This window comes from Sapajus apella, unplaced genomic scaffold (genome assembly GCF_009761245.1).
Source record: "Sapajus apella isolate SASKATOON/1434 unplaced genomic scaffold, GSC_monkey_1.0 scaffold30, whole genome shotgun sequence".
Classification (NCBI taxonomy): Eukaryota; Metazoa; Chordata; class Mammalia; order Primates; family Cebidae; genus Sapajus; species Sapajus apella.
Genome location: NW_022436970.1, coordinates 9,241,970 through 9,314,058, shown reverse-complemented (window position 1 = coordinate 9,314,058; position 72,089 = coordinate 9,241,970). Strand labels below are relative to the sequence as shown.

General features: G+C 41.1%; 1 protein-coding gene and 1 pseudogene across 1 annotated transcript; both read left to right on the top strand.

The window, feature by feature from the left end:
• The first annotated feature begins 34,039 nt into the window (after positions 1-34,039).
• Positions 34,040-68,031, top strand: VPS4B (vacuolar protein sorting 4 homolog B). Its single transcript, XM_032293688.1, has 11 exons — positions 34,040-34,323; positions 47,346-47,457; positions 48,721-48,877; positions 51,569-51,636; positions 55,460-55,579; positions 58,928-59,084; positions 59,429-59,577; positions 60,302-60,383; positions 62,299-62,518; positions 64,282-64,422; positions 66,441-68,031. The coding sequence occupies exons 1-11, from the start codon at positions 34,297-34,299 to the stop codon at positions 66,540-66,542; spliced, it is 1,335 nt and encodes a 444-aa protein (XP_032149579.1). The 5' UTR covers positions 34,040-34,296; the 3' UTR covers positions 66,543-68,031.
• LOC116561768 lies at positions 41,681-45,261 on the top strand (annotated as a pseudogene).
• Positions 68,032-72,089: the final 4,058 nt, after the last annotated feature.

Below are 72,089 nucleotides of genomic sequence, written 5' to 3'. Positions count from 1 at the left end.
CATAGAGTTACCATATGACCCAGCCATTTTGCCCATCTATGCCCCCCAAAATGAAGAAGATGTCACAAAAACTTGTACATGAATACCCATAGCAGCATTCTCCATGATAGCTAAAAATAGGAACAGGCCAAATGTACATCAACGGATCAACGAGTGAATAAAATGCAGTACATTCATACAATGGGACATTACTCAGCCACAAAAACAAATGAAGTATCAGCACATACCGCAGCATGGATGAAACCTGAAAACATTACGCTAAATGAAAGAAGCCAGACATAAGGCCACATGGTGAATGATTCCAGTTATACAAGATGCCCAGAATACGCAAATCTATGGAGACAAAGTAGACTGGTGATTGCCAAGGACTGGGAGGTGGCAGTGGGGCTGGAGTGAAATGAGCAGTGACCATTAACTGGTATGGGGTTTCTTTTAGGAGTAATAAAAAATGTCTGAAATTAGGGAGTGTGGTGATGGTTGCACCCACTGAATAAACTTTAAAAAAAAAAAAACCTTAATTATATACTTCAATGGGATGAACTTTATGGTATGTAGATTACATCTCAATAAAGCTGATATTTTTAAAATATATGCTTTAGGGAAAGTCAGGGTGATACATAAACACCAGTAGTGCACCAGCTGCAGGTTGGAGGAAAACCGAGCTCTGCCAGACAGTCCCTGATAGAATGAATTGTGAGCTGTTTTAGAGGCTCTGGAAAAGGTAAGAATAATACAAGGTGATGCTGGAGACTGTTAATGGAAGATGGAGTTGGGGGAGCCAGCAGCCGTTCAGAAATCTTGAATCTGTCACTGCAGACCCTGTGAAGGAGGAAAGAAGAAATTACACTGAGCATAGACGCATCAGGGAGTGGCTGGTTTGCAATTATACATCACACAAACGGACGGCTTCTCAGTAGCATTCTAGCTATCATTCTGGGACACTACTGAAAAATCTAGAATATTAGTCTCTTTTTCAAACTCAAAGTCTACCTTCAAAGTCAAAGTTTTTGCATCGTGACCTATTGAGAGAACTGTCCCCTATTACACCCTCTGTGAACGCAGGAAATAGATAAGATTCCTCTATTTAAAAGAACCTTCCTTCATCCACAGGTGAATGGAGCCGTGGGTGGGGCAGTTGATGATGGCGTCCAAACAGCCCCAGGCCCTGGGTGCTCTGTGAGTAAGCCTGAGTCAAGGCCACAGCCTCTCCCTAAGACATTTGGCAGCCGGTGACGTGGAAGGGGAGAAAAATTTCATTTCTTTTTTTGACCCCTCATAAGTTTTTTGCTGGAGCAGATTCCTGTTAACAGAACACAGATGAACAAGAGAAAACCAAGCATTTGTATTCATGCATGCCATGCCCATCACGCAGGAGAAAGCAGCTGCCCCAAAGCAGTGGCCCAGGGGCTTTGCTTAAACTGTATCTTACCAAAGAGCAATAAATCTTAGAGCAGTGATGAGATATCAAACCTCCAGTCTCTCAAGGTGGGAAAACTGTGAGAAGAGAGTAAAGTTTGCTCCCTGATTCCCCTAACCCTGCTGGCGCCACTTTCCCAGCTGATAAGAGCCAGAGCCATCTCCAGTGAAGTCAGAATTAGCTTCTGTCTTTAGACGGGAAAAGCGGGGAAACGGGGAGAAAGACTTTTTGTCCTTGTGAATCACCGTCTTCCCATCAGGCAAGCATAAGGAGCCTCAATATCCACCCGCTGCATTTTAACCTTCAGCTCAACAATCTTTAGTATTTTATAGAGAAATATTTTGGTTTTCTTCAGTGTCACAAAGTAAAGGAAAGATGACCGGACATTGTCAATATAGATTGTGTCAGATGTGAAACACTGCGAAGGAGGAGCCAAGGAGAAACTCGGGATTAAATATTTTCTTTCAATGTTGGCACGTGAATTGATGTTCCACTGAGATTCCAAACAATGACTGAGAATCAACTTGGAGAAACAAGAGGCCAATCATTCTAGCGAGCACCTGTCTGGGAGGAAGTGAACGGTTTTCCTGGAAGGAGGCTCCATCCCTCCAGTGGAAGTCACCGGTATGTGTGGGGAAGATTACATGACAGTAGGTAGCTAGTCAGACGTGAGCCGCCCAGGAGAGGGACACACACACACACACACGCACACACACACATACACACACACACCCACACACACACCCCAGGAATGTCAGGAGGACATCAGGTGATGGTCAGGTGGTTGTTAAACTGCCTCTCTAAAATGATAATTGTTGGCAGCCAATTATCTATCTATTGGGAGACTACCTGGGAAAGGCAGTCACCCAACAGAAAAAATAAATAAATAACCAAACTGGTGATCAGCAGCTTCCCAAGAAGATCTCAGAAGTTGGGCCAGTGGGCTCAAGCATGCACACGAAGAGGAAAAATGGCGGCGTTTAACGGGTACATGAGCTTCCTCTCGAGCTCTAGACTGGTAAGGGAAGAACGCTAGACTGGTGAGGGAAAAACGGCTCAAGTGGCATGTGCAGAACTCCAGTAAACACACTGCATGTGTGGCCCCTCAGCAGCGCTGACTGGCACTGCACATGTGGACAGCCCATGCCATAGGAAGAATCACAGCAGAAGGGAGCCAAGACCCCCGAAGTATGCCAACATATAACACTGAAGGAAATAATGTATACAGTGGCCCATTTCCAAGACAAAGTGCCTTGAATCGGCTTAGGTCAGCAAACTACAAAAGAAACAGGATCTACTAGGCCCCTGCTTGGATAGCCGATGCCCGCTTGTCTGCCTCCCACCCCCGCTTCTCCACCCTTTAGTTACCCTCACTTGAACCAAAGAAGTTTAGTCTAAGATGAAAGTTGACTAGTCTGCAAAGTAGTTTGTTTTGTCTATTCTTACCAGCCTGCCCAGCTACTTAGGCCATAAGTCGACTACTTGACGAGCCTCAGAGCGGACTAGGATTGCAATGCATTCTGGATTGCAACAAAATGCAGCAAGACAACCCTAAAAAAAACACTTAGGCCGGGCACGGTGGCTCAAGCCTGTAATCCCAGCACTTTGGGAGGCCGAAGCGGGTGGATCACGAGGTCGAAAGATCGAGACCATCCTGGTCAACATGGTGAAACCCCGTCTCTACTAAAAATACAAAAAACATTAGCTGGGCATGGTGGCGTGTGCTTGTAATCCCAGCTACTCAGGAGGCTGAGGCAGGAGAATTGCCTGAACCCAGGAGGTGAAGGTTGCGGTGACCCAAGATCGCGCCATTGCACTCCAGCCTGGGTAACAAGAGTGAAACTCCGTCTCAAAAAAAAAAAAAAAAAACACTTAAAGTCCCTACCCAACAATCAATAGGCGATGTCTGGGAAGATTGTGATTCCATAGTACTCAGCCTATGCGGAACCAGGGGAGGGACCTGCGCACTGGGAGATACATTGCTTGTTGAAACTGTGCTGGGTGTACCTACCCATCAGACACCCAATCTTGCAAGACCATCGTTAAAAGTCTCACTTGCAGCCAGGCGCAGTGGCTCACGCCTGTAATCCCAGCACTTTGGAAGGCTGAGGCAGGTGAATCACGTGAGGTCAGAAGTTCAAGACCAGCCTGGCCAACAAGATGAAACCCTGTCTCCACTAAAAATACAAAAAATTAGCTGGGCGTGGTGGTGGGGTGCTTGTAATTCCAGCTACTCAGGAGGCTGCGGCAGGAGAATTGGTTGAACCTGGGAGGGTGAAGGCTGCAGTGAGCCGAGATCCTGCCACTGCACTCTAGCCTGAGGAACAAGAGTGAAACTCTGCCTCAAAAAAAGTCTTACTTTCACTGTTTTCCAGGCCTCTGAGACCATTCTTTGGGTTTGGACAGGTGAGTTTGTTTCTCATAACACCCCAAGTCAAAAGTCAAGCTGCACACTTGATCTTTCAAGTCACCTGCTTGGCCCTTTTCCCATGTACTTTACTTCCTTTCATTACTGCTCTAAAGCTTTTAATAAACTTTCTCTCCTGCTCTAAAACTTGCCTCAGTCTCTCCTTCTGCCTTATACCCCTCAGTTGAGTCCTTTCTTCTGTGGAGGCAAGGACTGAGGTTGCTGCAGACCCTTATGGATTTGCCACCAGCAACAAATAGATTTCGCTTTTTTTTTTTTTGAGATGGAGTCTCACTTTGTCACCCAGGCTGGAGTGCAGTGGCAGAATCTCAGCTCACTGCAACCTCAGCCTCCCAGGTTCCCTGCCTCAGCCTCCCGAGTAGCTTGGATTATAGGCGCATGCCACCACGCCCAGCTACTTTTTGTATTTTTAGTAGAGACAGGGTTTTGCCGTGTTGTCTCGGCTGGTCTCAAATTCCTGACCTCAAGTGATCTACCTGCCTCAGCCTCCCAAAGTTCTGGGATTACAGGTGTGAGCCACTGCTCCTGACCTGACTTCACTTTCTTTCCACATAACCAAAATTCCATATAAATCAGCAACACTATTTTTATCCGTTGACAAGGTTGTGTCCAGTTCATTGATCATTCATCAGGTTACACGCATATGACCTACTTAATTTTATAACACAATGCCTAAAAACAGATTTCAATGGGGGCAATTTCTTATCAAGGCATTTTGATAATCAGTTTGTTTCAATTCTAAAACTAAATTAAACAAATTTGGTTTTGTCTTAGTGGAAGGAGGCAGCATGATACGTAGAAAAGGCTTTAACTTGGAATCCAGTGATGGTTTCAGCACTCAAATTAATGATGCAACTTTTCTAAACCTTGGGTTTTTTTAATCAAAAGGTAGAGATAATCATACCAATCTCATAGAATTGTTGTAAGGTTTAAATAACCATCTTAAATCATGAGTAAACACCACTCTTTCCATGCATGCAACTGAATGCCAATATTGCCCTAGACATGTGGTCATCTAGCTAGGATCCTCCCTGACCCGGTTTCATGTTAAAATCACCTGGGAGTATTTAACAAATACAGTTCCCAAGCTCTACCCCCAGAAATTCTGGTGTAATTGATCTGGGGTGGCACCCAGGCATCATTATTTTTAAAAAGCTCCCAGGCAATTATAAATCACAGCCAGGTTTCAGAATCAATGGACAGGAGAATTTTCAAATTGAAAACTCGAAATCAATTTCAGCAGAATCACCAGGGTTGATTACAGAATGAGGATTCAGGGCAGGGCCCCACCCTCTGCCAACTGAGTCAGAATTTCTGGGAGGAGTCTTAAAATCTTCTTTTTTAGACAGAGTCTGGCTCTGTCACCAGGCTGGGGTGCAGTGGCACGATCTTAGCTCACTACAACCTCCACCTCCTGGATTCAAGCAATTCTCGTGCGTCAGCCTCCCAAGTAGCAGGGATTATAGGCACACACAACCACATTCAGCTAATTTTTGTATTTTTAGTAGAGATGGAATTTCACCATGTTGGCCAGGATGGTCTTGATCTCCTGACCTCATCATCCTCCCACCTTGGCCCCCAAAGTGCTGGGATTACAAGAATGAGCCACCATGCCTGGCCAAAATCTTCATTTTTAGCAACTTCCCTAGGCAAGTAGAATGTATACTAATTGCCTGCTTTATTTATTTGTTTGTTTGTTTGTTTGTTTGAGACAGGGTCTTGCTCTGTCACCCAGGCTGGAGTGCAGTGGTGCTATCTTGTCTCACTGCAGCCTCGATTTATCCAAACTCAGGTGAACTTCCCACCTCAGCCTCCCGAGTAGCTGAGACCACAGGTATGCACCACCATGCCTGGCTAATTTTTGTATGTTTTGTAGAGATGAGGTTTTGCCATGTTGCCCAGGCTGGTCTCGAACCCCTGGGCTCAAGCAATTTACCCACCTCAGCCTCTCAAAGTGCTGGGAGTACAGGTGAGAGCTACCTCACCCAGCCACTACTCTATTTTCCTTTAATATATAGAAGTATGAATTGATAACATTGTGAAGCTAAACATTGTTATGATATTTTTACGGATGAGAAAACTGGGATTCAGAGGAGTCCAGTAACCTTCTCCAGGGTAGGTGGTCCCATCACTGAGAAGCGGTCCCCTTTACCTCGTTTGTGCCATGGCTGCTCTCTCAAGTGGTTCCTTACTGAGAGAGTCATGAAAACCATTTCCCAATAGATTTTATTTTTCCTTCGCTTATGAAGCTTAGTTTGGCTGGATGTAAAATTCTGGGTTGAAAGTTCTTTTCTTTAAGGATGTTGAATATTGGCCCCCACTCTCTTCTGGCTTGTAGGGTTTCTGCTGAGAGATCTGCTGTGAGTCTGATAGGCTTCCTTTTATGAGTAACCTGACCTTTCTCTCTGGCTGCCCTCAGTATTTTCTCTTTCGTTTCAACCCTGGTGAATCTGGCGATTATGTGCCTTGAGGTTGGTCTTCTTGAGGAATATCTTTGTGGTGTTCTCTGTATTACCTGGGGTTGAATATTGTCTTGCCTTGCTAGGTTGGGAAAGTTTTCCTGAATAATATCCTGAAGCGTATTTTCCAGCTTGGATTGATTCTCTTCGTCACATTCAGGTACACCTATCAAACGTAGATTAGGTCTTTTCACTTAGTCCCATATTGCTTGGAGACTTTGCTTGTTCTTTTTTATCCTTTTTTCTCTAATATTGTCTTTTTGTTTTATTTCATGAAGTTGGTCTTCGATCTCTAATATCTTTTCTTCTGCTTGATCAATTCAGCTGTTAAAACTTGTGCATAGTTCGCGAAGTTCTCGTGTTGTATTTTTCAGCTCCATTAATTCACTTATATTCCTCTCTAAATTGTGTGTTATTTTTAACATTTCGTCAAACCTTTTTTCAGAGTTCTTAGTTTCTTTGCATTGGGTTAGAACAAGTTCTTTTAATTCCCAGAAGTTTCTTATCATCCACCTTTTGAAGCCTGCTTCTGTTAATGGAACACACTCGTTCTCCATCAGGCCTTGTTCTGTTGCTGATGAGGAACTGTGATCCCCTGTAGAGGGAGAGGCATTCTGCTTTTGGGTATTCTCAGCATTTTTAGGCTGTTTTCTTCCCTTCTTTATAGATTTATCCATCTGTGGTCTTTATAATCACCATCTTTATAATTGGGTTTCTGAGTGGACATCCAACTTCTTGATTCCCAGCGCTAAAATCTGAGCAACCCACTGCACCGGCCAAAACAGCAGCGTTAAAATTGATGGTGCTTTTCTGACTCTGCACCAAGAACTGCCGCACCAAGGCAGCATCAAAACCGCCTTGCCGGCCACAAGAGTCGCGCTGGTGACCCGTGGGGCTCCTCCACTGGGAATCTCCTGGTGCGTGAGCAACAAAAATTTGTCTGAAAGTGTGGCGTCCTCTCATTCTCTGCGCTTTCACTGGGAGCTACAATCCCGAGCTGCTAGTGATCAGCCATCTTGGATCTCTCTCTACACTGTGAGTTTTTAAATTATGCATTACATATATGTAAATATAACATGCATATGGTAATATATGTACATATTATTTTGATAAAAATAAAAATTATATTTCAAAAGTAGATACTGTGATATGGTTTGACTGTGTCCCCACCCAAAACTCACCTTGAATTGTAACTCCCGTAATTCCCACATGTTGTGGGAGGGACCAGTGGGAGATAATTGAATCATGGCAACAGTTTCCACCACACTGTTCTTGTGATAGTGAATCAGTCTCATGAGATCTGCTGTTTTATAAGGGGAAACCCCTTTTGCTTGGCTTTCATTCTCTCTTGCCTGCTGCCATGTAAGATGTGCCTTTCGCCTTCCACCACGATGTGAGGCCTCCCCAGACACACAGAACTGTGAGTCCATTTAACCTCTTTTTGTTTATAAGTTACCCAGTTTTGGGTATGTCTTTATCAGTGGCAAGAAAACGGACTAATACATACTGTAGTAAAATAAGTGGCTATGTTGTGGCTGGCACCACTCCAGCACCTATAAACAAATGACAAAGTCAACTGCCTGAAAGTTACGTGAATGGGGTTCTTGGCTTGGAATCCAGCTACAGCTTCAGAATGTTTTCAGGCAGAGCATACATTTCAGGCCATTTAGATGGATGCAATGAGGTGCTCTGCAACAATCTGACTCAGGAAGTGGCTCTGGTGAGAAAGAAAACATTGTTGTAAAGATATATGAGAGAATTTGAATAAAGCTGTTTCATCAATATGAGTTTGGAAAAATGCAATATTTCTAAATTAATATAGTCTTACATAGCATGTGATCTTAAATATGTGTTATCCATAATTAAATTAATTAACTATAAATAGAAGGAAAAAAGAGATGGTCTAGATCACTCACTGCCTTCAAGTAGACAAAATCATATTCTCCTTTTTCTACAGCTGAGGAAACAGTTCCAAAGAGACGAAACAGCTGCATCAAACTATTCAGCCACACAGCGAGGAGGAAAGCCTGGCATCTGACCCTCCTGCCTCCTCATACTTCCAGTTTACCATTTGCACAGCACTTTCGTGTGAGGACAGTCAAGCGGCTATCAGCCCTTTTAAGCTGCAGGACTCTGAGGCAGGAAGGAAACAAACTTCAATCTTCATGTTAAACCAATAAAAGAATAGAAAACTCAAAGAGATTATTACCACTCGTGATAATAAAACCTTTATGTACGTGAAGCCTTTATCGTGAGAAGTCCATGCTATTGATCCACAATTCTACCCAGAAGGATGTACTGACGCCAAGAGACACTTCACCTCACTTAGCCAGTGCAGGCTGCGGGTGGTGGAGGTACGGCAGTGTATGCTCATGTCCCTCGGCTGCTTCCACCTGCACACGCTGCTGCGTCTAGTACTGGTCCTGAGAAGAAATACTATCTCCTTGTTACCTACCACAGACACATTCAGCCTCACAACAGATATAAGTGAAATACCTCTGCCTATGAAAACTTGTGTCTCGCTCTGAAATGAATCAGAGTCAAATCCCTGATTTCAGAACTAGAAATATGATCAATGAGATGTTTTTATCACACCCATTGTCTCAGTTGTTTTAAAGACATGTATGATTCCTGGCCTGCTTTTTATCGTAGAGGAAAGACTGACTTCATTAATCCTTTGATTTTTATCTAGAACATCAAAATAAGTACTGATTTCAAATCACCAAAATCCACCACAACCATTGAAGTGACTAGAACAAGAAAAGGACATTCAGAAATCAAGCTGAGGTTTGTGACCTCTGCAAGCTATGCTTACAATTGTGCTCCCAGCTCTGGCGATGCCTCAGAAAAGGCACTATCAGACATTTCATGAATGTGGCCTCTGGTACCTGCAAAATTGTGGCGCCATTCACGTTCTTTATTTCCAGGCAACTCTGCTGCTCCCTCTGTGGCCAACTGGGACTCTAGGAATAGAGCAGGCTACTACCACCTTGCTATGTCTCTATGTTTCTACTGGCATCAAATGGCATTGCAAAATGGAATGAGAAGAACACAGTATCAGCTTTGTGACTAAAACCACAATATTCCTGCCAAAGATGCAGAACCTGGACTCAATCATGAGGAAACATAAGATAAACCCATAAAGAGACGCTCCCCCAAATAACTGCCTTGTAATCTTCAAAAGTGTCGAGATCATGAAAGTTAAGGAAAGACTGAGGAGCTTCTGCCTATTGAAGGAGCCCAAAGAGACTTGAAATCTAAATTTATAATGTGCCAGATTCATTAAGGAAAGAATAAAATCTCAGGGAAGGATTACTCTTAGAAACAGTGTTTTTTTGAAATGTTTACATAATACATTACACATAGGGTCTATATTGCACATTATCTTGTGGACTTTTTCCCCAAACTTGTCAGGTTTTCTCACTACTGAAACTAGAACTTGAAAATAACTTGATTATTTCAGTAGGAAAACGTTTTTGTTGCATTATCAAAAATTTGGTGGAGCGTCACACACAGAACAGCTAAAAGGAAAAATAATGACAACACCCTTTGCTGGTGGGATGTGGAAAGAGTGGCTCTCTCATACTGAAATGGTTTGGCTCTGTGTCCCCACCCAAATCTCATGTCAAATTATCATTCCCAGTGAAGGGGAAGGCTGGTGGGAGGTGATTAAATCATATTGAATCATGGAAGCAGACTTTTTGAGACAGTCTCGTGCCATTGACCAGTCTGGACTGCAGTGGCATGATCTCGGCTCACTGCAACCTCTGCCTCCCTGGTTCAAGCAATTCTCCTGCCTCAGCCTCCCGAGTAGCTGGGACTACAGGCACCTGCCACCACGCCTGGCTAATTTTTGTATTTTTAGGAGAGACGGGGTTTCACCATGTTGGCCAGCCTGGTCTTGAAGTCCTGACCTCAAGTGATACACCCACCTCGGCCTCCCAAAGTGCTGGGATTACAGGCGTGAGCCACTGTGCCCGGCCTCCTTCTAGCTGATCTTGTGAGAGAGTTCTCATGAGGTCTGGTTGTTTGAAAGTGTGTCACATCTCCCCCTTCACTCTCTCTCCTATTCTGCCACATGGAGATCGTGCCTTCTTCCCATTTGCCTTCCGCCATGATTATAAGTTTCCTGAGGCCTCCCCAGCCATGGCTTCTGTACAGCCTATGGAACTGTGAATCAATTAAACCTCTTTTCTTTATAAATTACCCAGTCTCAGGTATGGTTTTATAGCAGTGTGAGAACAGACTAATATGCATACATTGCTAATGGGAAGGTCAAGTGGTACAGCCACTCTAGAAAATAGTCTGGCAGCTTCTTCAAAAACTAAAAGGACACATGTCATAGGGGCTTAGGAACAGAAGTCATGTTCCATGCAGCCATGAGATGGTGGATCCCATCCTGTTAACCCCCAGACCCAGGGCTTATATACCACAGGGCATTTCCCTAAGGGAAGCGTTTATGGTAAGTATGTTTATGAAAACATGAAGGTTGTTTTGCCCTAAGGGCAGGATTTACAGTAACTATGTGAGATTAGAAATCATAGAGGTATTCCCAGAACTGGGGTTAATCAGAAGTCAACTTGGGAGATTAGTATCCAAGATGCAGTCGCTTTAGCATCCGTTACACTGGCTCTCAAATACAAGTTTCTGAGAGCACATTGACAAACGTATTGAGCATCCCGCATGGGGTCATGCACTGTACTAGGTGCAAAGATCATTGAATTTGGACTCTACACTAAAAGCTAATGCAACATTCAGAGAACTGATTCGTGTGCCAAGTATCTCCAGTAGAAAGTAGAATGGGAGAAGCGCCAGGAGTGTGAGGAAGGAACATCCAACCTTTACTGGGTGCCTGTTACAGGACAGAGCTCTGCAGAGTCCTTGGGATATGAATATGACAAGCAGCAGACTCCTGCTGTTAGGGAGCTCACAATCTAATCCAGGAACTGAACACACACGCAAACAAAGGGATGTGCTTTCCAGCTGTTTAAAGCAAGCCTCCAATTGGAGCAACTTTGTTTAACAATATGTCAAACAATATATACCATTCCCATCAGCAGTGATTTAATAATAAGTAAACACAGAGAGAAGCCTAAAGGAGCACCCATGAAGCTACAGATGCGACATACAACATGACCACAAACTTCACACTGGTGTCTTAGTGTTATATTAGTGTTAAGTTTCCTTGCAAACTCGAGGAAATAATACTACTGAGTAATAGATCAACAGATCCTTTTGCTTGCAAGTACAAGCTTGGAAGCGAAAGGGGACAATAATACATCCATTTAACCAAGTAAAGCAGGCAAAGACCAGGGATTTAGCCCAGGCAGGACTTTATCTCACTTCCTTTCATTGCTGCTTCTCTCCGCATGTTGGCCTCAATCTACTGCTACAGGTGGGCTTTTCCCAGGCAACAAGAGACCTACAGCTTCATCAACACCTACCCCATGGCCAGAGAGCACAAAGCTCTATCCTGCCAACTCCAGGCAGACAGATCTCAAGGCAGAATTCTGATTGGACAGACTCTGGTCACGTGTCCATCTCCAGACCAATTAGCATTTTCCCAGTCTGTTATCAATGAAGTAAGTCCCACACGTTCTTGAATTCAAATTGTTCCATTGCAAAGAGTGTCACCTCTCAGGTGCCCTTTCAGAAACCTTGGAGCAGTTATTATTGCAATGATTAAGCAACAATTACTTCAATAATAACAAGCCAAAGATCTTCCTTGATTTTAACATCACGAATTTAAAATTTATTCTTATGTATACATAGCACTGATTTGTATTTGCTTAAGAGTTCAAAATCACGTTTTAATATTTATGATATATTAGTATACAATGTAGGACTAAGAAAAGTTATACCTTTTATGGCCAGCTGTGGTGGCTCATGCCTGTAATCCCAGTACTTTGGGAGGCCAAGGTGGGTGGATCACTTGAAGTCAGGAGTTTGAGGCAAGCCTGGCCAATGTGGTGAAACCCTATCTCTACTAAAAATACAAAAATTATCTGGGCGTGGTGACACACGCTTTTAATTCCAGCTGCTCAGGACGCTGAGGCTGGAGAATCACTTGAACCCCGGAGACAAAGGTTGCAGTGAGCCAAGATTGCGCCACTGCACTCCAGCCTGGGACACAGAGGGAGACTCCATCTCAAAAAATAAAAAGAAAGAAAAGAAAAGAAAAAAGAAAAATTACCTTTTCATTTAGTTGACTAATAACCATAGGTATTTGTGTTATTATATGTATTTTCAAATATTAAAATATATTTCTTTGGAGATACTTCATAATTTAGAATTTTCCTTTATTTAAACTCACATTTTTCCCAATAATTCTAAGCCAGTGAGGCTTGGCTCCTCTCTCCCGCCTTCCTTTCTCCCTCACCTCAGCCAAACTCACCTCCTCTTATGCTCCCACAAAACGTCTAGGAGAACTGGTTAATTTCCCCGTAAGACAAGATATTTGGCTTTAGGATACAAATGTGACTGGGCAGGCTTTCTGCCCAGGGACTGGGCCCAGCTCCCAGTGGGGTTTGTTCCAACAGAGAGTCACCCTAACAGGCCCCGACAAGAGGATGGCAGGTTCCAGCTTCTAGGAATGAGGGCTTCTCTGCTGCATCGTGCCCCGTGCCCTGTCTTCCGTGAGTCTTAGCTCAAGAGAATGAATTCACACTTTGAGGAAGAATGGGGAAGAATTTGGGGGTGTGGTTTTTGGTTGTTCTGTGGAGGGTTTTGGCCATCAAGGAAAAAAAGTTCCCATTTCAGGCACTTACTCACCTCAGGAATGGGGTTGCTGAACTGTGCCTTTGAAGAATGAAGGCTAGTACTCAAATCCATCATCACGACAGGCACCCTACCTTCGGGATGAAGTTTTATGGGGTAATAAGTAATAAAATATATACGTACGTCTTTCCAGAGATATATTTACATCTCATGGAACCAGAAGCAGAACAAGCTGTTTCCCCAGAGACTCTTTTCTTCACTTCCTGTCAGCCTCAGTGATGGCTCCGCAAATGTTTCTTGCCAATGAGTGACATAATCGCTGTCTCATTCAGACAGCACACTCTGTGGAGACATTCCATTTGACCCACTCAGACATACTGTGTGTGTGTGTGTGTGTGTGTGTGTGTGTGTGTGTGTGTGTTTTGCCATATTCCTATAAGCTACCACATGCTTTTAATTTATTGCATTTCCAAATGTCTAGGCATTTACTCAAGGTTTAAAAGTAAGTACTCAAGAAACAAGCAATCTATATTTCCAACCACACTTGTTAAATTGAATAATCAGGGGAAAAAAAAGGAAAGAAAAATAAGCTTTTTAGAACTGTGGTTCAGGATGGGTGCAGTGGCTCATACTTTTGGCTCACACTTTGGGCATCCCAGCACTTTGGGAGTCCCAGGCAGGCAGATCACTTGAAGTCAGGAGTTCGAGACTAGCCTGGCCAACATAGTGAAACCTCGTCTGTACTGAAAATACAGAAATTAGCTGGGCGTGGTGGAGCGCGCCTACAATCCCAGCTGCTCAGGAAGCTGAGGCAGGAGAATCGCTTGAATCCAGGAGGCAGAGGTTGCAGTGAGCCGAGATCGCGTCACTGCACTCCAGCCTGGGTGATAAAGTGATACTCCATCTCAAGGGAAAAAAAAAAAAAAAACTATGGATCAAATGTGTCATAGGACATAAGGTGAAGTTCTGCACACTTGGATTCCCCAACCTGTACCATGACACATGCTGACTCAGTGTTCATTTTAGGTAACTACCATCACTGCCCTCCAGGTGCAAACCTCTGACCCTGACTTGACTATTTCTTCCCTGCTTGCTTCTCTCTCTTGATTAGCTGTAGCCCTCCCTGAGACACACAACGCCTCTGTCCACCACCCTACCACTAAGGGCCATTTTAGAATCCCTGTTCTCCTGTGAACGGAGTGGGGTGTCTGTGTTTCGGAGTGTGCACTGCTGGGTGTGGTTACCACCTCCAGGCAGCCACACCCAACAACCCAGTCATGCCTCTTTCCCTTACACTCTCAGGCTCTCCCACGAGCCCAGGCATGGCCAGAATTAGCAAGCTAAGGTGTTGAAAGGGGTAAAGCAGAAAACACTTTAAAGAAGGCACAATAGAGAAGACCCTGTTCTCCTAGCCCCACCCACGCCAATAATACAAAACACTCACTGATTTGGATGAGAGAGGAGGAAGCCTTGGGAAGGAAGAGGGTAAGAGTCTGTGTGGGAGCCACAAAATTTGCCTGTCACTTGGCAAGTCGAGGTGGGGATGGAAGGAGAAGTAGAAACACGCAATAAATCTCCCTTTTCGCTTTCAAAATCCAAGAAGAGGCAGGGCCTGAGTCTCAAAGGCTAGAGGAGGCCCAGGGAGACAGCAAGCTCTACCAAAAACTACCCCCTGGGGTTACAGGTCCTGACAACCCTGGAGGCGTAATGGCAGTACAAGAGTATGTCTAGGCCGGGCACTGTGGCTCATGTCTGTAATCCCAGCACTTTGGGAGGCCAAGGCAGGCAGATCACCTGAGGCCAGGAGTCAGGACCAGCCTGGCCAACATGGTGAAACCCCATCTCTACTAAAAATACAAAAATAAGACAGGCATAATAGCATGTGCCTGTAATCCCAGCTACTCAGGAAGCTGAGGCAGGAGAATCACTTGAATCCAGGAGGCAGAGTCTGCAGCGAGCCGTTGCACTCCAGCCTGGGTAACAGAGTGAGACTCTATCTCAAAAAAAAAAGAAAGAAAGAAAGAAAAATAGTGTGTCTAGGCTTGGGGAGGGCGTCTGGAGGTACCCATGGCCACCCCCTGCCAGGGGTCTTATGTGCCGGGATGCAAAGCTCACATCCTAATATCTACCCCAGGGAGAGGAATAGTGCCTGAAGTGATCACCCTGAGTGTGGCTGAGTTTGTTCCAAGCATGACGAAGCTTTAAATCAGTAATGCCCCCAAATTACTGAATGTAGCTGGTTGGACTTAAAAGTAGCCAGGCTATTTTTCCCTGTATTAGAACTAAATCCAGTTATCAAGAAAGTTATGTTTTTGTATGTCTGATTTTTTTGAAAATGTGTAACACTACATGCATGATTTAACCTGCATTTTCACACATTTCTTTGTACACTTGGCCCATCTCCATACGTTCTAACACTTGGAATTTGACTTTTGCCCACTGGCACCACATCCCTTACAATCTTCTCTAATGAAAGGTGAGTTTCGGCCAGTGCTCCCTCAAGGGAAGCGTTCCCTAACCACGCCTCCTCCGCCTTTAAACACTCTCACAGAAGCTTCTCATTACAGCGTTTATCACACATGATTACCTATTCCATTATTTGCAATTACCTCACCTACTGAACTACAAGATCCATGTCTTTTTTTATTGCTTCTATCTCCAGGATCAAGAATGGTGCCTGTCCTAAAATCGATATGCAGTAGAATCTAGCAGATTCTCTATTTAAAAACTTCCAACTCACAAGCTTCACAGATATATGCAAGCTCCTCTGGAAGACAAGAGCGCATCAAATCTAAACAGCAACAATATTGTGGCCTGGTCTCTATTACAAGTACAGTTAACTTAGAGCTAACGTAAACAGGTGGCTTTCCTTAGAACATAGCCCGCTCCACTGCCTCAAAGAATTACTACTGGGAACATCCTTCTGCAAAATAAGCTCCATCTTTTTCTGCTGGTGTCTTTCCTGATCTTCAAGGCCCAGTCTAAAAGCTTCACCATTCTGTATCTTATTTCAGGAGAAAATTTAGCTCCATTTGGAATAGTTCAGTGAGAATATTCATTTTAAATGTTCTTGATCTTGATTTCCTTTTTGCTTTCACAATTACAGGCAGACTTGGGGAGAATGTTGACCAATATAAAGATGGGGAGACAAGAGAAACCTCAACATAAAGGTGAAGCCTTGGGAGGGTGGGGGGACGCTGGTTAAGGCGTCGCAACATGTTTGGACAAATGATGGAGACCAGCAGGACAGCCGCTGCCTAACTGGTTCCTGGTGGGGTGGCTTTACTTGCTGCTAAGGTTCCAGATCCTTCTTAAAGCAGCAGCCTAGGGGCCGCCATGTGCCTTGTTTGGTTTTCCTCAAACACTGAGTGTCTGGAATGCATCAGACACCCAAGACACAGAACGGAAAGGCATAGACTCTATCCTCAAAACAAGTTGAGCAACAAAATGAATGACTACAATCTGATGTGGAACAAATGTCAGGGCAGAGTGTGGGTACAAAAAGAGCCGCACACTTGTAACCCCAGCACTTTGGGAGGCCGAGGCAGGTAGATCACTTGAGGCCGGAAGTTCAAGACTAGCCTGGCCAACATGGTAAAACCCCATCTCTACTAAAAACGCAAACATTAGTTGGGCGGGGTGGTGCATGCTTGTAATCCCAGCTACTTGGGAGGCTGAGGCAAGAGAATTACTTGAACCCAGGAGATGGAGGTTGCAGTGAGCCGAGATTGCACCACTGCACTCCAGCCTGGCTGACAAAAGGAGACTCCATCTCAAAAAAAAAAAAAAAAAAGCAAGAGCAGCACCCAGTCTGAGGAGGCTGAAGATGTAGGAGGGAGAAGGCCGAGGAAATGGGAGAGGTGAGACTTCACAGTGGGGATGGGAAGGGAATAAGCTCAATCCCTCCTCCAGAACAAAGAGCCAATACATAATGACTAAAACTGAAAATCCACAAACGGAAATACATGTAGACGATTTGGAGAACTGTAAGTACATTCCAAAATGACCAGTTCAGAGGTAGTGAGACATCTCAGGAGGGGGAAAGGGAAAGGGAAAGGGGCTGATGCTTTTCATAATAAGCTGTACCAAGCTTGGGTGTCATGCAGTCATGAATTTAAAAAAAAAAAAGAGGGAAAACATTAGTTGAAACCTTGTGTGAAAGCTACGTAATTTCCATCATATGGAAATGTCATATTGTTCAGCAGTTTCCTTTTGTTCAATATTTGTTTCTACTTGTTCCTAATATAAAGAAAGCTGGTTGAATAGATTTATCCATGGATCTTGGTCTGCGTCTCTGGCTACCTCCTCTGAGTAAATTCCCTTTCCAAGGCAGAAGGTCCAGAAAAGCTATGCCCTTCCACCATAACCTGTGGTTTCCTCTCATTAGAACCAGCAGAACAGCCTGGAGGACAAAGAGCTTCATCATCAATAACATATGTAATTAGTTTTGTTATGTACTTAGTAAAATTATACATGTTCATTACTAGTTTAATTGTATGGATGCATCTAATTTTTAACTAGCCCACCCCAACCTCAGACCCCAACGGAAAGGGATAGAAAAGCAAGCCAAAAGTGTAACCAGCAGTCCCAAGGAGTGTCAGTATTCCTGGGCCCAGGACAAAGCAGGCCTGTCGGGGATGACCAGACATAGCCATCCTGAGAGCCCAGTCTTGCAGGAATTTGGAGCAGAAATGCGGTCCAGCCCAGCCAAGAGAGGCAGCCCAACCCAGCAAACAGGAACTTACCCCCGCCCCAAAGCCGGAGCTGTGCTCATGTTGTGCTGCCACAATCCCCGTAGACAGAGCTGCTGATCTGGGAGCTGTGAATGTCTGAAAGCTCTGGGTACCTAGTGTCAAAACACCTTGCAGAGTTCTGGTGCTGCTACTTTGTATCATTGTTGTTGCACCAAAAATGATACAAACACGACACTGACCTTTAGATTCTTGCAAGCAAATGTATGAATGTATAATGGTCTTTTTCTTTTTCTTTTTTTTTTTTTTTTTGAGACGGAGTTTCACTCTTGTTACCCAGGCTGGAGTGCAATGGCGCGATCTCGGCTCACCGCAACCTCCGCCTCCTGGGTTCAGGCAATTCTCCTGCCTCAGCCTCCTGAGTAGCTGGGATTACAGGCACGCGCCACCATGACCAGGATGGTCTCGATCTCTTGACCTCGTGATCCACCCGCCTCGGCCTCCCAAAGTGCTGGATTTTAAAAAGGTGAGGTATTGCCCTGAGCTATGAATTGTAAATTGTGAAGCAGGTGAGGCCGTATCCTTCCCATCTTGTCTTTGTGTCTGGAGTCAGTACTGTGCCGTCCAGCACAACCACCACCAGCCCCACGGGGATACTAAGCACCTGACATGAGGCGTGCTGCAAGTGGAAAGCACACGCCGGATTTCAAAGACTCAGTGCCGCAAAAACACTGAAAATGTCTTATTAATTTTTATATTGATTACGTGTTGAAATTACAATATTTTGAATATGTTAGGTTAAATAAAAATACATTCGTAAAATTATTTTCACTTGTTTCTTCAACCTAATGTGACCTCTAGAAAATTTGAAATTATATACGCGGCTGACACATGCGGCTTGCATTATTTTTCTATTGAACAGCATTGCTCTGTAAAGAAGTAAGCATTTTTCAATTCAACCCAGAGGGCTGTGGACCAAGGCGTGCTTTACAGTGGGTTTCCTAATCGGTGCCTTTCAGTGTTCCTTGCTCTGAGGCCACTACCTCCGGCAATTTTCAAGGGAGGCCACAAGGAAGTGGAAGCTACTTACTGTTGAATCCCCCTGTTCCAGCCGCACGGGTAGAGAACTGCACTTTTGGGGGATTGCCAGTAGAGGGCACTCTTGCCACACTTAAGACCAAAAACACTAGAAAACTACAGGTATTGATCGACTTACGACCCATGCAACTTACGACCATTCAACTTTACGACCACAATCGCTAGCCACGACTGCTCCGTGTCTGGCAGCGCAAACGTTGCCCAGCTGGGCGTACGGCAGTGCAGACCAGCTTCCGGCAGCACTACCATCTCCACACGCACCGTTTCAACTGCTATCCCAGACTCGGTACAGCAATTTGTGTTTTGTGTCTTGGATATTTTTCATCAAACCCCTCCCAATAAACTTCTTATACATTTCGAAGCAATGGACCCAAACATTGAACGATTTGCAAGGATTGAACGGATGGCGCACGATGTGTTTCGTCCCTATCGTGAAATTTATGAAGAAAAAAAAGAAACATACAATTCAGACAAAGCTCGCCATGTTTATGAAAAAACCAACTCCGATAACCCCAACTGCTGCCTCAGATGACGACATCAAGGATCCACAGCCAAGCACCAGCGGCCAATAAAATGTTTTGTACATGTTTATATATTTTGATATGTTTTGCAATTGGGAAAATTTTCCTACGGTATTTTTTACACCTGTATATTGTATTTTTGTGTGCACCTGTATTTTGTAATTTTATATGTTTTGCAAATATTAAACCAGTTGTACTGGTAATGCAGTGTTTTACTTAAACCTGACGAATGTAAAAATAAGAAACAAAATGGTGTAGAGATGACACAAATGGCATAAAATGAACAAAGAAAATTATGATATATAACAATAATGAAAGAAAATTATGATAAAATATGACTTATAGATTTTTATAACATCATTTCACAGTACTGTACATATAGCCTACTCAACTTGTGACCAAATCGTGTTACGACCGGTCTGTCAGAACCAATCATGGTCGTAAGTCGAGCACTAGCTGTAATTGGAATACAGATTGTCTTTAATAATACACTCTGGATTGTTAGTTGATTAAAAAAAAATAGATTGACTAAACTAAGAAAATAAAATTAATTCCAGAGTGGGAGAATTTCTTTAAAATTTGTGGATGAAACTGATATTGGGGATTGATCCAATGACTAAAAAAATCATTAAAAGGGGCAACAGTATTTGAACTCTTCTTTTAATTTTTTCTAAAACACTTTGAATCATAATCTTAAAAATAATTTGAGTTCCTTTGTCAGACCACTAGGCACAGAAGAGTGAAATTCTTAAATTTCCTGATGTAATTACTTTATTTATAAAGGAGCTTTATCCTGTCATTTATATAGAGTATTTACAACCAAAGGTTGACCTGGCAGTCAATATTTAGTGTCCTGTCAGAATGCTCTTCATGGTAGTTACTCTTCTGAAGCTAATTGTCGCTTGGTTCTGCTTCCCCTTTGAATCGTTTAGTAATATTTGGATCATAAATTAGCTTCAGTTCATGTTGCCATTGCTCAGGGTTCTTGATTGCTGACTGGTACCCTTGTTAGAAGAGGGAAATTTTGGCTGGCACCGGTGGCACACGCCTGTAATCCCAGCACTTTGGGAAGCCGAGGTGGGTATATCACAAGGTCAGAAGATCAAGACCATCCTGGCCAACATGATGAAACCCTGTCTCTACCAAAAAATTAGCCAGATGTGGTGGTGGGGGTCCTGTAATCCCAGCTACTCAGGAGGCTGAGGCAGGAGATCACCTGAACCCAGGAGGCAGAAGTTGCAGTGAGCTGAGATCCCACCACTGCACTCTAGCCTGGGCAACATAGGGAGACTCCATCTCAAAAAAAAAAAAAGCTTTTAAAAAGATTAATAAATTAGAGATAAATATATCCTAATCCCAACTTGCCATATACATATTTATGTGGAGCAGAGGGAGAGGTAGCATCACATCTTCATCAAGAACCTGCTGCCTCTCAGTACCTTCAAGTGCTGCATCTTAGCTGTCACACTAACTGTATGATATTGACCTTAATGGGTGATGAAATGGGACTTAATGTGGATATGTGGTCTAGCCAGGCTCCCACATCCAGTACGTGCTTTTTTCTCTGGGTTAGAGTAAAAAGAACGTCCACAGCAGAGATGTGCTTATGAATTGATTGGGAAATACTCTTCTTCAAAACTTCTCTGGGGAAGAATCTGCACAGACCACGTTGTTGGCACCATCCTGCCACCCACCTTGGCCCCTGCCTTTCTGCTCTTGAAAAGCCCAGTTTCTCCTCTTCCACTACCAAGAGGCAGCTCAGTAGTGAGTTCCTCTTGTAGCCAGCCCAGCCCAGCCCAGCCCAAAGCAGTCTCCTCTCCTTCCTGAAGCACCTGCTGTTTGTAACACTACTCACCCTTATCACACAGGATTGTGTATTGCTTATTTCTCCATATGTGAATAGATTGCAAACTCTTTGAAAATAGGGATCATGCCTTACACACGTGTGAAACTGTGAAAGCTGGAAACACCATGAATGAATGCTTATTTGTGAGTGCCCAGGTCCAAGAATAGCAAATGACAGGTGCTCAAAATGGAATAAATAAACTAATATAAAGTTAATTCCAAAAGCAAGCATTGCATGATATGGAAAGGACTTGTAACCTTGCACCTTGTAAGTATCACTGGTGGTGTACAGGAGATGAAGGGCAGTGGCCACGGTTCGCAGAAACCCCTGTGCTGTTCTGTTTTCCTAAAAGAAAGAGGAAGCATCCAGCAGTATCCACGATGTGGTAAAAATGCAGAAACACAGGGCAGTGGGAACAGGATGTGCCCAGGATGCTGGTGAAAAAGAGGATCCTGAAAAGACGGATGGAGAAAAATACGAAGCTGAGGGAGCAGCTTCATTAAATCAGTAGGATACCCCTAACTTGGAGCCTATCAGAGCTGACCTGACTACATGCAGACTCCTTGGGCATTAAGTGTCAGAATTAACTGCAAGATCAGAGTGAGAGACCTTACAAAGGTAACATTCAATACCTTTGTAAAGTACTGGACTCCATTAATAAATTTCCCTACAATTTCATATTTGACAGTCTACATTACATAAGACAGCATTTTTTTCATATGCTTTGTGGGAACATGAACGAACCTGGAAACCATCATTCTCAGCAAAGTGACACAAGAGCAGAAAATCAAACATTGCATGTTCTCACTCATAGGCGGGTGTTGAACAATGAGAACACATGGACACAGGGAGGGGAGCACTACACACTGGGGTCTGTTGGGGGGAAATAAGGGAGGGACTGCCAGGGGAGGGGAGTTGGGGAGAGATAGCATGGGGAGAAGTGCTAGATGTGGGTGATGGGGAGGAAGGCAGCAGATGACGCTGCCACGTGTATGCCTATGCAACAATCTTGTATGTTCTTCACATGTACCCCAAAACCTAAAATGCAATAAAATAAAATAAAAAAAGGCAGCATTATGCTGTGTCTGCTGCAGTGATGCCCTAGACACAGTAGACTGTTATAAGGTCTACTTTATTTTCCCATAGGAATAATGCTACACCTTGGCACTAAGTAGTTCACAGAGGTAAAAATAAAAAGCACCACCAGTTACTGAGTGTCTGCTATGAGCCAGACCTTGTAGCTTATCTCTCATCTTTGCAGCAACCTTATCTCTCATCTTCAATTCCAACCTAAAGTAGGAATTATTAGTCCAATTTTGAAGATAAAACCAAGTTTTAGACCAGGTAATTGCCTGTTCTTGGGTCTCACTTGAAAATCTCTAATACTTTCTGTTATACCACGGCATCTCAAGAGTCAGGCATAAAAGCATAGATGCACCTCTAAGCATCTGCAGTCATTTCAAGTGATATAATTGTCTTCTGCTTCAAGGGACTGGTTTAAAGCAGCCAGAGAATTTAGAGGTGATGTAGCTCTTTCTCTTCACCAACAAGCAAACTAAGAGAAGCTAAGTGAGCTTCCCAAAGTCAAGAAGCAAGGCAGTGGGATGGCTGAGTATGGAACTAAAGTCTTCTGATTCCATCACACCACCTTTCATCCAAACCCCTCCCTTTACTGTCTGAGAAAGGCACCAAAGCTGTTGAGTGGAAGTGGGCTAGGACTTCTCGATTCCAAGCCCAGAGAAAGCTCTTTGCACAACATTGCAATGCATAGACACAGCACCATAAAATTACAATGTCACTATCGGTACTTCTAAAATATATCCGTGTTGTTAATACTCATGAGTTAGGCAATCAACGCACAACGCTGCCCTTTTTTATTAGGGAAATTTAGAAAGAGCTTGGAGAGTTAGGTGCCTTTCACATAATAGTCAACTCAATTTAGATTTGTTGATTGACATATTGGCCGCTTGGATCAATTACATGATACTTTACACTCTGGGGGCTTTGAAGAGAGCCAAGCTCTAAATAAGTTAATGTTTCCATCTCCCTCCAAGGTATACATTTCCCCTGACCTAAATCAACCCCTTAGGGGCTCTTATACTATCCCTTTTCTGGAGTTTCTCACTTGTCCATGGCACAATAAGAGTACTTTGTTCAAGGGTATTCCTTGCCTTGTTAGGGGTAGTATATTTTCTCTTTTAAGAGGGAACCTGAACCTTTTGCTACTACAAAGTCCCACCATTGAAAAAAATGAGTCCTAAAACATAGAGAGTGAAAGCAAAACATTTCTGTCTTTTCATGTCTTTATTGGTAATGTTCCCAAGCATAACATCTCTTACCGCAGCATTTTAATAACCTGTGAATACCTAATCATAAGTCCATATGACAGGCACTTGTGATTAATTCTGGAATCCGCTGCTCCTCATGTGAGTTTTGCAGACCCAATTTGTGTCTTTACAAAATCTATGACAAATTTGCTTTTCGGACTGCAACTAGTGGTCATTCACATGTTACTGAGCGTGTTTTGCATGATACTTTGGCCCAGTGCTTTCTTGCGCTAGGTTAGGTAAGCTACAGAATTCTCCAAGAGGACCAGGGGCGGAGGATGGAATTTTCCAATGAAAAACACAGCCATTTTGCAACTTCAAAAATATCATTGGCCCGGGATTGCCTTTGGAAATAGTTTGTCTGGCATAGAATAGCTTATTTTCCCAGGACGACCTTAGGATATAATTTGGTAATGAGATCATTTGGCAACCTTGATCTTTAATACAGTGAAATTAAATAATTGAATTGGCTGTGCTTCTTAACTTACTCTTACTCTTCCAAGGTGGATTTCGGCCAAGATTATGAATAAACATTTGGGCTTCCAAGACTTCCATTTTGTAATCACGATTTGAATAATATGAAAAGAGAACTCTCTTTGGTAGCACCGAGTGTCTTTACATGAATAAGTAAATTTTTTCGTTGTATCTAGTTTCCTTTCTAGGCACAGTCCAGGCCCAGCCCTTTCTATGATCACTGAAACCAACATCTCTCGCTGCTGGTTTCTAACCTACATTCTGTAATATGTCTTTATCATTCATTTTGACCCATAAAGACTGCCTTCGGTTTGTATCTGCTTCATTTTTTCAGTCATATTAGAGATTTTCAAGAAGGGCCATGTTTGGATTCTGTCTGGGATTCACTTCTTTTGAACATCAGATTTAAGTGCTACATACCTGATAGAGACTGAATTAACACTAGCTGACGAAGTGATTGAAAACGATTATTGGTTCTAATACACCTGTGTCGCCAGTTGTATCATCGCTTCTTCAAATCCCAGGGTTGACATCTATTTACACATATAAATAAGAATTCTAACCCACATGCTTTGATTTCAAAGCCCAGCGTGATTATAGCTAAAATACAAACAGGAGAATTGACTGTCTTATCTACTTAAAATATGGACCTTAAAGTGCCCTGAAACAGCAACTTCCAATAAAACATTGGGAAAGTTTGGCAATTTTTGATCTTTCATAGGGAAACTGATAAATCACAAAGAAGGTAACCAGCTGATTTTCAATCTTAAGGTTTCAATTCTGTGACCTTTTTCGGGGGTTCGCAGTCCTGTTCCCTTACTTCCCCCCACCCAGAGTATTACCCTCAGCTGTTACCCACAAATTTACCTAAGGGGCACTTGCTGTTTAGCTAGTAATTAAATCATGAAGCTTCTCTGTGTGTTCCACATAAAACCACAACAGCTTATTATTTTTCCTGACAGTTATATTGTTTTTATAGCCAATTTGTTTTTAGATTTTTCTTTTCTTTTCTTTCATTTTTTTTTTTTTTTCCAGACAGGGTCTCACTCTGTCACCCAGGCTGGAGGGCAGTGCCAGGATCTTGGCTCACTGCAACCTCCACCTCTGGGGCTCAAGAAATTCTCCAGCCTCACCCTCCTGAATAAGTGGGACCACAGCTATGCACCACCATGCCCGACTAATTTTTGTATTTTTTTGTAGAGGTGGGGTTTCACCACGTTGCCCAGACTGGTCTTGAACTCCTGATCTTAAAGCAATTTGCCCGCCTCAGCCTCCCAAAATGCTGATATTATAGGCATCAGCCACTGCACCCAGCCATGACAATTACATTCTTTTTAAAAATGTCTGCAGTATCAAGAAATGATATAAAGTTATGTGCTTTGAAAAGGAAGATGGAAGCAAAGCTTACTGTCTCAGGAGAAATCTGCTTGGAATTGATACAAATGAGCTTGTTTTTAAAAAGTGAAGGACCTGAGCATGGTGATACACATCTCTAATCCCTGTTACTTGAGGCAGGAGGATGGCTTGAGCCCAGGAGTTCCAGGCTGCAGTGAGCTATGGTCTATGATCGTGCCACTGCACTGTAGCCTGAGTGACAGGGTAAGAGAGCATTATACCATTTTCAGGAAAAAAATTACTAAACAAACATCATAGACATCACATCTGAGCCCTCTCTGACACAGTACATAATTCCTAATCTTATGATGTATTCACTTTATTTCTGCTTAATCTTGTTGACTTGATTTAGCAATCAGATGGGACAATGAACAACTAATGTGGACTATAATTCCTGGGAAAATATTCAGTTAGATAATGATATGCAAAATTCCTTTGCTCATCTAGACAATCATTAGACTGATGATGGCACTGGTGTTGTTTGGGAGATTGTGCTATTTGGTGCTGAAGGAATTCCTGAAAATGAACCTAAATTCTCCTAAAACTAGTCCATGAGAAGTAAATAGAGGTGGATATTTGGAGTAAAAATGATTCCACTCCAATACACTCACCCTAGATCTCTGTATTGATGTAGAGACAGCAATCCTGGCAATCCAGATTTTGCCTGTCCAAAAGATAACTGGAATGAGTTACTCTGGAGAAGGGGCACTCAGTGGACAATAAGACCTCCTAGATCCAGGAGAATTTTGCTGCTGGAATATGTATTGGTCAGTATATTTCAAAGGTATGGAAAACTAATCTCTCTTTTCTAAACCAAATGCTTCCCCTCCATACAATGTCCCAAGGCAGTGCTTTACCTTTTTTTTATAAGCATCTGCCTTTGGTCACTCCACTTTTTTTTTATTATCTATTGTTGATATCCAAATAAATGCAATCGTTGTCTTAGTCCTATAAAACATAAATTACAGCCGGGCATGGTGGCTCACACCTGTAATCCCAGCACTTTGGGAGGCTGAGGCAGGCAGATCATGAGATCAATAGACTGAGGGCATTCTGGCCAACATGGTGAAACCCAATCTCTACTAAAAATACCGAAAAAAAAAAAAAAAAAAAAAGAAAAGAAATTAGCTGGCTGTGGTGGCGTGCACCTGTAGTCCCAGCAACTTGGGAGGCTGAGGCAAGAGAATTGCTTGAACCCAGGAGGCAGAGGTTGCAGTAAGCCAAGATCGCGCCACTGCACTCCAGCCTGGTGACAGAGCAAGACTCCATCTCAAAATAAATAAACAAACAAATAAATAAATAACATAAATTACATATACACATATATATAGCACCAACAAAAATTTTACTGTTGCTTGTGAGCACAGTATTTAGAATATGAGATCTTACACATTTCTCTTATGTTAAGAGAAGAATATTAATTTTTCCTCGCTCCTTTATAGAGATGTGTTCTGAAATATTACTGTAGCAGATACACCCCAATAATTCATACCTCTGTGTAATTTCTTTCTACTTGAGTGCAGGCAGAACCTGCGACTTGCTTCAAATCAATAGAATATGGCAAAGGTGAAAGGATTTTGCAGATATAATTAAGGTACCTAATTAGTTGATTCTGAGTTCATCAAAAGGAGGGTTATCCTCAGTGAGTCCTACCTAGTCAGGTAAGCCCTTTAAAGAGGGTATGAGTTTTCCCTAAAGTCAGAGACTTGAAGCAGCAGAAACTCTGTGTGTGTGTGTGTGTGTGTGTGTGTGTGTGTGTCTGTGTGTGTCTGTGTGTGTATCTGTGTATGTCTGTGTGTGTGTGTGTATGTGTCCCTGGCTTTCAAGAAGCAAGTTATCAGCTATCATGAATTCTAGAGCTCCAGGGAAATGAATTCTGACAACATTCATAGGCAGTTGGAAGCATCTCCAACCCTAGTTGAGCCTGCTGATAAAAATGCATCCCACCTTACACCTTGATCTCAGCCTTGTGAGACCCTGAGCACAGAATATAGCTAAGCTGGGCCTGGCTTCCCGATCCACAGAAACTGTGGGACAGTAAAAGTATGTTGTTTTAAGCCACTGAGTTTGTGCTAATTTGTTATATAGCAACAGAAAACTAATATAATCATATTTTACATGTTAGACGTTTATTTATAAAACACTAGAAGGATTTCCTTTAAACTTCGGGAGAAGATAAGGATGCCTACTCTTGACACTTTTAACTTTGTATAGGAAAGAGGCAAAGGGATCACTGTTTGAAAAAGTTTTCATCATTGGCCTAGAAAACCCCAGAGAACAGGTTGACAATCTATTAGAAACAAGGTGTCTGCCAAAATCAACCTGCATATACTCATGGTCTCCTGTATATAAACCACAATCTGCTCAAAAATATGAGAAGAAAATATATTACTTATGATAGAAACAATAGCACAATAAAATTCCTAGAGATAAATCCAAAAGAAATGTTCAGAAACCACATAAAAAATATTAAATACTGTTAAGAAGCATACAAGAAGACTTGAAGAAAGACATGTCATGATTTTTAAACCTGAGGGAAATTGTAAAGATGTCCATCTTCTCTGAATTAATATCAATTGAATTATAAAATAAATACCTGTTTTAAGTGGAACATGACAAAGCGATACTAAAATTCATGTGGAAAAGTAATATAAGAAAAATCTAAACTATTCTGAAAATTCTTGATAGCAAACACTTAATGACTGTTAACTATGTTTTAAGCCCAATCCTGTGATGTTCTAGTCTCATTTAATTGTTATGCAGCCCTATTAGACAGATAGAATACCATCCCCATTTTATGGATGCAGAAACAGCAGTTTAGAGACATTAAATAATTGTCTACTATATGCTGGAGTCAAGATTTGAAGCTGGTGCAGTGGCTCGTGCCTGTAATTCCAGCACTCTGGGATGCCAAGGCGGGCAGATCACCTGTGGTGAGGAGTTTGAGACCAGCCTGGCCAACATGGTGAAACTCCATCTCTACTAAAAATACAAACTATTAGCTGGGGGTGGTGTTGGGCACCTGTAATCCCAGCTACTTGGAAGGCTGAGGTAGGAGAATCACTTGAACCCGGGAGATGGAGGTTGCGGTAAGCCGAGATCACACCATTGCACTCCAGCCTGGGCAACAAGAGCAAAACTCCGTCTCAAAAACCACCCAAAAAAAAAAAAAAAGATTCGAAGCAAGTATTCTAACATCAGAAACTGAGCCCTTAGCTAGTGCTCCATTCTGCTTAGAAGAAATCGGGCAGTCTCACAAGATGCTGAAATGTATTATAAAGCTACTGAATAAGTGTCATTCGAGTAAGAATAGATGGTTAAAGGGAATAGTTAAAACATCATCGAGAATTCAGACAAATCCTTGAGAGAAAATGCTATACAGTAAGGGCTGCCCTTTCAAATGAGTAAAGAAAAGATGAATGTTAACTAAATAATATTGGAACAATTGACTACTCCTTTGGGATAAATGAAACACCAAAATAAATTCCAGACAGGTCAAAGATGGAGATGCAATAGCGAAACCCTGAACATACCGGAAGAAGACAAAGGTATGTTGTTGTTTTTACATAATCTTCTAGTGGATAAGAGCTTTCTCAATACAGCAAAAAAGGAAAATAAATTTTCATGCCAAAAAAGTAATTACCCAAATAATAAAACGGTAAAATATTTGCAACACATAAACACAAGAATATCTTGTTTTCTATGTTTTTATAAAGCATATAAAAGGCTTTAACCAATAATTGAGAAAAGATGAATACTGAAGTAGAAAACTAGACAACGAATTTGCAGACTTCAACACAATTATGCAAATACAATCTGTTTTAAAATCTCTTATTATGGAAAACTTAAAACATACAGAAAAGTAGAGAGATTGGTTCAATGAACCCCTAGACCTCATTCCCAACTACAGCAGCAAGCAATTCCTGGCCACCCGTGTTTCATCCATACAACACTCACATTCCCAACCTACCCACCCACTGAATTTAATGAAGCAGGCCATTTGATCTGTAAATACATCACAGAGCACAGCTGCCCCTCAGAATTATCGGGGATTGATTTCAGGACCCCTGAGGATATCAAAATCTATTGATGTTCAAGTCCCTTACATAAAATTTGCGTTTAATTTATGCATATCTTCTTGTATACTTTCAGTCATCTCTAGATTACTCATAACTACTAATAATATGCAAAGGCTATGTAAATAGTTATTATTCTGTACTGTTTAGGAAATAATGACCCAAAAACAGTCTGTACATGTTCAGTACAGACATAACTATCTCTTTTTTCTTTTCTTTTTCTTTCCTTTTTTTTTTTTGAGGCAGAGTCTTCCTCTGTTGCCCAGGCTGGAGTGCAATGGCATGATCTCCACTCACTGCAACCTCCACCGTCCAGGTTCAAGCAATTCTCCTCCCTCAGACTTCTGAGAAACTAGGATTACAGGCATACACCACCATACCCGGCTTATTTTGTATTTTTAGTAGAGATGGGGTTTTGCCACGTTGGCCAGGCTGGTCTTGAACTCCTGACCTTAGGTGATCTGCCCACCTCAGCCTCCCAAAATGCTGGGATTACAGGCGTGAGCCATCGTGCCGGGCCCATCTTTCTTTTTTCTAGTATTTTCACCTGCAGCTGGTTGAGCCTATGGATGTGGAATACACAGATATGGAGAGTCAACTGGATATGTATATGATGATAAAATGATGTTTTCCCTGTTGTATTGGCAGAGGTCAATTAATAGGAATGAATTGTGCAGAGGGCTTTGAAAAAGGGAGAAAAACAAAAAGAATATGGCTCATACCTGAATATTCTCTCAGAGGGAAAAAAGGGAGTTTCGAAAATAAAGCAAATGTTTTCCACTTTCCTTCAACAAACAGAATAAGAACAGCCACAACTGCTTGAATACCGAATCTGGAACAAGAGGAGCGGAGGCATTTTGGGGAGGGCCGGTGGGAGGTAGGGGAGGGGTGGGGGGAATGTCCAGAAAAAGACAGGCTGAGCAGGAGTGACAAAGGTATTTCAAACCAACTCTTTCTTTCTTTTTTTTTTTTTTTTGAGACGGAGTTTCGCTCTTGTTGCCCAGACTGGAGTGCAATGGCGCGATCTCGGCTCACCGCAACCTCCGCCTCCTGGGTTCAGGCAATTCTCCTGCCTCAGCTTCCTGAGTAGCTGGGATTACAGGCATGCGCCACCATGCCCAGCTGATTTTTTGTATTTTTAGTAGAGACGGGGTTTCACCATGTTGACCAGGATGGTCTCGATCTCTTGACCTCGTGATCCACCCGCCTCGGCCTCCCAAAGTGCTGGGATTACAGGCTTGAGCCACCGCGCCCGGCCCCAAACCAACTCTTTCTATGTGCATCATCTGTGTGCTGAGTACACATGGTCTCTAGGAGGATGGTGTCAGCCTGCAAACTTGTTTTTTTTATTGTAGACTGCAAACTTCTTGAGGGCAGGCCCCTCATCTTTTCTTTTCTTTCTTTTTTTTTTTTTTGAGACGGAGTTTTGCTCTTGTTGCCTAGGCTGGAGTGCAATGGCATGATCACGGGGCTCACCACAACCTCTGCTTCCTGGGTTCAAGTGATTCTCCTGCTTCAGCCTCCCGAGTAGCTGGGATTACAAGCGTGTGCCACCATGCCTGGCTAATTTTGTATTTTTAGTAGAGATGGGGTTTTTCCATGTTGGTCAGGCTGGTCTCGAATTCCCAACTTCAGGTGATCCGCCCTCCTTGGCTTCCCAAAGTGCTGGGATTACAGGCATGAGCCACTGCACCCGGCATCTCATCTTTTCTTCTGTGCCTTATATCATGTTCGCCCTTATGTCATCAGCAATGAGGAATCGCTGTATCATCCCCACACCCTCCATCATGTGGCTGAATAACATTGATGAGTTGATTCCCAAACCTCCTTATCAGTCCATAAACTGACTGTGGCTTCATATGAATAAAATAGCAATAAGTGATAAAGGGCTTGGCCTTCAGCCTTTGGGGTAGCTGAGCACACTCAGAAAGGTATGTCACCTGATGGGCTCAACAGGCTTCCTGCCTGAGTCACTTTCCTGGGACCAGCCCTGTCAGCACTTTGCCTTTCTTCAAGTTATGTTTCAGGTCAGGGAGGAAGCTGAAAACTCAACAAGTAAAGACCTGACTTCTGAGTGCACACGAGGGGAGGACCTTAATATTAATATTAATATAATGCATGTCTTTTAAAATGGTCTGACTGAAACGAATTCAGTCCTAGGCGATCTGCAGGTGAGACACTGTTGAAGGCTGAATCCACAAACACCACCTGGCACCGCACTGGACTTCCTAATTTCCAAAGTCCTTCATCACAGAAGGGAAACTCCATTTTGTTCAACAAACCTTGGCTATTTAAGAACACACCATCTACGTATATGTAGGTGGTAAGGCAGGGGGTAGGTTGCAAACTGAATAAAATGAAGTCTTAGCCCTTGGTGATTTTACCATCTAGAAAAGTAGAACACTGTGCTAGTGAGACCAGTGATGTTTGAGCACCTGCTCTGCACCAGGCACTGTGTTAGGCACTTAGCATGTGTTATTTCAGGGCAGTTCAAGGTCCAAAGTTAGATGAGAGCTCAGAGAGGTTTCAGAAGTTTCCTGAGGAAGTGACACTGGAACTGGCTCTTGAGGAATAAGTATAATTTTAACAGGTTGAACTGATGAAAGCAGTGGAAGGAGCCAGGATTCTTTTTTTTTTTTTTTTTGGGACAGAGTTTCACTCTTGTTGCCCAGGCTGGAGTGCAATGCTGTGATCTCAGGTCACTGCAATCTCCACCTTTCCGGTTCAAGCAATTCTCCTGCATCAGCCTCCCGAATAGCTGGGAATACAGGCGCCCGCCACCACGCCCAGCTAATTTTTGTATTTTTAGTAGAAACTGGTTTCACCATGTTGGCCAGATTGGTCTCAAACTCCTGACCTCAAGTGATCCACCCACTTTGGCCTCCCAAAGTGCTGGGATTACGGGTGTGAGCCACTGCACCCAGCCAGTCTTCGTTTAAACTATAAACTCAGTTTCTCCCAAAATTAGTTTAGCCTGAGCCCAGGAATGAACAAGGACAGCTAGAAGCAAGACGGAGTCGATGAAGTTAGATCTCTTTTACTGTCTCAGTCATCATTTTGCAAAGGCAATTTCACAAGTGGGAAGAAAGGACTGGTAGATAGATGCAGGGCAGAGAGAGGGCTCTGAGCTTTGAGCCTGGATGATACAGGTTTGGCAAGACTATTCTAAGAAGGAGACCAGAGAAGGAAGTTTGGAGAAGGTAATTAATCTGAGTATGTTGAATTCGTCTTGCAGAAAAACCCTGTGAAGGAGACCTCTGGGAGGCTGTTTTAAATGCTGAGGAGGGAAAGGGGTGGGCCTAGAGACCCAGATTTGAAGTGATTTCTAGTCTATTCATAGCTGAAGCTCAAGAAGAGAGTAAGATGAGCAGAGATAGAGAAGACAGAGAGAAGAGGACATCAGACTCGAGTAAATTCAGTTTGAGCTAAGGGAGGAGTAAGAAAGGAAGACAGTGAAAGAGGCAGAGAATGAATATTAGGAAGCTGGACAAAAAGAACTGGGTAATTTGGAACGAAGTGTTGCCCAATTTTAGAATCACAAATAAAGCCAATGAAGATCTTTAAACATAAAAAAAAAAACAAAAAACAAACAAAAAAACTGGGTAATTGACAATGCGAATGAAGAGGGAGGAGGAGAGGACTTTAATTCTTTAGGAGATACCAGATTAGAAAAAAATAAGGAATTAGTGAGAAAAAAAAATGATGGAGTGGTTAAACATCTGTGTTGCTCTCCTTTGAGAAGGTTAACTATGGAAAGAGGAAAAGGGTGTTGGTGGCTGCAAACCACAGAAAGGCTGAGAAAGGGTTTTACCATAGCTCTGCCTCTAATCGCTGACTCATGATCTCACATAAGACACTTAACCTCAAGCCATTTGCCTGTAAACGTAACTGGCATAAATAACATCAGGCATGCCCATTTCACAGGACAAGTGCTTCCCTCTCAGACCATAAGCTCGAGGACAGCGGCCGTCCACACCTTATTTACTTTCATCTTCCCAAGACAATAGTCCTTCGGAGGATGCCGAGTGGCGTGGGAAGTACGAGCAGGGACGAGCGTCGACCGGCCCGCGGCTTCACTGCTTCCGCATCGCTGTGCGGCCGCCTCACCGCGCATCCCGCCTGAATTCTTCACCACCGAGATGAGAACTGTGATCGCCCCTATTCCACAGAGGAGACGCGGTGAAGGAGGAGCAGTCACAGACTCGAAGCCCCCAATCGGCGGCTCTTGGAAATGGATGAGTTTTTCACTCGCACGCTACGAGGCGACAAGGCACGCGGAAGAGAAGGGAAGAGAGCCAAGGCCAATAATTTATCTCAAAGTAAAAGACCTCCCGGGAGAAACAAACAAACAAACAAACAAACCAAAAAGCAAAAACCAAACAAGAACCCGGCTATGAGCCTCTGCGCTTGCGCTCTCCTAGGTCTACTAGGCAGCCGCCAGCCCCTAGGCCAGCGTCTTAGTGCGCCTGCGCCAAGCCCGACTTCCGCCAAGGCTCTATCGGCTTCCAGGCTACTTCTCCCGGCCCAGGGAGGGCCTGCGTTTTGGTGAGAGGAAGGAGTCTGGTGACGGTGCGCGCGTGCTGATGACGAAAGCGGAAGTACACGAGCAGAGGAGGGACCAGAACCCAAGAGGGGCTCGGGATTGCGGAAGTTTGGTGGGGAGGGTCGGACCGCTGGTGGAGCGCAGTGTTGTCTAAAACAAGTGCCGGAAGGGAGGCTGCGGGTCGCGGTCGGAGAACCACCGTCCTCCCCAGTTTGGTAACTGTTACCCCGGACGCAGTTCGACGTTGCTGCTGTTGGCTCTCCTCGCCCCTCATTCCCCCCGGGAACCGCCCGAGAACTCCGCTATGGCATCCACTTCGCCCAACCTCCAGGTATCATTGCTCATCTCCCGTCCCCTGAGGGAGCTGGGACCCAGGGGAGGCGCGAGAAGCGGGTAGGGGGCGAGGAGAAGGGAGGAAGCGGCTGCGCCTGTGGTCGGGGCGGAGGAGGGCGGGTCCGGGGAGCTGCAGCAGGTGGGAGAGGGACCCGTCTTTCACCAGAAAGGTCGTTTCTGGCCGGCTCTTGGGGTCTCCCTAGCCACTGGCTTTGTGAGACTTCACTTTTGTTGGAGCTTCCCTCTTTCCCCCCCTCCCCGCTAAACTGGCCAAGATCTGGGCAGGTCTCTCCCGATCAGTGTTAGGGAGAAAGAAAGAACGTAATGTTTGCAAAAAGCTGTGTTCTGGACCAGTTGAAAAGAGAGTAGTCATAGTTCGGTTCCATCTTAGTTTCTCAAGCTGACAGCAGACCTCTTTCCGAGCTGTCAAGTGGGTAGAAATATGGGAACAGCCCAAGAATCTGAGGTTACAGCCAGCCTACATACAATCTCCGTGAAGCCATTACATTTATGTGCACTCTCCTGTGACTCCCAGATTGTAGTGTGTATGTCGAGAAGTATTCTTAAGCTTCTCTGTGACTCCACTTTCCCTCCCCCACCGCAGTGAGCACAGTGTTTTGTACACAAATCATGGAATCCTACGATTTTAGACAATCGTTAGTCCTTTGTGGAATGGAATTCGTTCAGAAAAGAGATTCATGTAATATGGTGTCTCCCATCCCCAGAATAGATCTAGGGCTTCAGTGCAGTTTAAAATGTAATGTGGCTTAATGTAGAGGACTCCCAGTCCAGGAAGTCAATTAGAAACAAAAGAGTAGCCTAAATACTTTTATTGAATCCTTGTCTTGGACTTGCGGTAGTTTGTTGAACAGGCATTTATTGGAGTGCCTGATAGATGCATTGAAGGTAATGGAAGAACTCCCTAACCCATGATAATTGATTCTGAAGAAAGACCCCTTAAAGTAGACCCACTTAACAGAGATTAAAATTTCACACACACATACCCAAAAAGAGTGGGAAAAGAGGCTTGCTTGGGACTTTTATCTTGAATGTCGACCTAGAAGATTATGAAAATAATTGCTTTTTATCTTTCACAAAATATAATTGCAACAGTGACTGATTTTGTAGAATAAGTCGTGTCGATTTGTCTGTGTCCCCTCCCTCCCTCCCTCCCTCCCTTCCTTCCTTTCCTTCTTTTTCTTTTCTTTCCTTTTTTTCTTTTTTCCTATTTATTTTATTGCATTTTAGGTTTTGGGGTACATGTGAAGAACCTGGAAGATTGTTGCATAGGTACACACGTGGCAGTGTGATTTGCTGCCTTCCCCCCTATCACCCACATCTGGCATCTCTCCCCTTGCTATCTATCCCCAGCTCCCCACCTCCCACCGTCCCTCCCCTATTTCCCCCCAACTGACCCCAGTGTGTAGTGCTCCCCTCCCTGTGTTCATGTGTTCTCATTGTTCAACACCCGCCTGTGAGTGAGAACATGCAGTGTTTGATCTTCTGCTCTTCTGTCAGTTTGCTGAGAATGATGATTTCCAGGTTCATCCATGTCCCTACAAAGGACACAAACTCATCGTTTTTGATGGCTGCATAATATTCCATGGTGTATATGTGCCACATTTTCCCTGTCCAGTCTATCATCGATGGGCATTTGGGTTGGTTCCAGGTCTTTGCTATTGTAAACAATGCTGCAGTGCACATTCGTGTGCATGTGTCCTTATAGTAGAACGATTTATAATCCTTTGGATAGATATCCAGTAATGGGATTGCTGGGTCAAATGAAATTTCTGTTTCTAGGTCCTTGAGGAATTGCCACACTGTCTACACTCCCACCAACAGTGTAAAAGTGTTCCTATTTCTCCACATCCTCTCCAGCATCTGTTGTCTCCAGATTTTTTAAGGATCGCCATTCTGACTGGCGTGAGATGGTATCTCAGTGTTGTTTTGATTTGCATTTCTCTGATGATCAGTGATGATGAGCATTTTTTCATATGTTTGTTGGCCTCATGTATGTCTTCTTTTGTAAAGTATCTGTTCATATCCTTTGCCCATTTTTGAATGGGCTTGTTAGTTTTTTTCTTGTAAATCTGTTTTAGTTCTTTGTAAATTCAGGATATCAGCCCTTTGTCAGATGGGTAAACTGCAAAAATTTTTTCCCATTCTGTTGGTTGCCGATTGACTCTAATGACTGTTTCTTTTGCTGTGCAGAAGCTGTGGAGTTTGATTAGGTCCCATTTGTCTATTTTGGCTTTTGTTGTCAATGCTTTTGGTGTTTTGGTCATGAAGTCTTTGCCTACACCTATGTCCTGAATGGTTTTGCCTAGATTTTCTTCTAGGGTTTTTATGGTGTTAGGTCTTATGTTTAAGTCTTTAATCCATCTGGAGTTAATTTTAGTGTAAGGTGTCAGGAAGGGGTCCAGTTTCTGCTTTCTGCACATGGCTAGCCAGCTTTCCCAACACCATTTATTAAACAGGGAATCCTTTCCCCATTGCTTGTTTTTGTCTGGTTTGTCAAAGATCAGATGGTTGTAGATATGTTGTGTTATGTCCGAGACCTCTGTTCTGTTCCATTGGTCTATATCTCTGTTTTGGTACCAGTACCATGCTGTTTTGATTACTGTAGCCTTGTAGTATAGTTTGAAGTCTGGTAGTGTGATGCCTCCCGCTTTGTTCTTTTTGCTTAGAATTGACTAGGCTATGCGGGTTCTCTTTTGGTTCCATATGAAGTTTAAGGTGGTTTTTTCCAGTTCTGCGAAGAAGGTCATTGGTAGCTTGATGGGGATAGCATTGAATCTGTAAATTACTTTGGGCAGGATGGCCATTTTCATGATATTGATTCTTCCTAACCATGAACATGGAATGTTTCTCCATCTGTTTGTGTCCTCTCTTATTTCGTTGAGCAGTGGCTTGTAGTTCTCCTTGAAGAGGTTCTTTACGTTCCTTGTTAGTTGTATTCCCAGGTATTTTATTCTCTTTGTGGTAATTGTGAATGGAAGTTTGTTCTTGATTTGGCTCTCTTTAAGTCTGTTATTGGTGTATAGGAATGCATGTGATTTTTGCACATTGATTTTGTATCCTGAGACTTTGCTGAAGTTGTTTATCAGTTTCAGGAGATTTGGGCTGAAACGATGGGGTCCTCTAGATATACAATCATGTCGTCTGCAAATAGAGACAATTTGACTTCTTCCTTTCCTATTTGAATACCCTTTATTTCTTTTTCTTGCCTGATTGCTCTGGCTAGAACTTCTAGTACTATATTGAATAGGAGTGGTGAGAGAGGGCATCCTTGTCTAGTGCCACATTTCAAGGGGAATGCTTCCAGTTTTTGCCCATTCAGTATGATATTGGCTGTTGGTTTGTCATAAATAGCTTTTATTATTTTGAGATATGTTCCGTCAATACCTAGCTTATTGAGGGTTTTTAGCATAAAGGGCTGTTGAATTTTGTCAAAGGCCTTCTCTGCATCAATTGAGATAATCATGTGGTTTTTGTCTTTGGTTCTGTTTATGTGGTGAATTACGTTTATAGACTTGCGTATATTGAACCAGCCTTGCATCCCTGGGATGAAGCCTACTTGATCATGGTGGATAAGCTTTTTGATGTGCTGTTGCAATCGGCTTGTCAGTATTTTATTGAAGATTTTTGCACCTGTGTTCATCATGGATATTGGCCTGAAGTTTTCTTTTCTTGTTGAGTCTCTGCCGGGTTTTGGTATCAGGATGAAGTTGGTCTCATAGAATGATTTGGGAAGAATTCCCTCTTTTTGTATTTTTTGGAATAGTTTCAGAAGGAATGGTACCAGCTCCTCTTTGTATGTCTGGTAGAATTTGGCTGTGAACCCATCTGAACCTGGGCTTTTTTTTGGGTGGTAAGCTCTTAATTGCTGCCTCAACTTGAGACCTTGTTATGGGCCTATTCAGGGTTTCGGCTTCTTCCTGGTTTAGGCTTGGGAGGAGGCAAGTGTCCAGGAATTTATCCATTTCTTCCAGGTTTACTATTTTATGTGCATAGAGTTGTTTGTAATAATCTCTGATGATGGTTTGAATTTCTGTGGAATCTGTGGTGATATCCCCTTTATCGTTTTTTATTGCATCAATTTGGTTATTCTCTCTTTTCTTTTTTATTAATCTGGCTAGTGGTCTGTCTATTTTGTTGATCTTTTCAAAAAACCAGCTCCTGGATTTATTGATTTTTTGAAGGATTTTTTTTGTGTCTCTATCTCCTTCAGTTCTGCTCTGATAGTGGGAGACTTGAACACACCATTGTCAATGTTAGACAGATCAACCAGACAGAAAATTAACAAGGATATCCAGGACTTGAACTCAGACCTGGACCAAGCAAACCTAATAGACATTTACAGAACTCTCAACCCCAAATCCACAGAATATACATTCTTCTCAGCACCACATCACACCTACTCTAAAATTGACTACATAATTGGCGGTAAATCACTCCTCAGCAAATGCAAAAGAACGGAAATCATAGCAAACAGTCTCTCAGACCACAGTGCAATCAAGTTAGAACTCAGAATTCAAAAACTAACCCAGAACTGCACAGCTTCATGGAAACTGAACAACTTGCTCTTGAATGTTGACTGGATAAACAATGAAATGAAGACAGAAATAAAGATGTTCTTCGAAACCAACGAGAATGAAGACACAACATACCAGAATCTCTGGGACACATTTAAAGCAGTCTCTAGAGGAAAATATATAGCAATAAGTGCCCATATGAGAAGCAAGGAGAGATAAAAAATTGACACTCTATCGTCAAAACTGAAAGAGCTAGAGGAGCAAGATCAAAAAAACTCAAAGTCCTTTGTTTCTTTAGATGGAGTCTCACTCTGTTTCCCAGGCTGCAGGGCAGTGGTGCGATCTCAGCTCGCTACAACGGCTGCCTCCTGGGTTCAAGCGATTCTCCTGCCTCAGCCTCCCGAATAGCTGGGACTACAGGCGCCCACCACCACGCCTGGCTAATTTTTGTATTTTTAGTAGAGATGGGGTTTTCCCACCTTGGGCCAGGCTTGCCTCGAACTCCTGACCTCAGGTGATCCGCCCACCTCAGCCTCCCAAAGTGCTCAGATTCCAGGCGCGAGCCACAGCACCTGGCTGTCTATACCTTTTTCACCAAGATTGTATTAAACTAAGATTCAGCAATCTTCACTTGAGTTTTCTGTAGCCCTATTTGGAAAGTTTCTTTTTGGTAAGCATATTTGGAAAAAGTGCTGGTCATTTGGTAAAAGTATTTTTCCCTTGGGTACCCAAGGTGATTCTTTTGAAGTGCCCATCTTGTCATCATTGTTAGCTTTTTGACTAGTTTTATTCCACTAACTTCTCATTTGTTAGAGACTTCACATGTGATTTGGATACTCTACAACATAATCTTCATTCATTCACTGATACCTTTCCTTCTGCAAAATTTGCTGGGTATCGTTGTTGTTTTGAGACAGTCTTGCTCTGATGCCCAGGCTGGAGTGCAGTGAAATGACCTTGGCTCACTGCAACCTCCACCTCTCAGGTTCAAGTGATTCTTGTGCCTCGGCTTCCCGTGTAGGTGGGATTACAGGCACCAGCCACCACACCCGGGTAATTTTTTCTATTTTTAGTAGAGATGGGGTTTCACCATGTTGGCCAGGCTGGTCTGGACCTCCTGACCTCAAGTGATCTGCCCACCTCAGCCTCCCAAAGTGTTGGGATAACAGGCGTGAGCCACAGGGCCTGGCCCCAGAATGCATCATATTTGAATTGGACTGTTAGATGTTCTTCAGTGAATCAGCTACAGACTGACCAATACTGTTAAACAGGAGGGATCTTGAATTGTGATTTTATTAGTGGTAGGTTCACATGTGTGCTTTCTCTTTCAAACTTTTCAACCTTCTAACCTGGGAAATTTGGATTAATATTCACTTAATGACTAACTTCCCCCTGAACAAGGCAAAAATCCCTGTGGCCAGATGCTTATAATCTAATGAGGGAATGCAGATAACTAAAAATCAAAATTATATAATAATATAATAAAGCTACACAGTGGTCTCCACTTCTCTGTGGTTTTACTTTCCATAATTTCAATAACCCACCATTAACCTGGGTCCAAAAATTTTTAAATGAAAAATTCCAGAATAAACAGTTCATAATTTTTAAACACTGTGTTTAAAAATACACTTCACTTCATGTTATCACGTAGGCATTTTATTTCACATCATCATAAGAAGGTTGAGAACAGTGCAATAAGATGTTGAGAGAGAGAAACCACATTCACATAACTTTTATTACAGTATATTGTAATAAAATGTACTGGGCGAGGAGGCAAAGTCTATGTGATGGGAGATTAGTGTAGTATCCATTCAAATAAAGTGGAAAGCATTGATCAGAGGAGAAAAATTGAAGATGGTGAAGAGTCAGGCTTGTATCTGCCTATGTTTTTTTTTTTTTTTTTTTTTTTTGAGAGAGAGTCTCACTCTGTTGCCCAGGCTGGAGTGCAGTGGCATGATCTCCACTTTTTGTAACCTCTGCCTCCTGGGTTCAAGCGATTCTCCTGCCTCAGCCCCCCAAGTAGCAGGTAGGATTACAGGCATGCACCACCATATCCAGCTTATTTTTGTATTTTTAGTAGAGAAGGACGCCATATTGGCCAGGCTGGTCTCAAACTCCTGACCTCAGGTGATCCACCAGCCTCGGCCTCCCAAAATGCTGGGCTTATAGACATGAGCCACTGCGTCCGTCTGTATCTGCATTGTAAAAGTGAGGGAGGAGGAAGAGTCTGGGTTTTCTCCCAGATTTCTGGGTTGGGTGTCTTAGTAGGTAGGGATTATTTTTGGGAATACAAAAGGAGAGATATTTGGGGCCAGGGCAAGGGAGCAAAATAATTTGGTTTTGAAGTTGTTGAATTTGAGATGCTTGTGGAGGCAATCAAATGGAAATGTCCAGTGAGTATTTACATACATATGTGTAGAACTAGGGGGAGGGGACTAGGCTGCAAATAAGAGTTTGGGAGTTATTAGCATACAGATGGTAGCAGAGGCTGTAGGCATACAGAGTCACATCCTGGAGAGTTTGCGGAATAAGGCAAAACAAAGACCAAGGTAGAAATTCTGTGGATTAGTGACATCTAAGGAGAGAGAAACGGGAGCCTGGAAAAGAATTACTAATCAAAAGTAAAACCAGGCCAGGCGTGGTGGCTCATGCTTGTAATGCCAGCATTTTGGGAGGCCGAGGCAGGCAGATCGCTTGAGCTCAGGACTTTGAGAACAGTCTGGGCAACATGACAAAATCCCCTCTCTACAAAAATTAGCTGGGTGTGGTGGTGCATGCCTATAGCCCCAGCTACTCCAGAGGGTAAGGTGGTGGATGGCTTGAGCCTGGGAGGTGGAGGTTGCAGTGGTCATACCACTGTACTCCAGCCTGGGTAACACAGAGAGACCCTGCCTAAAAAACTTAAAAAAAAAAAAAGGCCAAACCTAGAAGAAAATGGTGTCATGACAGCCAAGAAAGGAGACACTGTCAGTGTATTTGTTGTTAGTGTTAAATGCCACAGAGAGGAATGAGATAAGCATAAGATTTCGCTATCAGGAGGCAGAAAGCATTGCTGTGGGAGAAATAGGAGATGAGGAAACTGAGATGAACATGGATATTCTTTGGGATTTTGCTGTGGAGGCAAAGAGATGAGTAAGATGTAGGGAGAGGAGAGCCGAGGAGCCGAGGGGAGTTGGTGTATAGTTTGTGTTCTGCAGATATGAGTCCAAGATAGGACAAAACATTTTTCTGCTAAGGGAAAATGGAAAGGTTGGAGAGAACGGTTGAGGGTCATATCATTGATGGAATAACTGTCAGCCAAGGAAGATGGGGATCAGCTCCACACAAAGGAGAAAGAATTGGTCTCAACAGACAGGGCCTGGAACACCTTTTCTCCTCAGGTAGGTGATTGTAGAAGTTACCCCATTTCTCAGGGTTTTCTAAGGTGGATGTGTCTGGGTCTCCTAAGTGGAAAAGGACAATTCCACATGTTCCCAATCTTTATATTTCCATATTGATGACTGGATCCTGACTGATCCTGTGGTGATACAGTCACTCAGTCTGTGTCAGCTACTGTGCTAGACTCTGGGAATATAAAGAAATGAAGACAACAGATAAAACTGCTGTTCTCCTGGAGCTTACATACTAATGGGAGAGAGGTGCCAATAAATTAAAACAATAAAAAAAAAAAAAACCCATGTGCATGCTTGCACATGCACACACAAAGATCATCAGCCTTAAGTCACGGAAAACCACGTAGGGTGGGAGTAAACAGAGAGGAGTCCCGGCCCAAACCTGGTGAATATACTTCATTGTCACATACGAGAGGAAGACTCGATGAAGGAGACTGAGAAGGAGCTGCTGGAGAGGTGGGAGGAAAACCCACAAAGTGGTGGTTAGGGGCTCAGCAGAGGACAGTGTCCAAGGAGGAAGAAATAATCAACTTTGCAAAGTACTGTCAAGATCAAGAGGACAGAGCCGGTGGTGGGATCTAGCACCCTAGAGAGCCTTGATAGGAGCCGTTTTATTATGTGATAAGGGAAAGAGAATAGAGGCCACTCTGGTGAGATTTTTGGCTCCAAAAGGTAGCAGAGAAACAGAACTAACACTGAATAGTGTTTTGTTGTCAAATAAGACTTTTTAAAGGAGGGCTGTTTGTATGTTGATGGAAGTACCCAGTGGAGAGAAGTTGTTAAGAATGACAGAAGTGAGGTAACCAAAAGGAAGAAGATACTGAAAAAGCAGTAGGGAATTTTTTTTTCATTCATTAAACAATTTTGAGTACCTGTCATATGCCAGCACCATTCTAGGTTTGGGAAGCTCAAGGTGAAGTTCTGTCCTCATGGAGCCTGCCTCCCTAAAGCAGATAGCTAGTGAGTGAGTGGACAGGTAAATGTATGACAATGCTGGGATGAGAGAGTGCACCGGGGGACAGAGAGCAGGCATGAGGTGCAGCCTTTGCTATGCAAATTAGGGAGGGCCTCTTTGAGGACTTGCCGTTTGAACTAGGACCGAAAAGGAGACATCATGCATCATTCTGGGGAAAGGAAGGAAGAGCATTCTAGGTGGGAGGGGTCCAACTGCTCAGGGTGCCTGAGTGCAAGAGGATTCTAGGGTTCAGAGGAGAACCAAACAGAGCTAAGGCCCAGGTTATTTCAGACCTTGTAGCTCAGCTTGTAGCATCAAGACTTTACTGTTTTCAGTGAGAAGCCATCAAAGGTTGTCTTGTATGTTTTCAGATGGCAAGGGAGGGAGCAGGCTTATCACTCATGAGGCTGGGTAGGAGTTTTGACATATATGATAGCAGACTGAACTAGGATGTTAGCAAGGGAGATGGTGAGGATTATATTCGGAAAGAAAATTAGCTCTGGCTGAAGAGGAAAGATGTTGCTTGATGGACCAGAGCAGATGGAGCCGGAAGAGGGGAAGACAGGCAGCAGACTGTCAGTATTACCCTTCTGAGATTGAAGAATTCCAGTCAATTGTAAATGATAAGAGGCAAGACCTCCAGAGGCTGCAGACACAAAGGAATGAACTAAATGCAGAAGTTCACCTGTTGCAGGAGGAGCTACAGCTGCTGCAGGAAGAGGGCTCCTGTATGGGGGAAGTAGTCTGGGCCATGGATAAGGAGAAAGTGTTAGTCAAGGTGTATCCCAAGGGCAAGTTTGGATTAGATGTGGACAGAAACAGCAGCATCAATGACAAGAGACCCAGTTGCCAGGTGGTGCTAAGAAATGATTGCTACACACTGCACAGTATCATACCCAACAAGGGAGACCAACTGGTGTCACCAATGATGGTGGAGAAGGAGAAGATGCAAGCCTTGATTAGGAGATGATTGGTGGACTGGACAAGCAGATTAAGGACATGAGAGAAATGATCGAGCCACTGTTAGGCCTCCCAAGCTCTTTGAAGCACTGGTTATCACACAGCCGAAGGTGGTGCCGCTGGAAGTGGGTTCTGGAGGGGACAGTGAAGTGCTGCACATTGTGCTGGAGGTTCTCAATCAACTGGACAGCTGAGAGGGAGGCCGCCAGGAAATCAAAGTTATCGCTGCTTCACTCAGGACACATCAACAGAAAAACTAAATTCCAGCTGGACATTTTGATGATCCATTCTCAGAAAATGAAACTGACCAGGGCATTAACCAGAGAAAAATTGCTAAGCTTAGGCAAGGAGCATCAGGGGCTGAAGTGAAAGTCTTATACAGAAAAGCCAGCAAATATGCCCTGAAGGAACAGCGAGTCCATGTCACCTGGGAGGACTTTGAGACAGCTGTAGCCAGTGTCATGCAGAAGGATAGCGAGCAAAAGATGTCCATCAAGAAACTATGGAAGGGGGTGGATGTCCTTTGTGTGGATCCCTCTGGTAAAGCTTTGTGGAATGAAAAAATAAAATAATTAGCTACCCAAAGTTAAAATAATTAGCTCCCCAAAGTTAACCATAGAAGACGTGGTTAATTTTATTTCAAATGAAAAATGCTAAGAGACATGGTTAATTTTATTTCAGATGAAAAATGTTGACAGAAATAAGGTTGAAGTGGAGCATTCATCAGCAGAAAAAAAAAAAAATGCATATCCTCTTAATTCATTATCTTTGATTAAAGGTTTAACATTTGCCACCCAGTACAGTGGCTGCATGTAGCTATTTTAATTTTAATTACATAAACCCACTCCTCAGTCACACTAGCCACATTTCAAGTGCTCAGAAGCCATATATACAGACATTCTCATCATCAGGGAAAGGCCGGCTTAATTAGTACCATGTTTGGAGCTAGATGCTTAAATAATACTAACTGCAGTATAAGAGATTAACAAAAATCAGTGTGGTGCTGCAGTAAGGCCCCACTGCATGAGAGGAACAAATGGCTGAAGAGGTGAGTGCCACAGCATTTCAAAATAACCTGAGAAGAAAATTATAGTTAGAATAACAAAGAACTTATTTCTAGGCCGGGCACAGGGCTCATGCCCTCAGGAAAATTTTAGTTTGAGAAAACTGTAGATTCACATACAATTGTAAAAAATACAGAGAATCCAGCGTTCTCTTTATCCATTTGCCTCCAGTGGTAGCATCTTATAAAACTGGGACAATATCACAGCCAGGTTATTGACATTGATACATTCCACAACTCTTACTCACATTTTGTCAGTCTTGTCCTCATGTGTTTTTCTGTGTGTGGGTGTGGGTGTGTTTGTGCAGTTTTATCATGTATAGATTTGTGTTACATTTTGAGAGTTCTTTATGTATTCTAGATACTAGTTCTTTGTTACATATGTTTTGCTAATATTTCTCCCAGTCTATAGATTGTCTTTTCATTCTTTAAAAGGATCTTTTAGAGAGCAAAAGTTTTGCCATAAGGTCCAGTTACCATTTTTTTTTTTCTTTTATATAGCGTGCTTTTGATGTCAAATCTAAGAACCCTTTGCCAAGCCCCAGATCCTAAGTTTTCCATGTTTTCTCTCAAAGTTTTAGCTGGGTGCAGTGGTTTGCACTCGTGGTCTTGCTACTTGGCGAGGCTGATGCAAGATGATCACTTGAGCTTAGGAGTTTGAGGCTAGCTTAGGCAAGATAGTGAGATCGAATCCCTTCTCAACAAAATAAGAATATAAATTTTGTAGTTTTATATTTAATTCTGTGATCCATTTTTGAGTTAATTTCTGAAGTATTAAGTCAAGATTCTTGTAGGTGTACGCTTATGGATGTCTAGTTGCTCTAGCACCGCTTTTTACAAAGACTGACTCGGTGCCGTTGACTGGCTTTTTTCATCATTTTCAAAAATCTCTTGGCTTTATTAGTATGGATTTATTTCTGGGAGGTTTTAAAAAAATACTACAAAAGTAGTCCATGTTCCTTATGGACATTTTTTAGAAGATGTGAAGAAGTAGAAAATGAAAAATCAATGAAGTTTTATCAGAGATAAGCTGTGTTAAATTTCCTTCCCATCTTTTTCCTGTGCTTTTTTTAAAACCTCCCAGAAATAAATCCATACTAATAAAGCCAAGAGATTTTTGGGAGGGTTTAAAAAACTCAAGCCTGTAATCCCCGCACTTTGGGAGGCCGAGGCGGGTGGATCATGAGGTCAAGAGATCGAGACCATCCTGGTCAACATGGTGAAACCCCGTCTCTACTAAAAATACAAAAAATTAGCTGGGCATGGTGGCACGTGCCTGTAATCCCAGCTACTCAGGAGGCTGAGGCAGGAGAATTGCCTGAACCCAGGAGGCGGAGGTTGCAGTGAGCCGAGATCGCGCCATTGCACTCCAGCCTGGGTAACAAGAGTGAAACTCCGTCTCAAAAAAAAAAAAAAAAAAAGAAATTGTGTCCTGCTTTTTAAAAATGCCCATTATAAACATTTTCCATGTTATTACAAATATTTTTCAGTGTTATTTTAGTGATCCTTTGATATTCTGTTTTGTGGCATCCTTTATGGTTTAAGTTTACAGGTTTTGTTTTTGTTGCTTAAAAGAACTCTCTGGTTAATGTCTTTGCTCAGTGAGCCTTTTAGTTAATTACTAAATTGAAATATATGAGTATTTTTTAGATTCTTGATATTTCATTGATCCATTGCTTCTGAAGGGATTTCACCCCATTTACATTTCCACTATTATATTTTTTAGATTAAAGCAGCATTTAATTTTTGAAAATTTCCCTAAATGCTTTAGTTTGAATTTTCAGATTCTATTTCTTATTATTCCTAAATTTAACTTAGCTAGGTGAAAATTATGTGTAAATGTTAGTGATTGGTACTAAAGTAATATTCAGTGGCATTTATTAATATAACAAATGTAATTTGCATTTTATCAACTTATAATAAAATACAATTGTGAATTAGAAAAAAAATGTTTTTTTTACAGTAGCTATTTATTTTTTACTTATTTTTGTTTGTTTTCTTTAAAGCCCAGCAAGCTTCTTAGCTTTATTTAAAAAAACTTTCAATATGATTATTTACTTCAAATTTTTGTTTATGCTTTGATTTAAATGTAGTTATTTTGCCTCCTTCAAACAGAAAGCAATTGATCTGGCCAGCAAAGCAGCGCAAGAAGACAAGGCTGGGAACTACGAAGAAGCCCTGCAGCTCTACCAACATGCTGTGCAGTATTTTCTCCATGTCGTTAAATGTGAGGCCATAGGTTATATTTTATTTAAAAACACAAAAAGAAAAAATTACTCTATTTCATATCTAAAAATTTGAAAATTCTAACTTATCTATTTGTTAAAAAAAATTCCACTTTCTTTCTAGTGAGTTTTAAATACTGAGACTTAGCTAGCAAATGTGGCCATCATAGTTACTACTTTGTATACCTAAACATCTTAAAATGTAGTGTAGCCAGTGGAAAATAGGTCGGGAGACATTTTATTTGTGTCTTTACAGATACATACTGCATGTTTATTATGTAGCAGGCACTGTTGTAGACACTGGGGATACAATAGAAAAAAATGGATAAAAACCCCTGCCCTCGTGGCTTTTAAATCTAATGCAGCTGGATAACTGAAGATTTTCTTTTGAGATTCTCCCATTTAGTTTTGAGGTTTTACATTAAAGTGAAACTAAGAATGATTCATAACCTGTAAGCTCTGGGGGGCTCATCCCATCTATTGCATGTGTTGCCAAAGTTCACTTTGAAACAGCTCTGACAGAGCCCTTTATGTAGTAAAATTACGATGTTGGTATTACAGAGAATATATGGGATTTCCATCGATTAATATTGCTTTCCTTCTATTCATTTTTCTTATAATTGGGTTTGTATAAGACAAGCAACTTGGAACTATCTGCAAAAATGTAAGGGAAGTGTATGAAACTTTTAGAATATTAAATAATTTCCTATTATTTAACATTAACTTAAAATACCCTACTGTCTTGCTCAGATTGTGTTGTTTTGTTTTTTTGAGACAGTCTTGCTCTGTCACCAGGCTGGAGTGCAGTGGCATGACAGTGGCTCACTGCAGCCTCTGCCTCCTGGGTTCAAGCAATTCTCCTGCCTCAGCCTCCCGAGTAGCTGGGATTACAGGCACGCACTACTACGCCCAGCTAACTTTTTTTTTTTTAGTAGAGACATGGTTTTACCATGTTGGCCAGGGTGGTCTCGATCTCTTGACCTCGTGATCCGCCCACCTCGGCCTCTCAAAGTGCTGGGATTATAGGCGTGAGTCACTGTGCCTGGCCTCAGATTGTTTTCTGACTCAGACCCACTGTAGGTCTCCAACCCTGCTGAGGGAGGGAGTAGAAAAGAGGTGTGATCATCGCTGGCTACGATGAGTTAGAGGTGATCTTTCCTCCTTCTCCCAACATAGAATTTCCTTGTTTAAAAAATATATGAGAGTTCAACTCTTTCTACATAGAATACTAATGGAGGAAAATCTCTCTCATTTCCCTTTAATAGATGAAGCACAGGGTGATAAAGCCAAACAAAGTATCAGGGCAAAGTGTACAGAATATCTTGATAGAGCAGAAAAACTAAAGGAGTACCTGAAAAATAAAGAGAAGAAAGCGCAGAAGCCAGTGAAAGAGGGACAGCCGAGTCCAGCGGATGAGAAGGGGTATGTGTTTCAAATTGTTCGATTTTACTATAGGTTTTAGCTTTCAATTTGTGAAATAAATTTCTTTTGATTAAACCGGGTGTCGGCAAACTGGCTCATGGGCCAGAGCTGCCCAGCTGCCTGTTTTTGGGATAAGTTTTATGAGGACACAGCCTTGTCCATTCTTTTGCATATTGTTGTCCAGGGCTGATTTCATGCAATAACAACAAAGTTGTGTGGTTGTGTGGAGACTGTATGGCCCACAAAACCGAAAATATTTCCTTGGTTGGTCCTTTACAAAAAAAAGTTTGCTGACCCCTAGTTTGCCAAGCTTAATGGATGATACTCCTCAAACAACCCTTCCTAAGTGCTTGCCAGTAGTAGGGGAGAATGCTTGTAGGAATAGCACTCAGTGCTCTGGCCGTTAGCAAATATCGAAGTTTAAGGTTACAGGAATGACCTGAGAGTTAAGTCTTTGACCACATGGGAAGAATGAAAAGCAACTCCAACAATGTAAATTTCTTTCAGAAATCTTATGCAGCATTTTTTGATGTGAATTTGCACTAGATTTGCTTTATGTTGTCATTGTAAAGAAAACAATACAGCATAACTTATAAACACTAAAACCAATTTTTGGCATGTCTTCCTAGATGAGGGAATGTATCACTTCTAGATGCAGAATTTGTTTATTCAGCACATGACATATGCATTCCAAGTGTGTGCTCAGTACTGGGAATATATTCTAACCACATCCTCTCTGGCGCTTCTATTAATTGATGCCGATAGTTCCAGGTAACACACCCAGAAGAACATGAGACTTTGGGATGGAGTTAACCTGGCCTGGTTGGGTTTGAAAGCGGCAAGATTCTGCTCAGCTTTAGAGGATGTGTTATTCATTGTTCATGGTACGCAGTGGTGCAGGTTGCTTAGATAATACCCTGTGGTCAAAGGAATGAAGTGCCTTTTAGGCAGTGCTTTGGGGGCTTCGTGGCTGCTACCATGGACCGTTTTGAAGGACATGAGGAATATAAGAACTAGCATTGACTTGCTGCTTCACACTATGTGGCAGAGTTTGAAGGAAATTATAAGCTCAAGCTCAAGGTTTATATTCTCTGTTCAAGATGCATTTGGGGAACCAGGGAGTTCTGTGACACCCTAAGAACACTTATGTTCTTCACCTATAGCATTGACATAACAAAAATCAGATGATAGTCTGATCTTATGCGTCGTTGAATTTCAACTTAGGGTTTCTTATATGAAAGTGAGGACATTAACTGTAAGAGGGGGACTCTAAACATGAAATGAAAATATTGGGAAGAATTTAGTTGACCTTGACTGCCCGGGACCTCCAGTTTGCACTGAAACACCCTGGCCAGCAGAAGCTTCTCTCTTCCCTTGTCCACAGAAGCTCTTCTGGTCTTGCTTGAAAACCCTGTAAGGATCTCTCCTGAGATGATTCCTGTACTGAATAGCAGTCTTTGTTACAAACAGAAGGATCCTCTTTGGCTAATGTAAGCCAAAAGGGATATATTATAGGGTATTACCGTATAGAAGAGTGGGGCCAGGGAATCAGACTTGGATCACTAGGAGAAATGCCCAGCAGTACCAGGGCTATACCTACTTGTTATTGTCTTAAAAATGATATAAAGCCTTATTTTTGGCTTTATCACTTTTCTACTTAACATTGCATTGGGAACATCTTCAATAAAGTATTTCTTTTTTTTTTTTTTTGAGACAGAGTCTCGCTTTGTCGTCCAGGCTAGAGTGCAGTGGCACGGTCTCTGCTCACTGCAACCTCTGCCCCCCGGGCTCAGGCAATTCTCCTGCCTCAGCCTCCTGAGCAGCTGGAACTAGAGGTGTGCCCCCCCCATGCCCAGCTAATTTTTGTATTTTTAGTAGAGATGGGGTTTCCCCATATTGGCCAGGCTGGTCTCGAACTCCTGACCTCATGATCCACCCACCTCGGCCTCCCAAAGTGCTGGGATTACAGGCATGAGCCACCACGCCTGGCCCCAATAAACTATTTCTACATCACTTTTAAATGTTGCAGTGTATCCTGTCATGCTAGTCCCTATAATTAAATATAAGTTGTTACTTTTGCAAACAGTGTGGGTGTGATTATCATTATGGTCAAATCCTTGAATTTGTTTAAAATTATATCCTCAAGATAAATTCCTAGATATGAAGTACCTTGATTTACCTACTTGTTCTTTGGGTTGAGTTCATTGTCAGTTTCCTCTATCCTTTAGAACCCCCAGACTAAGGGTTGTGGACCTTTGTACCTTAGACAATTAGTGTTCCAGATTTTTTTTCTCCTAATACGACTTCTTGTTCTAATTTATATCTCGCCCAGTCCTGATGTTTTTACTGTTTGTTGTTTGCAAGTCTCCTGTAATTCATCTTGAACCCTTCATGGCGTGATGTGTGGGGCATGCATTTATGAATTAATACATACCTAAATACGTCATGGGAATTTGGAGCTAGTTCCTGACTTCATTTTGGTCTTCTTGTCCCTTTCCTGTAGATGATTCTCTATTGATGATAATGTGCCTGCTTCCTTTTTATTTACTACATTCTTTAAGCATAATTTTTCATGTAAATGTCTGATTTTGCCACTTAAATTAGAGCTATTTCAGGTTAATTTTTCCTTCATTTTTGCCTTATTTGATAGCAATGAGTGATCATTTGAATATATTAAATTCTTTTTATTAGGAATGACAGTGATGGGGAAGGAGAATCTGATGATCCTGAAAAAAAGAAACTACAGAATCAACTTCAAGGTTGCTTTAGATTTCATTTTTAAATTTACTATCCTATTAAAAATACTCTAAGTAAATTGTCTATATGAATAGTTTTTGTTCTCCCTCTGTATTTAAATGAGGTTCAAGAACTGGCTTTGGTTCCCAGTAGTCCTGTGCTGGTTTTGTTTAGTGTTTTCCTAGGGTTTGCCCTCTAGCATCATGGTTTGGTCTTTTTTGTATAGTAAAAGCTTTGTTGGCTTTATATCTGCCTTTAAAAGGCTCTCAGTCAACTTGCTTTTTCATTTTGTTTATTTGCCCCCGTTTAGAGAAGGTAACGTTTATACTATTAGCACACTACAAAATTTGACGGTATTGAAATTTACTACTGTGAGAGGAGCGGAAGAAGTTAGGACTTACACGTGGCTTTTATTGCCATTGCTGTAGCTCATTAATTAATGGTTTATTTCCTTACCTGCTCTTCTTCATCTGCTTTTCAGCGTTCTGTTTACATTTAAGTCTTTAAGCTTTCTGTGTTTACTTTCCACACCTGTAAAGCCCTTTCATTCTGTTCTCTATAGCATAGTGGCATAATGGAGAGGACATAGGTTTCTGACTCCATTCAGATCTTGATTCTGTTCAAGGGTCTGCCACTTAGAAACTTTCTAATTGTGGGCAAATGACTGAACCTCTCAGAGTCAGAATCCCCCATCTCTAAAACAGAAAAGAGCAATAGCTTCCTTTCAGGGTTTTAAGATTAATGACAGTGTAAAAACTACCTAATATATCTGATGAAGTCTAAGGACTCAATAAATGGTAGTTCTGTTTATCTAAAAAGGCATCTATTTGTTGATTGGCTTCATCAGTTGCTGAGATTTAATTATTTTTAGAAATAAATTAACAATTTTTTGGATTGAAGTTTTTGCTCACCCACTGGTAGTATGTGTTCTGTTCCTTTGAATCTTACCAAATAGAATGCATATCTGGGAAGGATTTCCATTATATAGGTTCAGCCTTGGTTTCTGAATAGTGAAAATACCAACCCTTAGCCAAACTTTTAGCCTTGCTATACTAGTGTCTTCCTTTTGGTAGTATTTTTGTCTTGCTTACCCTACTGGGATGTATAGGAAAACACTGTAAGGATAATATGTTGACAGCAGACTAGGTAATGAGGTTAGAGAACGTCTTTAGATGCCAAGAACTTCAGCGGTAGATACAGTCCAAGGGCAAAAACTTGGGTTTGCATTGCTGTGTCCCCACCACCTGAAACTGCTGGCACACACTGCGCACTCAGTTGGCATTTACTGGGTAACACAGTGGTCTGTGCCAAGCAGCCTTATTCCAGTTATAAAGCAAGACACTTTGCTCTATTAGTTTTGGTTTTGCTTCCTTCTCCCTACCTGCCCCACGTAAAAATCGGTTGTATATCTTTAATTTTGAAAGAGATACAATATTTTTTTCTTTCTTTTTTTTTTTTTGTTTTGAGACAGGGTCTCGCTCTGTTGCCCAGTTGGAGTGCAGTGGCGCAGTCACGGCTCACTGCAGTCTCACCCTCCTGGGTACAAGGGATTCTCCCGCCTCAGCCCATTGAGTGGCTGGGAACACAGGCGCACACCACTATGCTGGCTAATTTTTTTTTTTTCTTTAAGAGATGGGGTTTTACCATGTTGCCCGGGCTGCGCTTGAACTCCTGAGCTTAAGTGATTCACCCGCTTCAGCCACCCAAAGTGCTGGGATTACAATTGTGGGCCACGGCACTTGGCCGATAAAACCAATTTTTAATGGGGATTTCTTTAAATTCCCTATCAGTTATAAGAGCCAAAAATGGAAATAAATAAATAAATAAATAAAAATACTTAAAACATTTAAATGAGGAAATGTATTTGGAATTTCGGGATGAAATAGAATATGAAAGGAATCCTAGCCTTTTATTTATTTATTTTATTTTATTTTATTTTTGAGGTGAAGTTTCGCTCTTGTAGCCCAAGCTGAAGTGCAGTGGTGCAATCTCAGCTCACTGCAACGTCCGCCTTCCGGGTTCAAGTGATTCCCCTGCCTCAGCCTCCCAAGTAGCTGGATTACAGGCGTGCACAACCACGGTGGGCTAATTTTTGTACTTTAAGTAGGGACAGGGTTTCGCCATGTTGGCCAGGCTGGTCTCTAGTTCCTGACCTCAGGTGATCCAGCTGCCTCGGCCTCCCAAAGTGCTGGGATTACACAGGCGTGAGCCACCGTGTACTGCCAGCCTTTTGTATTTAAATACCCTTTTTTCCCCCTATTTTTTAATTTAATGATTTGCTGCTGGATTTTATACTATTATATCTTTTTTGAATGTTTCCTCTTTTTTTGAACAGTATTTTTAATCTTTTACTTTCATTTTAGATTATGATATTAAGTGTATATTTGTTAAAAATCAGTTTGTGATTTGAGTTTTCTGTTAGCTAATTTTATTCAGTGAATTTTTTTGTGATTAAATAATATGCTAGTGTAATAAATAGTATAGTCAAAGTCTGGATACATTTATATCATTGGAAGGACATTCCATTTGTTTTGTTTGCATTTTTCAGTAATCCCATCCCCGCTTTTTGAAAACCATGTCTAGTATGAGATTGTTTATCAGTAAACATTCCAAAGTCAACTTTTAACTTAAAAATATTAGTTATATATGACAACAGTTCATGACATATTTTAAATTTGTAGCAGAAATCTTGAGTTAGCCAGATGGTGTACATATGTGAAGTAAGTTTACTTTTGTTTAACTGACACAAAATCCTAGGATTACTAATCTTAATGAAACATAAAAAAGACAAAGTGAATTTACTTTTTTCTTACTTTTTAATAGTCCGAACTTTTGGAATACAAAATGTTTGTGGTTTTATTTGATTTTAATCTGGTAGCTAAAGATTTTCATAATTTAGGGAAGTAAGTTGCTGAGTCTTAGAACAACAGATATCTTTCCTAACAAGAAGAAACAATCAGTAGAACTGATTTCATATAGTAATAGATTGTATAAGCGGTGATGTTTTGTTAAACTTAAGACAACTAGATGTCACCTTAGAACAGGCTGCTTCATAGTTTATAATGGAACAATTTCCATATTCTAGAAAAGTATCCTTCCTGGACTCTTACTGCAACAATTGCTGTGGCTTTTGAATATACTACATTCAGAAGCTAAATCTTCCCTGTAAGGTAACTTGGTTAAATAACAAAAATTGTAAATAAATCTATTTAGAAGCCAAATAGAAACTCTGACAAATCTTAGGAAAGTACTGCAAATCTAAAGGGGTACACTTTCTCTCTTTCCCATCATCTGCTTCCATTCTTCCCTTAACCTCTCTCCGTTTTCTTCTCCCCTCTGTCTGTCTGCCTATCTTGAGTTAAATTTCTTAAGCATATGTTTTTTTCAGTGGTTGAGAGGATTAGATGACCTTTTCTTTTAGTTAACAGGATAAATGGTAGAACAAGTACTTTTGATACTCCAAAATCAGTGTATTCAAATATAACCACCTTATGGAACGTTTGGTGCTTTTCGCAACCCTCTAATATTCATTATATCATTTGATTTTTGCACCAACCTATCTAAGTAGTTTGGGCAAATGGTATTATTTTCATTTCACAAATGAGGAAGCTGCAACAGAAGGGTAAAGCAACATGCCCCAGGTTATCTAGCCATCCCCCTGATTCCCAGTCCTACTGACTGCTCCCTAACACCCGCTTCCTCCTCACACTATATCAAAAAGGTGGTTAGTCCATAAAACTTTCCCAGACAATTTTATAATGCATTTCTTTAACATCATTATTTCATGTTGTCTTCTAACCTTGGTGAAATACTCGTTCATAATTTAAAGATAACAATTTTTTGTAGGTGCCATTGTTATAGAACGACCAAATGTGAAATGGAGTGACGTTGCTGGACTTGAAGGAGCCAAAGAAGCACTTAAAGAAGCTGTGATACTGCCTATTAAATTTCCTCATCTTTTTACAGGTGAGATAACTTTTACATAATTTTATTTCATGATTTTTTAAAAGTTCACTGATGGCCGGGCACGGTGGCTCAAGCCTGTAATCCCAGCACTTTGGGAGGCCGAGGCGGGTGGATCACGAGGTCAAGAGATCGAGACCATCCTGGTTAACATGATGAAACCCCGTCTCTACTAAAAATACAAAAAACATTAGCTGGGCATGGTGGTGCGTGCCTGTAATCCCAGCTACTCAGGAGGCTGAGGCAGGAGAATTGCCTGAACCCAGGAGGTGAAGGTTGCGGTGAGCCGAGATCGCGCCATTGCACTCCAGCCTGGGTAACAAGAGTGAAACTCCGTCTCAAAAAAAAAAAAAAAAAAAAAAAAAAAAGTTCATTGATGACTGAGGTGAAACATTGTCATCCTTGTCGCTAATGAATTATCCTAAATAAATTGTGACTGTTAAAAGGTGGTGATATATCTTTACACAAAGATGTTTTATTTCTTATACATATCCATATTTGCAGTGTATATATATTGTAAAACAACCTAAATGTCAACCAATAGGGTGATTCACCAACATGTAGTAGAATACTATATACTCAGTATAACAGAATGTATACATTAATAAATTGAAATCTGCATTGTATTTTATTGAAGAATGTCCACATCTATTAGAAAGGTCAGAAAGCAACTTATAACCTGTATAGGATGATTCCATTTTTGTTAAATGTGTATGCTGAGAAGTAAGTATAGATGGGTTGACATAGAAATACTAATGTATGCCTAGGAATAAGATTATCGAGGCCGGGCGCGGTGGCTCAAGCCTGTAATCCCAGCACTTTGGGAGGCAGAGGCGGGTGGATCACGAGGTCAAGAGATCGAGACCATCCTGGTCAACATGGTGAAACCCTGTCTCTACTAAAAATACAAAAAATTAGCTGGGCATGGTGGCGTGTGCCTGTAATCCCAGCTACTCAGGAGGCTGAGGCAGGAGAATTGCCTGAACCCAGGAGGCGGAGGTTGCGGTGAGCCAAGATAGCGCCATTGCCCTCCAGCCTGAGTAACAAGAGCGAAACTCCGTCAAAAAAAAAAAAAAAAAAAAAAAGATTATCGAAAATTTTTACTTTTGACTTTCATCTGAATTTTTTGCAATGGTTACATATTAATTTTTAAAGAGTATTTCCATTTCTTGAAAAGAGGAATAAGAATCACTTTACAGTTTCAGAGGAAGTGCATATCCTCTAGTAGCAAGAGGACATTTCATTATCACTATGAAGAGAATATTGCTGACTTACCATCTGGAGAAACTTACAAGTTCTAGTTCCAGCAGTAAGTGATATGCCTTTGCTAAACCATTCCTTTATATTATCCTTTGTCTGACTGATAGCCTGTGACTGTAATATGGCCACACCCACAATCTGACAGTCAGACAGAGGTTTTTCTTTTTGTAAACATGTTGGTTATGTCAGCAGCAAATCTGTAATGTTGGCCTCAGACTGAACAGACAGTCATATTGTATAGAGCAGTGATGATGAGCAAAGAGCTTGTAGGCCATGCGCTGTCTACCTAGCTTCAAGGTGCAGTTTACAACCTAACTTCAGGAATATGAAACTAACAGTGTAAAAGTTGACATCGTAATCCTATAAAAACACAAAAATATGGTTGAACTCATGGTATATTACTTGTACCTGTTTTTCTCAAACATGAGTCATTTATGTATCATCTTCATGAATTTTTCCATGTATGTGTACCATTACTAATTTTTAATGTTTTTCTTTGCTTAATTTTTAGAACAGCATTTTTATTAGAGTATAGCATAAATATACAGAGACATGCAGGAGCCCCTGGATGTTGGGGTTCCTTAATTATCGCAAAGCAAGCATGCCAGTGTCATCAAGCAGATCGAGAAATAACAGCATTGCCAGGGACCCAGCAGGTGCCTTCTGCCTTATTCCTCCCCAGAGGTCATCTCTGTCCTGACTTCTAACATCAGAGATTATTTTGCCTGTATCGGAACTTTAAATCGTCTCACATATTTTACTTAGTGACATTATTGAACAGACTGCTTTGTGCCTATTCTAAGTGGGAAAAAAAGTTTTTCTAATATACTCTATATAATTATTTAAATAAAAATTATATACCACCTAAAAATGTTTCATGTTATACCAGTGGTATATATACCACACTCAGAACACGGGTAAATATATACGTTTAAAATAGGAAAATGAAATTCAAGTAATAGTTGCTTTCATAACAGTAAGTGAACAGTATTAGTCATCTGCATATCATTCTTTTGCAGATACTGTGTACACATCCATAGTTTGCAACTAGCAGGATTAATTTTTTTGGTTTGTTTGTTTGTTTGAGATGGAGTTTTGCGCTTGTTGCCCAGGCTAGAGTGCAGTGGCACAGTCTTGGCTCTCTGCAACCTCTGCCTCCCAGGTTCAAGTGGTTCTCCTGCCTCAGCCTCCCAGGTAGCTGGGATTACAGGCATCCACCACCACACCCAGCCAATTTTTTAATTATCAGTAGAGACAGGGTTTCACCACGTTGGCCAGGCTGGTCCCAAGCTCCTGACCTTGTGATCTCCCCACCTCGGCCACCCAAAGTGCTGGGATTACAGACATGAGCCACTGCGCCTGGCTGCAGTTTTTTAAATGTGTGTTTGATAGTTTACTGCCAGCTGTAACCCAGACTGTTTTATTTTAGGTAGGATTATCATTGCTCATTAGCAAAATTGAGGCACAAAGAGCTGATGTATTTACTGGTTATATTTTGGCAAAACTAGGATTTAAGGTAGTATCACCTTACTGTTACCCAACCATGAAACTGCTACTTATAACATTAATCTGTGCTTTCCTTTGGAATCAAGAATTTAGTAGAAACTCACAAGTTATCCAAACTTTGTTAGGTTCACTCTTCTCAAGGGCATAAATATTGAAAGAAAATCTCTTCTAGCTGCCCGTTTTTTATGGATATAGTTTTTGTACAGTATTTCTGGTATCAAGCCGTGCACACAGTAGATGATCAGAAAGTACCTTTTAACTGAACTCTTTTCCCCTACTAGAGTCCATGCAGGGCAGAAATCCTTTTGCCTGTGCACATGCCATGGTTTTGATACATATTGGTTGAATAAATAAGCAAGCAAACAAATGTACTTCCTGTTAGAAGGCTTATGTTATGTAAGTATATTTTTGATAAAGTCGTCACTAGAAGAAACAAAATATATGATTTATTTTTAAAATATTGTTTTAATTCTTATAGCTTTAGAGTGAAAATCTTTTCAGTGTTCTTCAGCATGGATCATGTCAGAGGTAACTGCACTTAAGTGTTGAAATTCTCATGCTGTTTTTTCCAAATGTAAATTTTAGGCAAGAGAACACCTTGGAGGGGAATCCTATTATTTGGGCCACCTGGAACAGGAAAGTCCTACTTAGCCAAAGCTGTAGCAACAGAAGCCAACAACTCAACATTTTTTTCAATATCATCCTCTGATCTTGTTTCTAAGTGGCTAGGTGAAAGTGAAAAGTAAGTCATAAATCGGTTTTTTAAAGTTTTTTCTTTGCCTGTAATCACTGTATCAGTCCTTAATAGATTTCTTACATTATTCATGGATATTCAGAGAAGTGATGTAATATACGTACTCACTTCTCTGTCAAATCAGTCTCTAATCTGGACTTTATTTTGTGGGACAAGATAGTATGTATGTACAACCTACTAAATCATAAAGTAAATCATCCAATTGTAGCATTTTTATTTTCTGTACCTGAAACATGATTAGGCTTTTTAATCTATGGAGTTCTTGTAATATTAGTATATTGCTTTGATCTTTTACTATTTTTTAGAGACTTAAAGTTTGTATTTATTTTTAGACTGGTTAAGAATTTATTCCAACTTGCCAGAGAGAACAAGCCCTCTATTATCTTCATTGATGAAATTGATTCTCTGTGTGGTTCAAGAAGTGAAAATGAAAGTGAAGCTGCACGTAGAATTAAGACAGAGTTCCTAGTGCAAATGCAAGGTAGTGTTTCTGATTTTTTTGGTTTGTTTTTTTTCCTCGAGACAGAGTCTCACTCTTGCCATCCAGGCTGGAGTGCAGTGGTGCAATCCCGGCTCACTGCAACCTCCGCCTCCTGGATTCAATTGATTCTCCTGCCTCAGTCTCCTTAGTAGCTGGGATTATGGGGGCACGCACCATCATGCCCTGCTAATTTAATGTTACTGATTTTTAAAATCATTTTTAAAATTTTATAACAATGAAAAACTCAAGCAGAATTTCTCCATTCTAACAAACTGTTTCATTTTGCCGTGTTTCATTCTAATTGCCTTCCATATGCATACGTAATTCTTACCCAGTTGTAATTATCTTGTAGGACTCACTGACATAAATAATAAAGAGATTTAATATATTCATTTATAATGTACAAGGAACAACATCTGTAAAATCTATATGTAGACTTCAAATGAAATCTTTCAAGAAATATTTTGAAATGAATGTTAATAGTATTTGTCCACAATCTAGGAGATTTGATTCTTACATTTGCATCATATTGCATCACAATACGTTTGGATTATATTGCTGTAAGGTGATATTTGATTAAATAGTTTTTTTTTTCCAAAGACAGACTCTCAAGATGAGGTACTTGAATGGTAAAGTGCCACATTTCTTAACAGAATATATGGAAGAGGTTTATAAAGAACACCAAAATGACAAATTAATTAAAGCAAAACCTATTTTAATGCAGGGGTTGGTGTAGACAATGATGGAATTTTGGTTCTGGGAGCTACAAATATACCCTGGGTTCTGGATTCTGCCATTAGGCGAAGGTAGGATAATATAGTAAATATCTTATTTCTCACTGCAGTTGTAACAAGTAGATAATTATCTTTGTCTTGTGAGGAGGCATTCTAACAGCTTTTCGAAATATTTGTAATGTGCTCTAACCCTGTTGCCCCCCTACTTTGCTTGTTTCCCTACTTTATCAAAGATAGCAAGATTTCGACATACTTCAGTCTTTCATATTAGAAAATATATTACCTAATACTTGCCTTTTGTTCTGATTAAGCTTGGTGGGTACTGGTGCTTTAGAAATTTGCAAACATAGTTTGATGATACAGTAAAAACCATTCATATACAATTTAAGCAAAATGGCAATTCTATAAGTCAAAATAAGATAACCAGGTAAGTTTTTTTGTTTTTGTTTTTGTTTTTCCTTTTACGGAGTCGTGCTCTGTTGCCAGGCTGGCGTGCAATGGCACAATCTTGGCTCAATGCAACCTCTGCCTCCTGGGTTCAGGCGCTTCTGCCTCCGCCTCCCGAGTAGGAACTACAAACACATACCACCACACCCAGCTGATTTTTGTATTTTTAGTAGAAGATGGGGTTTCACCATGTTGGCCATGATGGTCTCCATCTCTTGACCTTGTGATCTACCCACCTTGGCCTCCCCAAATGCTGGGATTGATTACAGGTGTGAGCCACTGCACCTGGCCAAGATTTTTTTTTAGTAAAGAATTTAGGTCAGGCTGGGTACGGTGGCTCATGCCTGTAATCCTAGCAGCACTTTGGGAGGCTGAGGCAGGCGGATTGCCTAAGCTCAGGAATTTGAAACCACCCTGGGCAACATGGTAAAACCCCGTCTCTACTAAAATAGAAAAAAATTACCTGGGCATAGTGGCTGACACCTGTAGTCACAGCTACTTGGGAAGCTGAGGCAGGAGAATTGCTTGAGCGCAGGAGGCGGAGGTTACAGTGAGCCAAGATTGTGCCACTGCACTCCAGCTTGGGCAACAGAATGAGATTCTGTCTCAACAAAAAAGAAAATTATATATGTACATAATATATACATATATATATATGACTTCAGCTCTAGGAAAGGTATACGGACTCTCTTTCACTCGCCACAGTTCCTTATTACATTCATTTATTTTTTATGATAAAAATTAGCACTTCAGTTTTTGCCACTTCTATCCCATTCACTCGATGATTTGCCCGCATGCTAGCTTACCATTCAGTACCAAGAAAGGAAAGGCTGTATTTGAAAAAGTGGCCTTATTCTGCACCCATCTCTAGAGACAATGGAAACTTTAAATTCTTTTCATTGCCACAGAGTTACCTGGAGGAAAAACAGTATGTTCAGACTACTTAAATTATCCCTCATCCCTGCTTCTCTATCTCCAATACTGAAATTCTAAGAAGGCAAGCACAATTACTGTTAATGAAACGTAGTGCTTATTCTTTATAATATAGGATTGTTTGTTCTGGATGTATTCATTCAAATGGATGAATACATATATATTTATTACACAAAATGTGTGCAATAAATATATATCCTACGAGATTGTGAGTTAATTATATTTCGAATGTAGAGAATTGCTGTGTTATCTCTACTCCTATTTTATATTGTTAGTCATTAGTCCCTCGATCAAGAATTCAGAGTACAATTTTGTGGGAAACTGGAATCCTGTAGGACATGTCTTTTTATTTCATGAATTCCACCTATATGAAGACTGTGGCCAGAATAATCCAAAAATCATGTAAGAAAGACTCAACCACTCCAGACTAGCTTACAGGCTATTTTGATTTTATTTGTTTTTAATGTGTTCTGGATTCTCTCCCCTTATCTAACCTCAGCACATATATTTAACTTTGGCACATACAGGCCCACTTAATATCTGTTTCTTCTTGCAAATATCCTGATTTTCAATTAAAATATATTCTTGATATAATTTCTCTTTCAAGATTTGAGAAACGAATTTATATTCCTTTGCCTGAACCCCATGCCCGAGCAGCAATGTTTAAACTGCACCTGGGGACCACTCAGAACAGTCTAACAGAAGCAGACTTTCGGGAACTCGGGAAGAAAACAGATGGATACTCAGGGGCAGATATAAGTATCATTGTACGTGATGCACTTATGCAGCCTGTTAGAAAAGTACAGTCAGCTACTCATTTTAAAAAGGTAAGTGGCTTTTAATAATATGACTAAGTCACATATGTATGTTTATCATATACCACAATAAGATTTTTTAAGTTACAAGCTTGAATTAAAATCTGAATTTGAAGTCTGGCACTATTTACTTGTTATACCTCCTTGAGCAAATTCTATTCCTTCTTTAAGGCTTATTTTTATCATCTCTAAGATGGGGATGATAATGCTGTTTTGAAGTCCTTTCTGATAATGAAGTGATACAATACTCATCCACACTTTTTCAGCCATTTAATTACCAGAATACTGTTAAGTTTATGCCACAGCCATTATGTTTTCTCTTAAATTCCCTTTGCCATTTAGAAACTATACATGTATGGGAACTCAGTCCTTTCCTACTGAGAATTTATCACTCAGTTCTGCATATTACTGCCAGGTAAGCTCACGTGATGCTGAAGCCAGGTCCTCGTTAGTGGGATGATGGTGACACAGCCAGATGAGTTTCATCTCTGTGGCTAGGGATCACCAGCTGCAGCAGATCTCTCTGCGGCTCTGTCCTTTACTCCTTTTACAGCTGATTATTTCAATGAACAAGAACAAGGTTCCCTGTTTATTTTTTGCATTTACTAGTATTTTATGTCTAAAATATTAATCTGGGCTCGGAGGTAGATCAGAAAGTAGAGCAGTCAAAAAAGACAAAAATCCCTAACCTCATGCAGCTAAAATTTAGCAAGTAAAGACAGTAAAATACACCCAGTAAGGTGAGAGCCTGTATTTCTTCATACCTACACCAATTCTGAGATAATGTTTAAAGTCAATCATTGCGAAACAGATGTGAAAGTGCCCCCAAGTCGATGCAGACTTATTGCCATCTAAATGTTTGCATGTGACTATGTCACAAAGATTCTTTTTCTGGCTATTGTTAAAACTTATAAATAAGTTGTACATGATAAAATGGTATTGATTCTGTATTAGCATATTATTTTGTACTTAGATTTGAGAGCATTTTTGTTGAAAGAGACAGATTTAGTAGTTTCATACTAAAGTTCCAAATATTACAGAAGTTTCTCAGCTATAGAAAAACTTCTGAGAATTTTTTAATATATCTGTTTTTGGTCTCTAACATTACTACCACTTACTAACCACTAGAGGGGAAAAAGAGAAGGCTTAGCCACAGTTAACTATTTCTTTTTTTTTTTTTTAAACTCATCTTCTATGATCAAGTAAGTAGTTTATTGTAGGAAATTTCAAAACATAGAAAAGCATTGGGGAAAAAACTAAAAGTGGCCTGGTGTGGTGGCTCACACATGTAATCCGAGCACTTTGGGAGGCCAAGGCAGGCAGATCACGAGGTCAGGAGATCAAGACCATCCTGGCCAACATGGTGAAACTTTGTCTTTCCTAAAAATACAAAAAAATTAGCTGGGTGTGGTGGCACGTGCCTGTAATCCCAGCTACTTGGGAGGCTGAGGAATGAGAATCACTTGAACCCTGGAAGTGGAGGTTGTAGTGGGCGGAGGTTGCAGTGAGCCGAGATTGTGCCACTGCACTCCAGCCTAGGTGACAGAGTGAGACTCCCTCTCAAAATAAAAACAAAAAACTTTTAAAAGCAGCCAAAATCTATCCCTTTACCCAGGGATAACTACTTTTTGTTGTATATTCTTAACATTTTTTCAGAAAGTAAACGTTCTAATAAAACATACAAGACTACTATACATTTTAACTTTCCTGATAATGGATTAAATCTTAATGTTCAATTTGTTTAAATAAATATTTCAGATTACTGTTTATTTCAGGTTCGCGGACCTTCCCGAGCTGATCCTAACTGTATCGTAGATGATCTGCTAACACCTTGCTCTCCAGGTGACCCTGGTGCCATTGAAATGACATGGATGGATGTTCCTGGAGATAAACTTTTGGAGCCAGTTGTTTCCATGGTTTGAAATTTTGTTTGTTTTTAAGAAAAATTTTAAAACATTATACTTTATAATTTTCAGTTATTTAAGATTTGCTGGAAACTCTTAGTATAAACAGGTGTATTTTACTTTATACTGCAGACTCACATTAAAAATGATAAAGTAATTGAAATTAAAATATAAAAAATAATTATTTTTAGGCTATTTTCTTGGGCTTTGAGGAAACTTGAAGTGAAAAAGCTATTTTTTAAAGCACAAGTTTCTGACTTTACAGTCTTATGGCTAGAATATCTCCACAATGCTCATACATAGTATAATTACTGTCAACACCTAACTAAAAAGTAGGATTTGTGAAAATTTTTTTCCCTGTATGTCAGATTTTTAAAAATAACCAGAAATCGTCTGTAATCCCAGCACATTGGGAGGCCATGGCAGGAGGATCATTTGAGGTCAGGAGTTTGAAACCAGCCTGGCCAATATAGTGAAATGCCATCTCTACTAAAAATACAAAAATTAGCTGACCAGGGTGGTGCACACCTGTAACCTCAGCTACTTGGCTAAGGCAGGGGAATCACATGAACCAGGCAGGCAGCCGACATCGTGTCTCTGCACTCCAGCCTGGGCAACAAAGGAAGAATTTTTTTTTTAAAAAAAAAAAAAAAAAAAAAAAAAAACAACAAAAACTAATGCTTGTATCATCATATTTATAGTGTTTTCTGTTTTACCTCTCAAAGTTCCATAGAAAATTTAAATAATGTAGTTTTTTAAAATTTTAACTGAATTTAAATAGAATATTTTAAAAAACAGTTATATAATTTATATTGGCAGAATTAAAATAATTTACAAGACTTACTTTGTAAGGCATATTAGTTTTAGGGAACTTGGGGTAATCGAAAAGTACTTTTCTTAGGAAGAACATTCTCCGTTTGAAATTTTCTGTCAGTTTCAGATCTTCAAAGACCTTTAATGGCAAGTTTAATAGTAACTTCGAGAGGAGAAACTTTTACATGCTATATAGACGTACATGTAAATGTGCACACGCCCATATTTTGTGTGTGAACTAACCATAATGCTTATCTGAGAAGTTACTCAGAAACCCCTTTTGTTTTAATCCTTGGTGTATTATTTTTTATTTTTTATACTTTGTTCAGCTTTGAATAATTTTTAGTAACTTATGGTCCTTTTTATTATTTTTCATATCCTTTTACAGGAGTCTTGGCTTAGACATTAATTTTTTAGTGAATCTCTGATACTAGCATATTTCCCTAGCCATTTTGATCTTAATTGTAACTTTAAAAATTCTGATGAGTTTATTTTTCATAAAATGGTACTCTGCTTCACTTAAGTATAAGTGAATGATATTTTCCTTTTGAATTATACTTACTTGGAAAACTGATCTCTTGTTTAAGAAAGAGAGATAAGGCCAGAAATTAGATCATGAACATAGTTTGGAGGCCTTGATCCTCAGACTAAGAGGACTGTCCTTCTGATAGGTAATGGGGAGCCATTTGGATCAGTTCAAGGGAAGAAAGTGTAAGTTTCTGCACAAAGGAATACCATGGTCAATGATCATGGAAGATCTTTGAAAGAATAGGGGTTTGGTGCAGCGGCTCACACCTGTAATCCCAACACTTTGTGAGGCCAAGGTGGGTGGATTGCCTGAGGTCAGGAGTTCAAGACCAGCCTGACCAACATAGCAAAACCCCATCTCTACTAAAAATACAAAAATTAGCTGGGCATGGTGGCAGGTACCTGTAGTCCCAGCTACTTGGGAGGCTGAAGCAGGAGAATCACTTGAACCTGGGAGGCAGAGATTGCAGTGATCTGAGATAACGCCACTGTACTCCAGCCTGGGCAACAGAGCGAGACTCCGACTCAAAAAGAACAAGGAGTTTATTGTCAGTATCTTATGGCACACTGCAAATATTCATTTTTAAACTTACGTTAAAGTTTGTAGCAATGACAATATGATGGTTTTTTATTTTGTTAAATCTATTATTAATATCTTCCCCCCCCGCCCCTCTTTTTTCCCCCGGCAGTCGGATATGTTGCGGTCACTATCTAACACAAAACCTACAGTCAATGAACACGACTTGTTGAAATTAAAGAAGTTTACAGAAGATTTTGGTCAAGAAGGCTAACCCAAAGACAAGGAAGATGCTTACCATATGTATTCTTTCTTTCATAGATATTTTTGTCTATTTGAATCGCATTCAGATTGTTTCCAGTAAAACTCTTTTACCACAGGGAAATACACATCTCACTTCAGAGTTCCATTAGGTTTTATATTGTACTATTCCTCCATTACTTATTAAATACTCCTATTAACAAAAGGTACAAAGTAACAGGTTATGAGGAAATGAGCGATATATGAATGGCAAAAAATAGAAATTACCCAGTAAAAAGAATGTCAGAAATTGATTGACATACAAATACTTAAAATTTTTATGTATGGTGGTCTTTGCAAAGAGCATTTATCTTTTCTTTTTTTACTAAAATGATATAGGGTTTATTTTATATTTTCAAAAAAATTCTTAAACTTCTTATCAATGTAAAATTTGTTTACTTTATTAAAAAATTACAAATGATAGAATCTTCACTCAGGGATGGGCAATAAACAGCAAAGAGCACTGTGATTGGGTTTGAAAGATTTTGAATTATAGACAGTGCTCTTATTGGTTTTTAATAAGTTGATATTTTTTTCTGTGTAGATTTAAATAATTTCTTTAAAAGCAGTAAGCTTTGGAATCCCAGCTACTCGGGAGGCTGAGGCAAGAGAATCACTTGAACTGGGAGGTGAGGGTTGCAGTGAGCCGAGATCTTGCCATTGCACTCCAGCCTGGGTGACTGAGCAAAACTCCATCTCAAAAAAAAAAAAAAAAAAGAGTAGTACGCTTTTATATTTAATTAAATGATACCTTTCACTGTGCAATCTCAAGAGGAGGATTTTCTAAATTAGACATTGTCTTTACCTTACTGAAGAAAATTGTCTACTTCAGTGTCTTTTTGTAGCAAGATTGACCAAAACAGGTGGTAAGTGTGTAATTTTTAACTGTCATGAAATACCGTAATGCACACCTTTGCTAATAAGGAAATGGCCTCCCTTTGGATTATGGGAAGTTTCTTGTCTGTGATATGGGGTGTCTGTGTATATATATGTATATTTCTTTTTAATACAGGATAACAATATAGAGTCTTATCCTTCACCTTTTAAGTTCAGGGAACAGCTTGTTCTGACCACACATATGTTATCATTGTAATGCTTTATGAAGCTTTAGAAATGAGCTCATGACTCATTAAAAAATAATAAACATGATATTATTTTAATATCTTCAAATAAATGATCTGAGGATGTATTCCACACTGTAGCATCAGTGCTAAGTTGTGCCTTGTAGGTTTGCATTGGCTATACAAGCAAAAGAATATTAAGTTAGAATGAAGTAGATTCCTTAATTACTATGAAATTCTATCTTGCAGATGCTATAGAATAACTTGCATTTTAAAGTGTATTTGCACATTTTACATATGCTATGTGGTTGCCTTTGGGTTTTCTGTACAGATTGTTTTTGTTATTCAATGGAAAAGGCCTGAATTATGCTCTTCTTACGTGAAGTAAATTGATATAACCTATGGGCTGTATTCTGTGTATTATTCTTTATTTTGGGGCTGTCTGTGTAAAAGAAAATAATACCTAAGGGGCCGGGCGCGGTGGCTCAAGCCTGTAATCCCAGCACTTTGGGAGGCCGAGGCGGGTGGATCACGAGGTCAAGAGATCGAGACCATCCTGGTCAACATGATGAAATCCCGTCTCTACTAAAAATACAAAACATTAGCTGGGCATGGTGGCGCGTGCCTGTAGTCCCAGCTACTCAGGAGGCTGAGGCAGGAGAATTACCTGAACCCAGGAGGTGGAGGTTGCGGTGAGCCGAGATTGCGCCATTGCACTCCAGCCTGGGTAATGGGCGAAACTCCGTCTCAAAAAATAATAATAATAATAATACCTAATACCTAAATTGATTAGATACAAAGAAATCATGAAAATTAATGTATACATGAAAATTCTGTCTTTCAACAATTTTATGTGAGGGTTGAGAACTGACTTGACAGACTAACGCTGAATTCTTTGTGCATAAGATACTTTATACATCTTACCTGTTTATCAGCCTCAGAATTACCCAGTATTGCTGTGTGTTCTTTCTGGACAGATACTCAAAGGAACCCAAATGGGCATGTTCTATTTATCTGGCCCTTGACCAGTAATGATAAAGTTTGGGTAGACATTTTCTGACCAGCAAGTAGAAGTAGAGTTGTTAAGCATCTCTATGATCTACACCCTGGATATTTGAAAGCATTATGTCTCAGCCTGAGAAATCTATAAGGAAGCTATAATTATAAAACATGTCAATAGAGAATTGACTTCTGAGTTCGCTGTCAGCTACATGCAGAAAAACAGAATGGGTGTACTTGATTAGTGCCAGAGAAGCACCACTTAGCCACTTTCATAGTTGAAAAAGAGGCATACGTACCTGAATTTGTATGTTGCAAATGAAGCAACACAGTGCCCATTGTTGCCACTGATGTTATCTTAAGTTTGTGAGCTTTCACGGGTGCCCTTTGCTTTCCTACTTTCTTCCCTTCATTTGTATCCTTCTCTTACTCTAATATGGTATTCTTTCTTTTTTTGCTAGTCCAAGTCATGTATTTCCAATAAAGCCTAGTGATGAACCATGTTACCTCTTGCAGGAAGACCACCTAAACTATCCCCATCCTACCTGTGGGTTTCAGTAGCAGTTAACTTGCTGCTGCTGCTGTGGTAAGATTATTCTCTGTTTGAAGCATATTCTATTAATCATGTTTAGATCATTTAGATTGTAAGCTCTGAGAATTACATTTTCCCCAGCAATTAATATAGTGCCAGGAGCTATTTATTAGGTACTTAGTAAAGGCTTAGAAAAAGACAGTTATATTTTTATTTTGACTACCTCATGGATTATCTGAGATACTTATAACATAGGTACGTTTGTAAAGTGGCTTTGTTCTTACTGGTCTAGTGAAGTGATGATAAATTTCTGTCTTGGTGATTTAGGACTACAAAATCAGAGATGTGTTTTAACCAGCTCACCCTGGCTCACCAAAACCAATAGTACATCTTTCCCAGCTATGAGCTCAGTGACCTCATACTAGTAACTTAAAATCTGCTGTGATGGGAATATTACACCATAGAAATCAGCAATTGGTTGAAAGAGTTGTTATCTAAAGATCTGGAATTAACAGAAGGGAGTGTCTGGGTTAAGATAAGGGGTATTATGCAGATGACACCTCAAGGTAGCAGGCTTCAGAGAGAATAGATTGTGCATGTTTCTTTTCTTTTTTTTTTTTTTTTTGAAATGGAGTCTCACTCTGTCACCCAGGCTGTTATGCAGTGGTACAATCTTGGCTTACTGCAACCTCTGCCTCCTGGATTCAAGCAATCCTTCTGCCTCAGCCTTCCAAGTAGCTGGGATTATAGGTGTGTACTGCCACACCCAGCTAATTTTTGTATTTTTAGTAGAGATAGGGTTTCACCATGTTGGCCAGGCTGGTCTCAAACTCCTGACCTCAAGTGATCTGCCTGCCTTGGCCTCCCAAAACGCTGGGATTACAGGTGTGAGCCATTTTGCCCGGCCTGTAGATGTTTCTTATCAGACTTAAAGAGCCTGTTCTATCAGTCTTAAAGTCTCTATTTTGATGTTAATGCTGGTCAGCTGTGCCTAAATTCCAGCGGGAGGAGGGTATAATGAGGCATGGCTGACCCCCCACTTCCCATCATTACCTAAACTAGTTTTTCAGGTTAATTTTGGAATGCCATTGGCCAGTGGGAGAATCCATCGGGTTGGGGTCTTAGGATTGTATTTTTGGGTTATGCAAAAAGAAAGAAGGAAGGGAGGGAGAGTGGGAGAGTTTTTTAGATTTCTGCTTTGTCATAACCCATGCATTTGTTTACCCCCAAGTTTGTTGAGGACCAAATCATCAGTCAATTTAACAATAAATTATTGGACACCTACTTAGGTGTCCAGAATTCAGCAAGGCACTATGGAAGAATCTTCTGATTCAAAGAGTTGTAAGTCATATGACTATTTTATAATACAGCGTGATAAATGTTATCATTAAAATGTGGATAATGTGAATTAGAGAAAAAATATTCTTAGTTTGCTTGGGAAAACCTTGCTGAGCCACTGACACATTTGAATGCAATCTTGATAAATAAAGCAGCTCACATGGCAGAAGGCAGAGTGAGGAACTTTTAGAAAAAAGACGTTGCTCATGAACTGCATCAGGCTGACCAATACAGGAAAATCTGGATATAATGCCATACTTGGAGACCAAAAATATCCTTTTTGTAAAACACATTATCACCAGAATTATAAAAATATCAAGAAGAACCTGCATCGTTAGCTGGGTTTAAGGTGCTAGGAGCCAGTAACCCAACATAGTGCTTCTGGGTTTGTATTTTGCAGGGTTTTCATGAGTGGTGAGTAGGCTGTAGCCAAAATTTAGGTTATATGCATTCTCAGTTTTTGGTATGTGTGAATCTTAGTGGCAAGGGGAACTTGTATTAGTTTTGTAATATTGTTGTAACAAATTACCACAAAGTTAGTGGCTTGAACCAATGCAGATACATTATCTTACAGTTCTCTCAGTCAGAAGTCCAGTAGAGGTCTCAACGGGCTAAAATCAGGATGTCAGCAGAAGCCAGGCATGGTGTTGCATGCCTGTAGTCCCAGCTCCAAAGGAAACTGAAGTGGGAGGAGACCAGGAGTTTGAGGCTGCAGTAAGCTATAATCACACCACTGCACTCCACCCTGGATTATGATTATACCAATGTACTCACTGTACTCCAGCCTGGGAAGAATTAGTTTCCTTGGTAATTCAGGTTTTAGGCAGAATTCAATTCCCTGTGGTTGTAGGACTGAGGTCCCATGTTCTTGCTGACTGTTAGCTGAGGGCTGTTCCCCCTTTCTAGAGGCCACCTACATTCCTTGGCTTGTGGCCTCCCCCACTTTTTTTTTTTTTTTGAGACAGAGCCTTGCTCTGTCACCCAGGCTGGAGTGCAATGGCACAATCTCAGCTCACTGCAACCTCCGCCTCCCAGGTTCAAGCAATTCCCTGCCTCAGCCTCCTGAGCAGCTGAGATTACAGGCGTGTGCCACCATGCCCGGCTAATTTTTGTATTTTTAGCAGAGACGGGGTTTCACTATCTTGGCCAGACTGGTCTTGAACTCCTGACCTCGTGATCCTTGTGCCTCAGCTTCCCAAAGTGCTGGGATTACAGGCGTGAGCCACCACACCCAGGATCCTCCTCCACTTTCAAAGCCAACAGTGGTGGGTTAAGTCCCAGTCATGCTTAAGATCTCTCCTGCCTCCTTCTGTGTTGCTACATCTCACTTGCCCACTCTCCTGCTGACCTCTTTCACTTTAATTTTGTTTTTATTAAGCTTTTTATTTTGATATAATTGTAGGCGCACATGTAGTTTTAAGGAACAAAACAGAGATCCTCTGTATCTGCTTTCCCCCAATGGTAACATCTTGCAAAACTATACTACTGTATGATAACCAGGATATTGTACAGAACATTCTCATTATCACATGCTGCCCTTTATAGCCACACCTACTTTTCTCCTGTTCCACTTCCTCCTTAACCCCTAGAA

What these genes read in the sequence shown, in the direction of transcription:
- VPS4B (XM_032293688.1), top strand. Translation starts at nt 34,297, where the DNA reads ATGGCATCCACTTCGCCCAACCTCCAG. An exon ending in AGTCCAGCGGATGAGAAGGG is followed by an intron (nt 48,878 to 51,568) that starts GTATGTGTTTCA and finishes TCTTTTTATTAG; the next exon opens with GAATGACAGTGATGGGGAAG. An exon ending in GATTCTGCCATTAGGCGAAG is followed by an intron (nt 60,384 to 62,298) that starts GTAGGATAATAT and finishes TTCTCTTTCAAG; the next exon opens with ATTTGAGAAACGAATTTATA.